General features: G+C 56.2%; 2 protein-coding genes and 1 non-coding gene across 10 annotated transcripts in view; 1 reads left to right on the top strand and 2 right to left on the bottom strand.

Moving 5' to 3' along the window:
* Nucleotides 1-28,591: 28,591 nt before the first annotated feature.
* TRNAT-CGU (transfer RNA threonine (anticodon CGU)) lies at nucleotides 28,592-28,664 on the bottom strand. The gene has a single exon. It is a non-coding gene; the product is annotated as a tRNA-Thr (tRNA).
* Nucleotides 28,665-30,558: 1,894 nt separating this feature from the next.
* On the top strand, nucleotides 30,559-58,766 carry TNFRSF13B (TNF receptor superfamily member 13B). Of its 8 annotated transcripts, XM_074341931.1 has the most exons (8): nucleotides 31,336-31,378; nucleotides 45,633-45,859; nucleotides 47,369-47,506; nucleotides 48,320-48,424; nucleotides 49,902-50,147; nucleotides 57,747-57,932; nucleotides 58,306-58,570; nucleotides 58,664-58,766. In XM_074341931.1, exons 3-7 carry the CDS (start codon nucleotides 47,398-47,400, stop codon nucleotides 58,554-58,556), a joined length of 897 nt encoding a protein of 298 aa, XP_074198032.1. In that variant the 5' UTR covers nucleotides 31,336-31,378; nucleotides 45,633-45,859; nucleotides 47,369-47,397; the 3' UTR covers nucleotides 58,557-58,570; nucleotides 58,664-58,766. The 8 variants fall into 8 exon arrangements, with proteins under 8 accessions (XP_074198030.1, XP_074198028.1, XP_074198031.1 ...); XM_074341929.1 differs by lacking the exon at nucleotides 45,633-45,859 and having other exon boundaries at nucleotides 30,559-31,378; nucleotides 58,651-58,766; XM_074341927.1 differs by lacking the exon at nucleotides 45,633-45,859 and having other exon boundaries at nucleotides 30,560-31,378.
* A 5,308-nt stretch (nucleotides 58,767-64,074) lies between these two features.
* USP22 (ubiquitin specific peptidase 22) overlaps nucleotides 64,075-69,276 on the bottom strand; it is a 19,854-nt gene continuing 14,652 nt past the window's right edge. Inside the window, exons 9-13 of the mRNA XM_074341925.1 lie at nucleotides 68,865-68,991; nucleotides 68,080-68,171; nucleotides 67,303-67,365; nucleotides 66,936-67,085; nucleotides 64,075-66,558 (exon numbers count right to left, since the gene is read on the bottom strand). Coding sequence (XP_074198026.1) covers nucleotides 66,516-66,558; nucleotides 66,936-67,085; nucleotides 67,303-67,365; nucleotides 68,080-68,171; nucleotides 68,865-68,991 — 475 coding nt within the window. The 3' untranslated portion in view covers nucleotides 64,075-66,515. The remainder of the gene's footprint in view (nucleotides 66,559-66,935; nucleotides 67,086-67,302; nucleotides 67,366-68,079; nucleotides 68,172-68,864; nucleotides 68,992-69,276) is intronic.

The following is a 69,276-nucleotide window of genomic DNA, read 5'->3' as shown; positions in this document are numbered from 1 at the left end:
GGGACTGTACTGGAAGCGGTGCGGTTGGTACGTGGTCTGTCCCCTGCCTCCCCCAGTGGGATGTCAGCGGCACCCCATCTTGCTGTGGCAGCTGTGGGGGTGCACTGCTCAATGGCCCTTCCAGAGAGAAGCTGTCACAGGAGGTGCAGTCAGCCGCCGGCCTCCAGCTGCAGCCCTGGCCTGGTCGGGGCCCGGCGGCCTCATGGATCCTCTGTGGGCCGGAGCCTCCCGCTGCTGGCCACGCACCCCCCACCACAGGACGACTGGTGGTCCTCCGACATTTCTTGCATTTCTAGCTTGTCTTCCCTGAGGCCTTGAAGTGACACCTTTGCTCCAGACTGCATCCCCAGGACACAGAAGAGCCAAGCGCACAGCAGGCACTCAGCAAAGTCTCCCAAGTGAAGCAAGAAAATACAGCAGGTGCTCTATGAATGTGTGTTGACCTGAGCAGACGGCAGGGAAGCTGGGAACCAGCCATCCGCCAGTGCCCCTGGGAGCAGACCCTCTGACCCCTGTCACGTTAGTCGGGGGCCCTTTGCCAAAGAAAATAGGAGTGGAAAGTTAGGGCCAGACTGGCTGCAGCCGCAGGGGACCCCTTCCTGCCACCTGCGGGGCGGGGTCCCTCAAGCCCACAGATGGCACAGAGGGAAACATCTGCTCCCGGCCACGCAGGCCACCCTGGCGTGGGCACCGGAAAGCCCCGGTCCCGGGAGCCAGGAATAACACGGAGGCTGAGGCTGCCAGGCCAGGTGCCCAGGGACTGGGCCCAGGCAGAGCTTGTCCCCTGCTTCCTGGCCTGGAAGCCAACCCGGCGGGATGGGGTTTTGACCGTGACCTTTTTCCTACAGCTGCTCCGTCTGGGGAGATGTTTTCAAGGCTGTTCATGCCCTGACGCCCCCTGCCGCCGGCCAGCATGCAAGGAGAGCAGCCTCCCAACAGCCTGTTTGCAAGAGGACCGCGCAGCCTGCTGCAGAAGCGCACGTGGAGGCTTCTCCAGACTCCTGTCCATGAGGCCACGGGGCCGGTGGCAAGCCGGGTCTGCGGTGAGGTGCTGCCCCGGCCGTGGACGGGCCATTGGAGATGCTGCACGTGGACCGGTGTGGGGGAGACTGGCCTGAGAAGGCAGGAAGGAGGCACCAGCAGGAGCAGGCGTGGGGCAAAGCCACAGATGTTTCTAGACGGTTCCAGTATCATGTGGACCGGCTGGGTGACTCCATCCTGGAGAAATAACGACCTTGCATGCTGACCCCGGTCTGGGCTGGGAGGCGTGGGGACGAGCAGGTGTGTTGACTGCACTTAACAGGATTGCTCCCGTGCACCCAGCATTCACAGTGGCACTGTTCCCAACAGCCAAGGCACGGAAGCCAACCTGGAATCTGTCAGCGGATGACTGGACGAAGACACTGCGGTGTCGCGGGGGCCAGGGGGAGCATGCTCAGGGGTAGAACACACGCTCAGCGTGCACAAGGTCCTGCTACCAAAAAAAGAAAGGAATATGCTAAAAGGTTTAATTAAAGACAGTAGGAAAAATAGGAAAAAAAGAAAAAAGTGGAATACTACTCAGCCACAGAAAAGAATAAAACAATGCCATTTGCGGCACCATGGGTGGAATTGGAGACTGTCACACTATGAAACACAAGTACCATATGATGTCACTTATTGTGGAACCTAAAATAAGACACAAATGGACTTACTCACAAAACAGAAACAGACTCACAGACGTGGAAAACAAACTTACGGTTACCGCGGGGAAAGGAGGAGGGGAGGGATATATTAGGAGTTTGGGACGTGCAGGTACACACTACTATGCATAAAACAGATAAACAACAAGGACCTACTGTGCAGCACAGGGAACTATGTTCAATAGCTTGTAACAGCCGATAATGGAAAAGGATCTGAAGCTGTCAGGTCAGGGAAGTGGAAGGGAGGGTGGGGGTCCTGGTGGGGTGCTCGGAGCTTGCTCTGGTGGGGCGGGGGCGGAGGAGGGCCCCTGGCTTTCCGTGAAGGGGACAGAGGGGAGTCAACCCAGAGGGAACCGCAGGCGGGTCTGAACAGCAGGGAATTCCTCACACGGCAACCAGACACGGCAGTGGGAAGGAATGACAAGTCTGCTTCCGTGAGCACGAAAAACCCCCGAACGCCAAGCATGAGACAAAACAAATGCACAAACCCCTGTCAGTGGGGCTGAAAGTGAGATGATCAGCTGAGACAGCGCTTGTGACCTGTCACCCAGGACGGGTGGACGGTCAAACCTACTGTGCAGAAGGACAGCGCAAATCAGCAAGGAAAGGCAAACGAGCAGCAGCTTGGAAGCAGACCTCGAGACGGGGTGTGCAGAGGCGCCACAGCCGTCCGGCCGTCCAGACCGACATCTGCCCATCCGTGCTGCGTCCTGCACGTCAGGTGCCTTTGGGGCTGAGCCCACGCAGAGGGGGGCTCCCAGAGGTGCCACACGGGCAGCTCTCTGTCCTGGGGAGAGGACCAGGACTTGGGGGTCAGAGATGCCAGAAGGATGTTCCACAATGTTTGAATTTTTGTACAAGGAAAATATTTATGAAACCCTTCTATAATCTCTCTCTCTCACACACACACACACACACACACACACACACACACACACACACACACACCACTTTTCAAGTGGGGGCTTTGGAATCGATAGACCTGAGTTTGAACCCGGCTCCATCACTGACCAGCTTGTGCACGCCCTGTACAAGCCTCAGTCTTCTCACCTGGTAAATAGGTAGAGTCACACCTGCACTTGTGCCCACCTGGCTTACACAGCACCTGAGTTTTCCCTGGGAAGCCACCGCACCTGTGCCATTGACCCGTTCTGTCTGGGGGGCCAGGCCTGCCTCCCTTCAGGTCTGAGCACATGACTGGGGGTCTAGCTGAGCAGGTAACACCCCCAGTTACTGCAGTCATTGGTTCAAGAAAGGACATGTGGCCAGTCTGGGCCCAGAAGTCCCACGTGTGTGACTTTTGCTGGAACAGCAGGGGCAGCCCCCTTTCCAAGGGACGGAGGGGAGCTGGGAGGGCGGAGGGGGCACCCCCCGGAAAGGCTGAGCACGTGGGAAGCTGAGCCAAGGCATGGGGAGGGGGGACAGCCAGTGACACCCCCAGGGCCCTAGGCCAGCCGCCTGCCTTCCCGTGACCTGGTCCCTGCCGGTGTCTCCTTGGCCCTCTCGGACAGATGTCCCCGCAGAACTTGCTGGGGGGAACTGCACGTGTGTGTGGCAGGCTGGATGGCCAGAGTCAGTGCCCCAGAGTGACTCTCAGCCAGTGAGGGCAGGGGAGCTTGCTGCCCGGCTCCCCAGGAGTCAGGGTTCGCCCGAGATGGAGCGCCCCCAGTGGCACCTGCTCATTAAAGCACCTGCATCCGTGTTCCCTGCCAAACCACACAGTGCTCTCTGGGGCCACCCCCAAATATGCGACTTTGCGAGGAGCTCAGACTGAGACACTGAAGCAACAAGCCCCTCCCCTTCTCCCTCCCCTTCCCCTCCTCCCATCAATCTCTCATTAAGACTGTTTGAGTTGATTTTCATTTGCAACCAAAAGAACCCCATCAACGCTCTGACTGCAGTGGTGACAACCAGCTTATGGAACTAGGGTAGAGAGGCCTCACGTGTGTGAACTGTGACCTCGCCCTGGGAACTAGCATGTGGGCCTCCCTGCTGCTGCCCTGGCCCTGTGACACAGAGACCTGCTGCCTCCCGGGTGGGGGCTGGGGGTGGGTTTGCGCTGCCTGGCTTGACCTGTGTGTCCACCCGCCACCCTGCTCCAGCCACGGCACCACAAGTACCACGGCGACGTTCACTCTCACCTTTCGCCCTTTGCAAAGCTGGCCCAGACGCTGGGGAGCAGCCAGCCCTTCCCATCCAAAGTTCCACACGGATCGTCGTAGCACGGCTTATCGAGCCCCGCCGTGTGCCGAGCCCGCCGGTACTTCCTTCTACGTCTGCCCCACGAGGCTACTTCCTCCGCTGTCGCCATCACCACTGACGCTCCACAAGTGCAAACGTGCACGAACCCTTGTTACACAGGAAAAGTGAGCCCACTGTGCGACTGCAGCCCAGATAAGAAACGGAACGTCACTGGCTGCCTTTCCCACGGGGGACAGCTGTCCGGACCTCCCACCCCCAGATCAGTTTTGCCTGGTTTTGAACTTTACGTTCAGAATGAAGTCATACAGGCGATAATCTCCCATGTCTGCCTTCTTCGCTCGGGCATGATTCCTACAAGAGGCAGCTGCTTCCATGAGCACCGCGGAGGTTCGGCTGCCTCGCTGTGTCGCACCCACTGGCTGGACACACACGTGTATCCACTTCACCTCGCACGGACCTTCGGCGTTTCCACCGTTTTCCCGGCTGCTATGAACAGTGCTGTCGGGGCACTTTGATTCTTTGTTACTGTAATTAGGTGGAGGCTGCAGGGCCCACAGAGGGAGAGACGGGACTAAGTGTTCACTTTCTCCCTTTTCTGTGCAGAACCAGGAGCTCCACAGGTGCTGCTTGTCCCCCCTCTGGCCCTACCCCAGAAGGTGCAATTCTCCAATTGTCTTAAGCAGGCCTCGGCCCCAAAGCTGGTGTAGTTTTCCCAGTGATGTAAAGGGTCACCTGCTCCTTGTAGTCAATTCTCTGTGAGCAGGACCCGGTGGCCCTGCTGAAGGAGGGGCTGGGAAGAGAGAATCCTGTTGTTTGACTTCAGACCAAAACTGTAGACCTGTAGTGACATCTATGTTAGTTAGGAGTTGAACCTAGGTACAGGTAGCAGAGACCTGGAAAATAGTGGCTTAGACGAAATAGAGGTTTTCTCCTGCCACAAGTCAAAGAAGTCCGGGACTCCCAGGGCAGGTACCGTAGTTCTAGAGTGCCATCAGGAACCCACAATCTGCTCTCTCTCTGCCATATGTAGAGTTTTGATCCATCCTCAAGGTCACAAAATGGCCACTGGAGTGCCAGCCATCATGCATGTGTTCCAGGCAAGAAGGAAAAAGACGAGGATAAAAGGGGCTTTTGGAGCGTTACTGGAAGGCCTGCCCGACAACTTCTGCCTGTATCTCATTAGCCGTCCTATCTGCTGGAGGAGCAGGAAACGTAGTCTTTCACATGCTCACCTGGTCACGGTGAGACAAGAGGAGGCCAGATATTGACAGGCCATGAGCAGGCTCTTGCTCAACATCCAGGCCCAGTTTTCTTCTGCCTTATTTGGGATTCTGAAAGACAAGGAACTCTCCAACACTAGCAACTCCCAGAAGCAAGCGAGTTTGATTTCTGAAACAAAATGCTTTAAACAGGCTTCACTGATGTTACTGGTTCTCCACCGTCATTAGCACCAAGCAGCACACACTCGGGGAGGGCACGGGCCTCTCCCCCCAAACCACAGGTAAACACCACCGTCTGTTAACTGCAGGTGCTTTTTCTGAGATGAGATAGGAAAGGTTCTGTTACGCAGTAGTGTCAGGTGGGCTCAGGTTCTGTGGGCAGATTCATGCCTGCGTCTCAGGTGATTCTGGAAGCCACCGCCCAGACAAATACTTGAGTGTGAGTGGTTTACTCAGGAGAATAAAATCAGAAACTGCAGGAGGCTTGGGGCAGAAATTCCATCTCAGGAGGTGCTGAGGAGGGCCTGGGCGTCCAGACCCTGCCCTGGCGGTCATCAGCTGAGGCCCCATGGCTCTGCCCCGGGTGCCCAGCGAGGGTGCGGAGTGAGCCCTGCAGGGAAGCACACGCGGAGGCCATGGGGCGGGGTGCACAGGCCTGATGGCAGGGCCCCCGTGGGCCGGGCGAGCATTGCAGCGTCCACTGCACACCTGCCTCGCTGTGCCCTCCGCACCCGGGAGGCCCGGTGGGGAGACTGAGGCCCGAGGAAGGAACGGGAGCTGTTCAAGTGTTCCTGACCCAGACGAATTCTGAAGCGTGTGTTCCTCCCTTGCTCAGTCAACAACCCCACAGGCACCTGCTGGATACCTACTGTACACGCAGCCCGAGTCCCGCCCTGTGGGGGTGCCTGCCCCAGTGCCCCTCCCAGGATGAGCCTCAGACCCTTCTGGCCCTTGTCCTGGTGACGTCGCCAGGAAGCAGACACGCAGCTGTGATCATCCTGTCTGGGTGTGTGAACCCCAGCCCCCTGGAGAGCCAGCCCACCGAGGGGCCCGGGAGAGGCTGGGCCGGAGGGGTCTGCGGGCTGACCCCACACTAACCAGGCGGGACCAGCTTCTCCCTAGAGTGAAGGGGCCGACATCACGGACGCGCCTGCTGTTCCAGAAGGCACCACTGGGAGGGCCTGGGGTCTCGTGGGCCCCGTTGCAGCAGAGGTGGAGGCTGAAGGCCGCCGGCTCACCCACAGGCACGCAGAGCTGGAGCCCCCACAAATCCCAGCTTTCCTGGATTCTACCACTTACTGGCTGTGTGACCTCGAGCAAGTTAATGAACCACTCTTGGCCTCCATTTCCTTACCTGTAAAATGAGAGGAGGCATCAATGAGAAGGGCCGGGAGGATTCAGTGAGCTACTGAAATGGTACTGGCACACAGCAGACCCCCCACAGGGAGGGTGCTGGTTCAAGTTAGGACGGGGTGTCGGGACGGGAGGCCCCTCCTTCCTGCCCCTGGGAAAGGCCCATCGAAACTTCCTCAATCTGGGTCCCGTCCCGCCTCCCACACGAGCTGGAGCCAGACAGTTGGGCTCCAGAGCCCACGTTAACATAGCTCTCCTGCTGAAGGGCTGTGCCGTGGACCGCCCTCCCGTGGAGCCTGCGCCCAGGAGCTCCGGCAGCCACTGTCTGGGCGGGAACAGCACTTTGAAGGCCCCTCCCGGACCCTGCCTCCCAAGACTCTGTAGTCGCAGGCAGCCTGGCGAGCATGACTCCTTCAGGAAGGGCGAAGGGTTTCAAAAAATGTGGACACAACACTTCCGGGCCCCTGAGATCCTCCAAGAGCCCCCATCCTCTTCCCATCATGGTATCCCTCACCAAGGGTCTTTTAGTCCCTACTTGCATACATCTGGGGGCAGGGGGCTCACCACCTCTCAAGGTCACTCCTCTAATCATTTGAAAGCTGGTCTCTATCAGCCATCTGCCTCTCCACGGGCCTGGCTTTGCCTCTAGGAGGCAGTGAATACCCCACTGGCAGGAGAGCAGAGTCCCAGGCCAGGTGAGCCCTGAGCGGTCACTGCCCGTCCTCAGCAGTTCCTGGACTGCGGGGCTGCAGGCAGACCAGGCCCAGCAGCCCCCCACCTCTCCCTCCTCCTCCGCCCCCGACACACATGTCCTCTGCCCCTGGACGCACTGGCAGCCTCCAAGCCTTATGTGTCACATGAACACAGTTACATAAATGTTACGTGCACATGATTTTAAGGATCATAAGTGGTGAGACTTCAAGGTGAAAAGATTCTTTGTCTTTTTTTTGGAGAAGCTAGTGGAGCGTGGCGCAGTTTTGGAAGAAGAGTGGCAGGCGGGGGCGGTTCTGTTTCACAAAGCTGCCTTCCCTGGCCTCTCGGCTCAGCTGGGCTGCCGGGAGATTAATCAGCTGCAAGTCTGTGAGCTCCCTCTCGGCTCTGGGTTTGGGGCTCACGTTGCAAGCACGAGCCACACTGCTGGTGCCAGAGAGCATGCTCGTTGCAGGACCGGGTGCACCCCCCTCGCGGGGGTCCTTCAGAAACAGGTACTGGGGGGACAGAGACGCCTGCGGCGAGGGGGAGCAGACCACAGGCACCATCACAGAGCCCTGGAGGAGGCTGGCCCCTCACGGTGGGGCGTTTGTTCTAGTTTTGGGAAAAGGCTTCCCAGAGAAGAGAACCTGCTTTGCTTTCACTTTGTACTGTGCAAAGGACACACATTTCAGGCACACAGCTTGTGAGCCTGTACCCACGTGCACAGCACGCAACCACGCCCTGACCGTGATGCAGACTGCTTCCAACCCCAGAGGCGCCCTGTGCCCCTCCCCCACAGGACCACTCCTCTCTGGCCCCCCCCCCCCCCCAGGGACTGACTGCTTCTTTCTGAGCCTCACAAAGACCAAGCCCGGGCCTGGCTTCTCCGCCCGCAGCTCTGTGTGTGAGGCCTGCGGCCGCCGCACACGGTGCTGAGAGGGGCTTTCTCGCTGCGTGTAACGTCCGCACAGCGCTGGCTACCCTCTCCTGCTGGCGGGTATTTGGGCTGTTCTAATTTTCACCTCCTATGAATAAAGCTGCTATGAGAAAGTGACGTGTTTCAGCTGAGTAGACGCTCCCATGCTACGTGGAGGCCGAGGATGTTCCAGGAGGGACTGACACGTGTGGGGGCCTCTGGCAGGAGGGAGCCGCCGGGCAGGTCTGAGGCTAGCGTGGAGGGAGCGGGTTCCTAGGGGACGTTAACAGTAGCCCTGCTGCACCAGCACGGTGCTGCCCTCCCCGCCCGTTCCACCTCCTGGCGGTGCCCCCGGGCCTAGAGGGCGTGTGGCAGGCGCCCCGGGCGCGCGCGCGTTCGGGTCCATGGGATAAACATGCTACGTGAGACGACGGAGGCGGAGGGCGGGGGGCATCGCCTTGCTGTTCTGGGCTGTGTTCTGCCATCGGACAGGACCACAGGCACGCAGGGCTTTCTGCACCGGTGCCCCAGTGTCTGATCTCGGGCTGCTGAGCTGCAGGGGAGAGCCCTGATCCCAGTGACCTGAGCCCTGGGAGGTGCGTGTCACTGGTACTGCCCGCCGGGGGCCTATCCAGCCTCCCAGTGATCTTCTGAGTACTCACTGCTGCACCAGACCCCGCGTGCTTCAGACGCCTGGAGGTACCACCTCCCACCCACAAGGATGGCCATGATGGAAAAAAACCAAAAATAACAAGTGTTGGTGAGGACGTGGGGAAACCGAAACCCTTGGGCACCGTTGGTGGGAATGTAAATAGAGCTGCCTCTGTGGAAGCAATGTGGTGGTTCCTCAAAATTAAGCACAATTACCACATCATCTAGCGATCCCGCTTCTGGGTATTTACCCCAAAGAACTGAAATCAGGGTCTCAGGCAGATTTGCACACCCACGTTCACAGCAGCGTTCATCACAACAGCCAAAGGCGGAAGCGACCCACGTGTCCATCCACAGGTGAACAAAACATGGTCTGTACATGCACTGCAGGATTACTCAGCCTAGGAAAGAGGAGATTCTGACACGGGCTACAATGTGCACGAACCTTAAAGGCATTATGCTAAGTGAGACAAGCCAGTCACAAAAGACAGATTCTGCGTCATGCCACTTGCGGAAGACGCCTCGTCCTGAGAGCCAGACAGACGGGAGTCAGAGCGTGGCTCCCCCGGGCGGCGGGAGGGGCTGGGGGTCAGGGTTCCACGGGGACAGGGACTCAGTTCTGGAGATGACGGGGGGGGGGGGCACAGCAGTGTGAATGTGCTTAATGCCTCTGCACTGCACACTTAAAAATGGTTAATACGGGAAATTTTATGTTCTGTGTATTTTCACAATAAAACAACTAAAACAAGCCAGAAACAGAAACAGGAGCAGGTCTCTGTGCTGCAAGCCTGGCCCGGGGCAGGGCCTCGCGCCCGTCCCGCGGTTTGTGGCCGGTGGAGCGCAGGCGCACCCGCTAGGCCCGGCTTTACCCCGGGAAACCCAGGCGCGGGGGGCGGGGGACGGTCACCACACGGGCGGGGGTGGGGGCGGTGTCCGGTGACTCCAGACCCCGCTCTCTACACGACAGATCACGCACCTTTCCCGGAGCCCAGGTGTCCTTCCGGAGCCACGGCGCCGGGAGCCCCCTCGCCGCCCGGCCACGGGAAGGGGCCCGGAGCGGGCCGCGGGCGCCACCTGCTGGCGGAGGCGGGAGGGGCCGCGCGGTGCCAGCGCCCGGCGCCTTTGGGCGGGTTCCCTCCAGCCGAGGGTCTGTGCGCCCGCCGCCAAGCACGGCACCCCGGGGGCGGGGAGCGGAACTCCATCCCCTCCGTGCAGAGGCCAGAGCCCAGGGTGGAGGTGCCGGCCCGCCCCGCCCCTCCGGAAGCTGGCGGGGAGCGGGGTGTGGTTGCTTGCCCCCCAGCTCCCGGGGGCGGTGGCCGGCCCTCCGGGGCCCAGTCTCAGCCCCTCTTCACAGGGCGCCTGCCCGTGTGCCTGCGTCCACACTTCCCGCCCCCGGTGAGGGCACTAGCCACTGGATCCAGTGTGGCCTCAACTTGACCGTGTCTACAAAGGCCCCATCTCCAGTGGACAGGGGAGAGGAAACTGGGTGCACACTGTTGAACTCTGCTCGAGGCCTCCTCTGATGCTGCCTCCTCCGGGCGGGCTCCCGAGTCCACCCAGATCAGCGCCTGCCCTCTGCCGGCAGGGCATGGGGCGCGGTAGCGCCACGCTGAATCAGAGCCCCAGAACCACAACCTGTTCCACCCTACGCAGCACCGTGGGATGGTCCCCCCGGCCGTGTTCAAACTGCAACAGGACTTTTTTTTCTCTCAAGGCACCTTCATGGAGGTCTAGACCTGGAATACCCACAATGGAATTCAGGTTTTACAGGGTGAACCCACGGGAGAACCATCAGATCCCTGTAGCACGGACGGAAATTTCAAGAAGGTCCGCTTGGACCCAAGCTGCGTAGTGAAAGGCTACAGCTTCAATGGTTAAAGCAGCACACGGTGAACGCTGTTGTCCGTGGCGGTTAATCCTGCCAGCCAGCGATGCCAAACACCATGTTCAAGACTGTTTTGCTTCCAGTGCATGCAAAGGATGGGGATGCTTTGGGCAGGGGCAGGGATTTCGGCCCAAAGCACATCCTCTGTAAGACCAATGGGCAGACGGGTGTGGATCAGCCAAAGGGAAACTGGTATATGCAAACGTGCTTCTGAGATTAAAATGTTTTCAAATGAAAATCAAATGTGGAAAGTGCCAAAAAGGAAAACGAAAAGTTACATCAGCACATTGTGCTGCATCTGGAAATGGGGGTGGGGGTGACCTACTGTTGAACAACCTAACCCAGACAGCAGGGAGGCTCTGGGCAGCCCCTCTGCCTCCTGGCATAAGAAAAAAAAAAAAACACTCGCTCAAAGCAGACAACAATTATGGTTATACTGAGCTGTGTCTGTTGATGGCGCCCTAGTCTTCTTTAAAACCACCCAAAGTGCCTGCAAAACCCTGGTTCCCTGGCGAACATGGCACTCTCGGGCGACCTCCAACTTGGGCTTTAAAAATGACACTCAAGGGTAGGTTTAAAACTTTGCCCACACTGTAGATTACTTCTTCTGGATAGATCCCTGGAAGTGGAATTCCTAAGTCAAAGGAATGACTTTTTAAGTTCCTTGATCAGGGATTTCAAACTCGTGGCCCCAGAGCCAATTTGGCTCTCTGATTTGGCCCGTGCAAGGTTTTAAATGCATGTCAACATTTGAAAGTAAGATTTCCCATCGGAATTCAGATTTCCAGCTTCTCTTGGAAAAATCAGAGCTGTCTCATCAATCAGTGTAATACACCACAGTACTGGAATGAAGGGAAAAAGTCACAAGATCTTCTCAAGTGACAAGAGCCAACACCCCTTGTGGTAAAAAACGCACCAAACTGGCAATAGAGGAAACTCCTCAGTGTGAGGAAGGATGTTTACGAAAAGCCCACAGCCGACATCTGCTCGGTGGGGAAAGACGGAGAGCTTCTCCCAGGACAGGAACAAGGCAGGGGTGCCTGCTTTCAGCACTGCTCTTCAACATGGCGCTGGAATTCTTGCCAGAGCGATCAAGCAGAAATACCCAGAAAACAAAACAAAGCAAAACAATCTAAACTGGAAAGGAAGAAGCAGAACTATCTCTGTTCACAGACGACATGATCTTACACATGGAGAATTCAAAGAAGCCGCTGAATAACTACTAGTGCTAATAAACAATTTGAGCAAAGTTGCCAGGTGCAGAATCAGCATGCAAAAATGAGCTTATACACCAGCAATGAACAGTCAGAAAGGAAATTAACAGAATAATTTCACTTACAGTGGCATGCAAAGAAGAGTACAGCTCGGGATAAAATCAACCAAGGAGGTGAAGGACTTGTACGCTGAAAACTACAAAACATCACTGAAAGAAATTGAAGAAGACGTAGATACATGGAAAGGCATCTTGTTTATAAACTGAAAGTCTTAATATTGTTAACGTGCCCCGAACAATAAACAGAGTCAGTGAAATCCTCACCCAAGTCCCCATGGCCTTTTTCTTAGAAAAGGAAAAGCTGATCCTAAAATTTGTATGGGCTTACAAGGGACCCTGAACAGCCAAAACAATCTTGAGAAAGAACAGAATTGGAGGTCTCACTCACACTTCCTGGTTTCAAAACTTACTACAAAGCTACAGTCACCCAAACAGTGTGGTCCTGGCGCGTGGAAACACACAGAGACCGATGGAAGAGATTCAGAGGCCGCAAGCAAACCCAAACAGGTCTGGACAATAGGATATCCATACAAAATAATTAGATTGGCCCCTTACCTCACACTGTAATAAATACCACCTCAACATGGACACAAGACCTAAATGTGAAAGTAAAGCCTACAAAACTCCTGGAACACCAAACATCTTCATGGAATTAGATTTGGTAAAGATTTCTTGGAAATGACACCAAAAGCACAGGAAACAAAAGGAAAAATAGAGAAATTGGACTTCATTGAAACTAAACATGTTTGTGCCCCAAAGAACACTCATGGCAACCCAGGGAGGGGCCAGCTCGGTGGCAGAGCGCGTGCTCAGCAGGGACGAGGCCCTGGTTCAATCCCCAGTGCCTCTGCTAGAAAAAAAAATTTGAAAAAGACATAGGCAACCCTGAGTAAGAAAAAAGATTTGCAAAGTATGTGGTCAGTAAAGGCCTAACGTTCAGAGTTCAGAAAGAACGCCTAGAACTCAGCAACAAAGAGGCAGACAACTAACCCTCAAAACGGGCAAAGGACCTGAAGGGACATTTCTCCAAAGACATAAAAACAGCCAACAGGCACATGAAAGTACGCGCAATGCCATCAAGGAAACGCAGATCAAACCCACAGTGAGACCCGCCTCACCACACCCACTAGGGTGGCTGTAGCTTGCTTGTTTGTTTGTTTAAGGAAAGTAATAAATGTTGGCAGGAATGTGGAGAAACTAGAACTCTTCTGCAGCTCTGGTGGGAATGCAGGATGGTGCAGCCGCTGTGGGGAACAGTTAGACGGGTCTCCCAAAAGTTAAACGCAGGGCTACCGTATGTCCCCGCTTTTGCCCTCCTGGGACTGAAAACAAACACCTGGACACAAATGTTCAGAGCAGCGTCATTCACAGCGGCCAAAAGGTGGGAATACCCTCCGGGCAGCCGCCTGGTGAACAGAAACCGAGACGCGGCCCATCCACGCCTGGAGCGTGGCTCAGCCGCGGAAGGGACACGGTGGGGCTCCCGCCACAGCACCAGCAAACCGTAAGACCCTGATGCTGAGGAAAGAGGCCTGACCCGGAGGCTCACCTGCGGCTCCACTTACAGGGAACACCCGGAGGGCAGCAGAGACAGGAAGCAGGTCAGCGCTTGCGGGGCTGAGGGCAGGACAGAACCGCGGCACTGCCAGCGGGTGCAGGGTCCCCTCTGAGGTGCTGGGAACGTTCTAGAACGGGGGGGGGGGCGGCGGCGGCAGCACAGTGCCCTAAGACCCTTGAACTGCACACTTGAAAATGGTTAAAATGGCAAATTTCACCTCAGTTAAAAATTGTACAAGTGAGAGAGGACCTGCCGTACAGTCTGCTAGCGCTGCTCCTGGCCTTTAGCTGGGTGACTGCGTGCGTCCACACAAGGGACCCGTGTGAGAGGCGGGCGGCCGGATCCAGGTGGTGTGGGGTGGGGCTGTCTGCAAGAAGACACAACTTTTTTGGGTGAGAGAAATGTCTGTGTCTTTTTTTTTTTTTTTTTCTAAGAGGAGGTACCGGGGACTGAACCCAGGACCTCGCGCATGCTAAGCACGTGCCCCACCCCTGAGCTGCCCCCTCCCCGTAAATGCCTGTGTCCTGACAGGAGTGATGGCTTCACAGGTGTACATGTCACTGTGCATTTTAAATACCTCCCCCAAAGGTGGTTTCAGTGAAATAAATGTTTAAACGATCGGAGCCGCCCTTCTATTAAAGGGGCTCACTCTGTGACGTCATCGACCTGGCCGCTGGGTGCTCTGCAGCTTGAGACCCTGGTCGTCCTTCCTGTCACCAAACCGCTTTCCACCCCCACTGAGATGGAGGAGAGCGACGTGTTCCCCAACGTCAGCACACTCTCGTGTCAGTGGGGAGGAAACGGAGGTTCAGAGATGTTAAGTGACTTGCTCAAGGACACACAGCCAGTCAGGACAGAGTCTGGACTAGAGCCCAGTCCTTCTAGTCCCGAGCCCAGTGACCTCTCCCTCCCACCACACCGCTCTCCCACAGCCTGGGGAGCCAAAGCCGAGGGCTGCAGAGCCATCCGAGGGCTCATCAACTCTCAGAACTCGCCACAGCCCTCTGAGGCCCTCGGCGGACCTGTTCCCCAGCCAGGCGAGGACAAGGCCTGCTCAGGCCTCCGAGACTGTGAGCTGGCGTCTGCCACCTGGGCATGGGGCCCTCTTCCTCCAACACCCTTTGGGGTAGGACCTCCCTGGGGCTCTTGCTTGGAAAAACCACAGCAGTAGGGGAGGGTAGAGCTCAGGGGTAGAGCACGTGCTTAGCATGCACAGGGTCCTGGGTTCAATCCCCAGCACCTCCATTAAAAAAAAAAAAGTAATTATCTCCCACCAACAACAACAAAAACACTCACAGCGGGTTTTGCCACAAACACACCCAAGGGCAGGCAGCCTATTTATTCTCTTTCAAATAAACCTCTGTCCTCTGAACACCTAGAAAATGCCTCACACCACGGGTGCCTAATGTAGGTTTGCATAAACTTAGATATTTGAAGTATTTGCCCAGTATTTAGATCTCGTTGCTCTGTCCCCGCATGGGTGGAATCCTGTACCCAGTACCGGAGGTGAGCAGAGAGACCTGCCTTCACTAACTCCCTCACCCAGCCTTCCCAAACACGCAGGACCCACAGGGCTCCGCGGGCGGGCGCGGGGTGGAACAGCGTCCCTCTGCCGTCCATCTGCCATCCATCAGGGCCAAGAGGAGACAGAAACCACAGCACCGCGTTCCCGGAAAAGAGGGTGTTTGATACAGAGAACTGTCAAAGAAGGGTTAGTGTGACAAAGCTTCACCGAAGAAAAGGGAAGATGATTCTCAAGGAACCGCAGATCCAGGGGCAGCCCTCCACCTGGGGCTGGGGAGGAGCTGCCAGGGGAGAGCCCCCCACCCGTCTGGAGCCAAGGCTGCGACCGGACCCCAAGGGGGGGCAGACAGTGGGCAGCAGGGAGTCACTGATGCAGGATGCCCGCGGCGCTCCCTGGAAATCCACGCTCTGGCGTGTGTGTGCAGTGTGCACATGTGTGAGGGTGCACGTATGTGCATGTGTGCGTGTGTACATGAGCTACACTGAGAGGGTGGTCAGGCAGGACCTTCCTGACATGGTGACGTCTGAGCAGAGACCTGGAAGTGACCATGGAGGTCTTGGCATGAAGGGCCTTCTGGCAAAGGCCCCGCGGCCGGACTGCCCAGTGCTGATGCCAGGATGAACGGCCAGCTGGGGGGGTGTGCTCGGAGAGGCTGTGGGGCACAGGAAGCACCTCGAGGTCGGTATACAGCCTCAGCTTGCATTCTGAGTGACACACACACATTTCAGATGAACAAAGTCAAGGTCTGTGTGAGAGATCCTGGGAGTTCGGGGGGAGTGGAGGCAGCCTCCGGACGGTGGGGTGTGGAGCAAGGAGCAGCTGGAGCTCAGGCCTCGGGCTCTGAGGGTGCCTGGAGACCGGCATCCGTGCGGACCAGAGCCGCGGACGAGCGTGTGATGACTGGAGGTGGTCTGTGTCCATGCGGGCCCGTTGCAGCCACAGCCACGTGGTGTCAGGCACCTCTCGGGACTGAGAAACCGGACGTTTAACTGTACTTAATTTGAATTTGAATTTAAATCGCCACAAGCCGCGTGTTGCAGAGGGCCAGTCTGGACGCCACTTGCTTCCATGCTGCTCTGCCCAGTGGGTCCCCTTCCACAGCCTCACCAAGTGGAAATGGACGGGCTGCCCAGCCGGGAGGTCTGAGACCCTGGAGGTCGGCCCCTCACCGCAGGTCAGCAGTCACTGGATGTTTTTGTTCCACTAGGATTATCATTTCTATTTGCACCAGGTCCTGTTCTTGGCCAGCCCAGTTAGCCATCTGGTCCCCCAGACACCTGCTCCTCCTGGGACAGGACCGTGGCGGGGGTGGGGAGCTGCCAGGACGAAACCCGCAGCCACAGCATACGTGCTCATTCCTATTGGGAGCCAAGAATACTCAAATTGCTAATTAGAACCCTAACAGTGAAGTTCTCTCTCTCTCTCTCCTCTTTGGTTCGTATTCTGTAATTTCAGTTTTCAAAAACAAAACCCTTTGGTACGCAAAGTTCTGAGAACGGCTGTGGTCTCCAGGACACTCCTTGTAAAACAAATGCACCTTGCTTCTGGTTTTACACGGGTTCTTACCATCCCACGTGGGAGCCGTGCCATTTGGAAGGAAGCTGGCAGGAAGCCGCCGGCGAAGGACACAAATGTGGGGCGTTTAGACCAGCGGCCGGTGTGGACCAGGGCTGCTCAGCGTGCGCACCGCTCACATCGGTGCCGGGTCGCTCTTTGCTGTGGGGCCGGCCTGTGGTTGTCGGGTGTTTGGCAGCGTCCCTGGCTCCACCCACGAGATGCCAGTAAGCCTCCACAACCCCCCCGTCACTGAGACAAGCGAAAGTGTCTCCAGACGTCGCCACAAGGTCCCCAGGGGACAGCACTGCCTGGGTGGGGAACTGCCAGTGTGGACAAAGCCTGGGGAAGAGCAGGGGGCGGGCACGACTCTGGATGCAGGGAGCAGCACTTCACCACACAGCGCTGCCCCTGAGTTTCTAGGCCTGAGACAGGACGCGTCTGTCCGGGAGGGACGCGCATCATCGCTCTTCACTGGCTCTTGCCCATCTGCTGCCCTGTGAGTCGGGTCCTGGGGCGTGGGGGCGAGTCAGCAGACACGCTCCTTCATTCACTCAACAAACATCTGTCGTCTGCTGTGCAGCTGGCACTGGACGTATCAGTCAAAGCTCTCCAGAGAAAGAGAACTGAGAGAATTTGTCTGTCTGTCTATCTATCTGTCTGTCTATCCTGTTCATGGGAAAATACAAAGAACCTGGAATATGAAAACAACTTCGGGGGGAAAAAAAAAGTAGGGAAACTAACACTAGCTGGTTTAAGGCCACACCAATCACAGAGCGCCGACTCGGGTCGTCAGGCGGGGGCGGTGAACTGGGAGCTCGAGGTCTGCAGACGCTGACTGCTGTGCATAAAAGAGATACACAGCCAAGGTCCTGCTGTACTCAATATCCTGTAATGAGCCGTAATGAAAAAGAATCTGAAAACGAATACATGCATGTATATGCATGACTGAAACGTGATGCTGTGCACCAGAAATGGACACACTGGGAACTGACTACACTCCAATAAAAAAGAATGCAAGTAAAATCAAATAGATGAGCAGCAAGGTCCTGCTGTACAGCACAGGGAACTACATTCCATGCCTTGTCACAGCTGATAATGAAAACAATGTGAAAAGGATTATGTGTATGCCTGTGTACCTGAGTCACCATGCTGCGCACCGGAAACTAACACGACACTGTAAATCAACTAGACTTCAACTAAAACAGAAAGCTACAGTAATCCGGTGTGTAGAACAGACCAATAGGCCGATGGAGCAGAAGAGAGACTCTAGAAAGAGACCCTCCTATCTGGACAAGTGAATTTCAACGAAGGCGCAAAGGAGATTCAGTGAAGAAAGGCCAGCCTTTCAACAAATGATACTGGGACATTTTGAAGTCCATATGCAAAAAAAATGAGCTTGGATCCATACATAAAAATTAATACAAAATATGGTTAATACACCCTACACAAAAATCAACACAACAGGCATCACGGACATCAATGCAAAACCTAAAAGAACAGGGCAGGCAGAGGGCAGAGCTCAGGGGTAGAACGCATGCTTAGCACGCACAAGGTCTGGGGTTCAATCCCCAGCACCGCCATCAAAATAAATGAACAAAAACCTAATTACCTCCTCCACCCCCAAAAAAGACTGACTAACAAGTAAATAAGTACAATTAAAATTTTTTAAATTAAAAATAAATTTAAAAAATAAATAAAACCTAGAAGAATAAAACATATAGAAAAAAATAGATGGGAAACCCTTGGTTAGGCAAAGATTTCTTAGCTATGACACCAAAAGCACAAACCGTAAAAAAAAAAAAAAAAAAATGATACATTGACTTCATTCAAATTAAACACTTGTGCTCTTCAACAGATGCTGTTAGCGGAATGAAAAGACAAGCCGCAGACTGGGAGAGAATCCTGCAGATCAGACATCCGACAAAGGACTTGTATTCAAAACACGAGAAGAACTCTCAGCTCCAGCAATAAGGAAACAAACAACCCAATTTTTTTAAACCGGAAAAAGATTAGAACACACACTTCATCAAAGAAGAGATTTGATGGCCAATAAGCAGAAGAGAAGTGATTAACACTTAGTCGTTAGGGAAACGCGAACTAGGACCACCCGGAGCCCCGCCGCACACCCACCAGGAGGGCCAGCGCACCAAGTGCCAGCGAGGGCGTGGGGCAGCCGGAGCCGTCACCGCCTCCTGCTCAGAGCGCAGACTGTGACCATTCTGGAAAACAATGCGGTAGATTCTTGAAATTTTAAACATACACCTTTTGGTTTTTCTTCTTTTAAGTTTTTTTTTGTTTGTTTTGGGGTGCAGGTAATTAGATTTATGTATTTTATTTATTTTAATGGAGGTACTGGGATTTGAACCCAGGACCTCCTGCATGCCAAGCACATGCTCTACCCCTGAGCTACGCCCTCCCCTGCAACACACACCTTTTGTGATCCAGTAATTCCACGCCTACACGTTTACCCTGCGGAAATGACAGAATAAGGCTGTGCAAACACGTCCACCAACGTTTTCAGCAGCCGTACTGGTGACCTCCCCAAACTGGAGATAACTGGAATGGCTCAGACGAGCCAGGCCCCTTCCCTCCTCCACAGAGAGTCCCGGGCCCCCTTCCTGCCCCTTCAGGCCTTCACTCAGACGTCACGTCACGAGTCTCCTGCACTAAACGCTGACGCCAGAGACACCGGGTCCTGACCCCTGGACCTGTGAGCCTTACGTAGGTGATGAAGGGGCTTGGCAGACATGATTATGTGGAGGCTCCTGAGACGGGAAGATGGTCCTGGGTTATCCAGGTGGCCCTCGATGTGTCCTGTGAGGGAGGCAGACGGAGACGTGACTCAGAAGCAGCAGGTGACGTCAGGCTGTCGGCTCGGATGGGGAGGAAGGGCCGGGAGCCCAGGGCTGGAGGGAACGCAGCTCTGGAGGCTGACAAGGCTGAAGGGGTGCTCCCGGTGCCCCAGGAGGAGACAGCCCTGCCCGGGGATGCAGGCCTGGGGACTCTGTGCTGTGTGCTGTGTTAAGTCACCAGGCTAGTGGACTTCAGCCAGCAGCCACTGGAGAAGATGCCCCCCGATTCACGCCGTGGACCCCACACCCCGATCCCTGCCCGGCCTGTCTCCTCACGGCCCTTATCAGCATTCAGCATGCCGCATGGTTCCTCGTGTATCTTGATTATCGCTCATCTCTCCAGGGGAACGTAGCTCCGAGAGGGCAGGGTACTCGGTCTGTTTCATCCACACCAAGTGCCCCGCACCTGCAGACTCTGAGCTGGAATCCAACAGTTGAAAAATGCACAGAAGATGAATGATCACAATAGTGCAAGAAATAGTTCACCAAACCCCCAAATGGGCCTCGTTTGCAACTGGCCGGCTCTGCTCCGTGTTTTTCTTTAAGACACAAAGCCCAGCACATAGAGCCGAGGCGCCTCTGCCTGAGTGCCCTCCCTGGCGGTGACCGCTCTTGCTTTGTGAGTTTCCAGTCTGCGCCTCACACGTGACATCCGTACGTGAGTGTGTGTCGGTTACACGTGGAGCTCTTTGGGGTCCACGTTTAAAATTCACATGAGGGTGGAGGGTAGAGCTCAGGGTGGACTGCATGCTTAGCTTGTACGAGGTCCTGGGTTCAATCCTCGGTACCGCCATTAAAGCAAGTAAGTAAATACATGCACCTGATTATCTCGCCCACAAAGCAAAACAAACAAACAAACAAAAATAAAACCCACACAAACGGAGCCCTTTTCTTCAACGTGCTGTGTCTTGGGGAGGCCCGTGGCGGAACACGCGTGTGAGTCTGCCTGCTGGGCAGCATTCTGTCAGAACGCATCGCGGTCTGCTTCCCCGCCTCCCCGCAGATGCTCCAGGCAGGGTCTGGGCAGGAAACAGACCAGCCCCCCGAGCAGCACGGAGCTGAGCAAAGGGCCCTCAGGCAGGGCCGGGCAAGCCGCACCTGCCACCTCTGCTGTCCAGGCTTCAGTGCCCCGCAGGGCTGGCCCTGTCCTCACAGAAGCTCCTCCAAGGCCCCCTGCGGGGTCCAGCTGGGCCGGGTGACTCTTCCTCCTACCGAGGAAGGCAGGGTGGCTATTCTGATCCGTGAGTAAGGCAGCTCACCGAGGTACTTGCCCGCAGTCACCTCCTCCTGGAGGGTCAATGGGAGGCCCCCGACGTGCAGCCTTGTCAGCACAACCCCACTGAGCCACTGCAGTTCAGGAACAACAGAGCAGAGTCCCGGGCCCAGCCTCGGCCCGGCCCTCGTGAGGGGTGACTTTGTCCTCTGTCCTCCCCTGTCCGCGGGGAGAACCTGGGGTGGGGGCAGGTCTGCGCCGGGCCCTGGGGAGCACCCGGCACTTCTCTGTTTCTGCAGAAAGAACAAAAGTGCCCGCCTTTCTCTCACTTCCTTTCTGGGGCCGGGGAGGGTGGGCCTGTGAGTGGCCAGCTGCTATTTCTGGGCCACGTATGCTCTGTGTGAAACCCCAGTCCCTCCAGAGAGGAAGAGGGGAGCCAGATGACCCTGCCCTGGGTCAGGGGTGCAGCCAGCCCAGGTGCAGTGGTTACGGCCGCAGAGTGAAACCTGCGCTGACGGTCGGGCTGTGCTGGCTGGCAGGTCTCCCGGCAGGTGGGCCGGGGGCTGCCTGTGGGAGGGCGTGTCCACAGGGGAAACCGAGGCCCAGGTCACTGCTGGTCTGAGGTCACCACTGGGCTGGGGACATCTGTGGGGCTGGAGCCCCGGGTCCGGACCCTCTCCGGGGGATGGCAGGGGGCGTGTTCGGAGCAGGAACGGGATGATTTCTGAGGACCCAGATCGTCTCCCCTGGCCCCGTTCCCAGGGCCCTGGGGCTCCGGGTGGAGGGTGAGGCTGAGGGGTGGGGGAAGGCAGGTGCGGTTGGGAGGGGCAGAGACAGGAGACAAGCTGGGGTCTGAAAGTCTGCGTGTGGACAGTGAGGGGAGCTGCCCTCCTGCCCCTCTCCCCTGCGTCCACGGCACCGTCTGTCATCTTTCAGTCCATCTGGGTTGCTCTTTGGTGTTCACTGTAACCTCATTTCACTGGAATGAGAGTGGCTGAGCGGTGTCCCCCCGCCCTCCCCACCCTCCCCACGCGTGCTGAGCGGGTGCCACCAGCCAGACATGCCAGGGCTGCCCTCACTGCTGAGGTGAGAGTGAACAAAGATTAGCAGAGCTGAGCGGTCACCCAAGCAGGCATCTGGCCTAAGAGCATTTCAGGCCAAGGGGACCAGCATGTGCCAAGACCCGGAGACGGGGGTGACCGACGTGCTAGACTGAGGCCCAGAGGGGAGCCCCGTGTCTAGGAGGTGTGGCTGGGGGAGCGCAGCAGATGGCTCAGGCACAGACGGCCCAGGTGCAGGGCCCTGGCCTCAGGCTGCCCCTCAGAGAAAGCTGGGAGCTGGGAGAGGGCTCTGGGAAGACGGCGAAGCTGAGACTCGGGCCAAGGGGCCACACTGGCCCTGGGTGGGGCTGCACGGAGGAGGCGCACAGGCAGGAGAGAGCTCAGAGTCGGGGCAGGGCTCAGGGCGCAGGGCGCAGGGTAGGGACACTGCAGAACTGCTGGTGGGCAGCTGGGGGGGGGAGGCGGAGGGAAGAGGGAGTCTGCGCCCATGGCCCCTGCACAGTGCGGGCTCCAGTGTGGGGTCTGCTGGCCACTGGCTGGGCCACCCTGCCCGGGCCGGCCTCCCAGGCTCCCGCCCCACCTGCGAGTGGATGAGGGCAGCACAGGTCCCGCCGAGCGGGCACCCTGTGCCCAGCCCTGCCCTGCAAGTTCTCGGGCAGCGCCAGATCCTGGGTGACCACACCAGCAGGCGCCACCCACCGGGACCTGGGACACGTGTCTCCACCTCCACATCAGTCTTCCTCGTGAGTCGCACGCAGTTGGGCCGAGCGGTTATGCACACTCCCCTTCCTCCCCCAGGGTACGTCCGAGGACTAGACCAGGTCCCCACCATCGGGCTGCATCAGGGACACAGGGGGCGACCGGTCAGAGGCTGAAACCTGCGGCTCAGACCAGCGGTGCTGGGGGCGGGGTGGCTGAGCGGGGTGCACAGAGTGATGGTGGCCGGGAGCGGCTGGTGCACTGAGCGGGACCCCAGGCGTACAGGAAGAGGAAGCACCCGGCAGTGGAGGACAGGAGGGAAGAGTGTCTCCAGTGGAAGGAACAGCATGTGTGAGGGCTCTGAGCCGGCACAGGGCGTGTCCTGTGAGGAACTGAGAGATGGGCAGGTGAGTGTTGGGTGCAGGCACTGCAAAGGGTTTGCAGGTAGAGGAGTGCTCACTGGTGACAGATGTGGTGGTGGCTGTGACACAGGTGTGGGTGGCGGCTGTGACACAGGGGTGGGTGGCGGCTGTGACACAGATGTGGGTGGCGGCTGTGACAGCTGTGGTGGCGGCTGTGACACAGGTGTGGCGGCTGTGACACAGGTGTGGGTGGTGGCTGTGACACAGGGGTGGGTGGCGGCTGTGACACAGGGGTGGGTGGCGGCTGTGACACAGCTGTGGGTGGCGGCTGTGACAGCTGTGGTGGCGGCTGTGACACAGGTGTGGTGGCTGTGACACAGGTGTGGGTGGTGGCTGTGACACAGGGGTGGTGGCTGTGACACAGGTGTGGGTGGCGGCTGTGACACAGCTGTGGTGGCGGCTGTGACACAGGTGTGGTGGCTGTGACACAGGTGTGGCAGCGGCTGTGACACAGGTGTGGCAGCAGCTATGACACAGGGGTGGCGGTGGCTGTGACACAGAGATGGTTCACATCAGGGTGTCCCCTGCTCTGACTAACAAGGCTGATGTTGGGGCCGAGGACTGGCTGTAGGCCCTGCCTGCACGTGGGCGTCGGCCCCCAGAGCCAGGAAGGTGCCCTGGTGGGGGCGGTGGGGGCGGTGGGGCCTGGGGTCAGGGCCTGTGCTCAGACAGAACTCTTTTCTTTCACAGAGAGAAAGAGGCAGAACAGGGACTATCACCTGTCCTGCAGGAGGTCTGCCGCGACCTGACCTGACCCGCACGGACAGCCGCAAGAACCAAGGATTCCGGCACCAGGATGCTGGCACAACCACCTTCCCCACCCGCTCCTTAGCAGAAAAGGAGCCTGGACTCTGACTCGGGGGAGATGGCTCCCCAGGACATCGGTCCCCCATCGTCCCCGTCGGCTGGTTTTCCGAATCAAGTCGCTACTCCTTCCCCAACACCTCGGCTCCCGATTCGTTGGCCTGTCGTCCAAGGAGCAGGACAGAGCTTGTTCTGGGAAACACCACGAGCTCACAGTTCACTCCCGGGAAAACGCCCCACACAGACCCCACCGGCAGGTAAAGGGACTTCAGGCGCCCACTCAGCAGCGCAGTGGGTGACACAGAGCGACACAGGGTCCAGTGAGAGCGGCCAGAGGCACAGACATGGTGATGACACCCGCGCCAAGTTCAAGGTCAGGCAAGGCGCAGTGGGGCAGGGAGGGAAGCGCGGTAACCTGGGTGCTGGTGCGACACGGGCAGAAGCTGGCAGAGCTGGACTGTGAGGACCTGCGCCCCGTGCGTCACCCTCCAAGGAGGAGAGCTCGCCCCTCCACACCTCAATGTCCTGCCCTCTGACGGCTCCCAGTGCCTCCTGGCGCCTCCAGTGCAGGGGCCGGGGGGACTTGGGGGCTGGCACGCAGCTGCAGGAGAGGAGGGGCGCTCAGGCAAGGGGTGCGAACTGACGACGGTGTCCTAAGTTTCTGGAAAACCCGACACAACTTCATCCTCCCCACCCCCATCCCGCCCCGGAGGAAGACTTGGGCTGCCTTTGGCTTTTCGGGTCACTTTCTGGCCATGAAAAGTCCTCTGGATACTTTAGCCAAGAACAAACCTCAACTGGGCAATCGACCAACTGGGGGTCTCAGCTCAGGGCTCCAGGCTCCCTTCTCCCATCTCAGCCTCTTTCTGCAGGAAAACCCCCAGCCCCTGGGGAGAAGCCAGGGTCCCCATCCCTCTGCCCCTCCCAGCCCTCCCCCGCACTGTGCCGGGGTGCAGGGAGGGGCGAACGCTGGGGCTGCAACAGGGTGGGGGCTGTGCCGGGAAGCAGGTGCCTTCCGTGGTTCCACTTTACGGAGTAGAAAACCGAGGCTCCGAAACGGGGAGTCCCTGAGTGGTGGGGGCAGAGGTGGAGGGAGGACCCGCGCCCCCAGGCTCTCTGCCAAGGGTCCCGCGTTCCACTTGGGCCGCCCGCCCTCGAGCATGCTCACCCAGCTCTTGGGACCCCGGCGGGACCGAGGCCTCTCCAGGGGACCTGCCGTCCAGCCTGGCCGACCGCAGGTCCGTGTGAGGCCGTTTCTTCAACACTGGCGAGAACAGCCCGTCGCCACCCACTGGCTGCAGGCAGGGTGAGGGGCTGGCTGACCTGACCTGAGCCAGGCAGGAAGGAGGCCTCCCCAACTTTCCAACGTTCCGTACAGAGTGAACTTCTCTTAAGTCCCAAGGTCAAGATGAAGCCCGGCCTGCGGGAGCACCTTCTGTGGGGAAGCACGTGCACTGATTCGCTCACTCAGAGCAGAGCACGTGCTCCGGGGGACGCAAACCAGAGCAAAGTGACAGTGGGGGCCAGGGCGGGGAGTGGGTGCGGGAAGGCCTCTGGGAGGGGCTGCTGGAGCAGGGCTGAGTGTCCCCAGCAGGGACCGTCCCCGGCGAGGACAGCGGGGCCCAGGGCAAGGCCCCAGTCAGGAGTCGGCAGGGGAGGGGTGGGAGGGAGAGCAGGGAGGCGGGGGGGGGGGGGGCCGGCTGGGTGGGGGGTGGGGCGGGGCGCGGCTGGTCCAGACTCTGTTCCCAGCTTCGAGCTCCGCCAACACAGGAGTCCGCGAGTCGGTGGAGGGTGGGCGGGTGTCCTCGCTGAGTCACCGAGCGCTGCCTGGGGCCCGGCCCTGTCTTCTCACAAAGGACCCGCTTCGTTGATTCTCCCTCCTCCACGGGGCTCCTCCACCAGCAGAACCCAGAGGAAGCCACAGCTCGAGGGTTTTGTTTTTAATTTCCAGCCTTCTCGCACATTCATTCATTCACTCAGCAGGTATCCGTCGACTGTTTCCTGAGTGCTGACTTCTCTGCTGGGCTCCAAGGACGAGCCGAAGGCTCCGATGCCCAGGGCCTCGACTCCCCACCTGTAACCGGGCTGGACCTGGAGCCAGAGGGGCGCTTCTCTCCCAGGTCCTGCCGCAAATGTCTCTGCGCGGCATCACGTGCAGGACAGAGGGCTTGGCTGGGGGAAGTCACTGGGGGTGAGGGGGTTCCTCCTGCTCCCAGACTGAAGATACAACCAGTGGCCCCATCTCCGTGGCTCCAGGCCCCACCACCCTGGGTGCAACCAATCCCCAAACTAAATGAATTAAAAGCTCACGGACCCACCCCTCCCTCCTGAGCTGCACCGAGACGGGAGCTCTTCAGAGGCCTCCTCTGTCTTCTGATCCAGAAATCCAGGCCAGAGGCCTGGGAACTATTTGCAAGACTGCACTTTTTGGTTAACAATTTCTCTGCTTGTAGCCGGGGGGGGGGGGCAGCAAAACCAGAACCGACTTCTTCTTTCAGTGAGAAGCTGTCTTTTATCCCTTCGGGGAGCTGGGGGGCGAGTGGGCGGGGCCTAGAGTGCGCTGACCAGCTCTGCAACCTCAAGCAAGTCAGAGCAGCTCCCTGACCCTCCGTGCCACCTTCGGCAAGACAGGAATAACAACAGACGAAGTCTCGAGAGGGTTGAATACAGGGCCTGGCACATGGCGAGCCAGCAGCAGGTGCCAAGTGTAATAAACAGGAACGTGGGACGTTTTGAATTGACAGCAAGCATACTTCCTGCATGTCACCCTCCTGGCTGCTGCTCAGGCCTGCCGGCCGCAGGGGCACCAGTGCCCTCTCCAGGCCTCCACCTTCCCGGGGAGGGGCTGCCAGTCTTCTCCCAAAAGCACGTGCGCACAGCCTCCCCAGGGGTCGAGGCTCCACTTCCCACCTGTCAGATGGCCAAAACCTCGGGTGCCCAGCGCAACAGGCACTGACGCCGTCCTGCACAGATAAAGATGAGGACAGCTCCCCGTGCTGGGGGAGTGAATAGTTCAGCCACAGTCCCTGAAATCAGGGGGAGGGGACCCCGAGTTCAGAGATGCTGCTTGACAAGTTTCACCTGAGAGACTCCCAGACGTTTGCACAAAGGGCTGCACAGGAAAGCCTGGGGCCGCGTTGCTCAAAACGCCAGGGGGTCAGACGCAGGTGCTGCTGGTTACCGGACGGGAGGGTGTGGGGACCCCGGACCGCGCCAGCGGGCTGACCGCGACAGCACTGGGTGGAAACAGGAAGACGACGGTGATACACACAGAACACGGTTTACACCAAAAATGTAAAAATAACATGCAAAATAGTGCTATTTACTGTATTTCCTAGAGAAGCACGTTCTTTCAAAGGTATAAACAAGACCCTGTAAGACGGAGCCGCGTCTCCAGCGTGGTTCCCTCTGGGGAGGGAAGATTTCACCGTAGTGCTTTCTTTTTTAAAAGAAAAACTTGAAAGTGAATATGCCAGCCTCTTAAAACATGATTCTGGGTGGTGAAAATACAGGTTTTGTCATATTATTCATGGCTATTTTCTGGTTATTTTTTCGAAAAGGGAAATAAAAAGAAAGCTCTTCTGCACAGAAGCACCGGCCAGGAATGGGGGAGGCGAGGCAGGTTTGGGAGCCACGCAGGTCACAAGCCCCGAGCTCAGCCGAGAACCGCCGGGGAGAGCTGGGCCACTGGCCAAGCTGGTTGGGGACCAGGACCCACAAGGTGCAGAGCGTCAACTGCAGGTGACTAGCTGGGGGCACCTGGTGTCACCCCCTGGACAGGTGGCCCGCCAGCATCTCTGCAGGCGGGAGACAGGCTGACACCCGGCCACCACTTGGCAAGATGCAATGGACACCCCGTCACCTGGGGTTCTGCTCCCCGAAATGTGTGCCCGAACCAGGTCAGCCAACGCTCAGCTTCCTGGAGCTCACAGAGCACGGAGCAATGTGTTACACCACACGGGGAGGAGGCATCAGAGAAGCCATGGACGCCGTACAAGACAGGCTGGGTCCACACCAAACAGATGATGGAAAAGAAGAGGAAATGGAGGAAAAGGGAGGGGGCGGCTCTGGAAGAAAAATGACTGAGGAGACAAAGCAGCGCCGTGTGGCCCTTGCTGGATTCCGATCAGGGGAGGCAGCTGTGAAAACCTCTCAGGACAAAGGGAAACCCGACCACGGACGAGATGGTAGACGATGCCGCGGGATTACCACTGGGTCTCCGAGGAATGAAGGACAGTCTGTGAGAGGAGGCCCATCTTCTCTGCCGGCGTCTCGAAGGGGGCCTGTCGCCCGCAGGAGGTTCGGGGAGAGAGGGTGCAGGAAGCAGGCAGCAGTGTGAATGGGCTGCCTCGCTGGATGTCCCAGGGGTCCCCACTTCACTCTACTTTTAACCTTTCTCTGAGTTTTGAATTTTTCACAATAAAAAGTTTTGAGGAGGAAAATTTTTTCATGGAAAACAGGTCTCCCCACAAAGGGTTGGGGACTCTTACTGTGAAAAAACCACTGTTCTCTTCTACAAAACGGGTTTCGTTGAAGCCCTGGGTATCGAGCATTTCTGAGAAATCAGCACAAACCGGAGCCACGCAGGAAATTCAGCACCTCTGAGGCGTGTGCGTAAACCGCACTCATGAGAAGCGAGGCCTTCGCCGCATTGCTACGAAGTGTCCTTCCTTGGAGACTCTTGCTTTCGTCTTGCCTCTGGGACTCTCCCAGAGAAGGCTCAGCTGCTTGGCCTGGGGGGCGGTGCGGGGAGACACACAAGGGCCCGGCGAGGAGGGCGCAGGGTCCTCAGCGCCGGAACCTCGGAACAGAGTGGTTGGAACGTTCCGTCTGGCTGAGGAATTCCGCTTGAGGAACTCAAGCCATTCCACGGGATGTGGAAAAGGTGAAACATGTGCTAAATGAACACAGGTAGTGTGTTCCGAAGAGTGCCCAGAACGCGGTGAGGGCCGTGCGAAGCGATTTTTTTAAAATAATTTTTTTGGGAGAAGGTAATTTGTTTTTTATTCATGTATTTATTTTTAACGGAGGTGCTGGGGGTTGAACCCAGGACCTCGTGTACACGAAGCACGTGCTCTGCCCCTGAGCTACACCCTCCCCCCGAGCTGGTTTTTTTTTTTTTCCTGTTGAACATTTGAAAAAGACAAGAACTCGACTGACAGGATGTATCGAGTGAAAAAAGGAGCACGTAACCAGGGTGTTTAATCTGCATAAGACGTAATTTTGAAAGAAAAAATACGGGGGTGGGGCGAGGGCAAGTCTGCCACCTGGTGTCAGCGGGCCTTGCGGCTGGCTCCTGCCTCCGAGGGGAGAGACGTCCTTCATGCCGGGTTTCCTTCCACCCCTCGTAATTCCTCCATTTAAACTGTTCAAGTGCACATATAACTGACCCAGCTCCCAAACCTGGAGGTAACACGGTGTCTTCACGCCAGTTGAAACCTCCTCAGTCACCTTGACCGTGGAGCTTAAAATTAGAAGCCCCCTCCGCCCCCGCGGGACACGGCTCAGAAAGGGCTGGTTTCAGAATGAGGTTCAGAAACCTCGACACCTGCTCGGAGGGGGCCCCGCTCACAGGGGAGCCGTTTTCAGGGCCCCGTCACACGAGGGTGACAATTCTTGCTTGTTGGGGGCACACAGGGTGGGAGGGGTCCCAATGCTGCCGTCCTGTTTGAGCTTCAAGTCCATCCGGTGTTCAGGGGAAAGTGAGACCCACAGAGATTGAACTTCACTCCAGAGACCCCTGGCTTGCTCTGTCTCAGGTAACAACCTAACGTCCAGCAGAAGAGGCGGAAGAGAAGCGTGCAGGTCCCACCTGCGCGGCCCTTTTGTACGGAGCTCAGGAACAGGCCAAATGAATCCGTGGTGACAGAAGTCACAACGGGGGCTACTCTGGGCGGGGTGGTCGGGCGTGCTGCCCCGGAGGGGGCCTGCGGGGCCTCCCAGGGCCACAAGTGTCCTAGGTCTCGGCCTAGGGAGTCCTGCCTGGGCGTGCACGCGGTAAACAGCCTGCCCACCGAGCACGCGTGCCTTTCACAGCACGTCAGTTCACCTCTAATCAAAGAAAACAGAAAGCAAATAAACCCGTCGTTCGTAAGCAGCGCTTGAACAACAGCACGACCAAGCCGTGATCAGCACGGCGACGCCGGGAACCCGACCCCTCAAGTCTTGGTGGCCCAGAAGTCAGGTTGGGTTTGCTCTCATTTCGTGCCTAGCCTCTGCTGGCATTAAAACTTCAAAGTGTTGCCTCCTTGAGTGGGACCGTGCGTGTGGCTTCGCAGACAGCAGTCAGTCCAGTGGGTCTGTTTCTGGAAGGCACCATCTGCTTGACAGAGACAGGCTTTCGGTCGGAGCGCACCCCTGGGAGCCCGCTGCTTTGCGAGGTGGGGAGCCCCCCGGGCCTGGGGGTGTGCAAACACAGGCAAGGAGGGCGCAGAGAGGGTGGCCAACAGTGACGCGGGGTGGCCCCCTTTCAACAGGCAGAAGGCTGCTGGCACCAGCACCTGTGACAGCCCGGCTCACACATCCCCCAGCAGCCCAGCTGTGGGCTGGTTCCTCTTCACTGACACAAGTGACATGCGTCTCCTCCATGTAAGAATTCAAACGTCACAATAGGGCTGGGGCCCCCTGACTTGACATTCCCCCGGCTTTGGGGGACCCTCGTGCGCCTGTGCTCCCGGTGACGTTTCCAGCCGAGGGTCGGGGTGGGATCTGCGTGTGACCTGACCCTGGCAGGCTGCCCTCCAAACAGTGGTACCGACACGCTCCCTCCCGCAGGACCAGTTCACGTCTCCCTCAATGTTACCAAACGTTGAGACTTGCCAACCTGGTGGACAAAAGTCAGTTTTTCATTTTGCTAAAGTTGCGTTTCTCTGGTTATTGATGCAATTGGGCGTTTTGGTATCTCCTCTCCTGTGGTGCTCCCCCCAACCCCGCTCCCGCCCTCACTCGGCCCCAGCTCTCCCCGGAAGGCCTTCTTCTTTCCCTCCACCCACCAGATTCCTCCCCATCTCTCAGAGCTTCCTTCCCAAACACCTCGGACTTCCTGTGACTTCTGACCCTGGCTCACTCCAGCCCCATCCCCGCAGAGGCTGGAAAGACATCAGTGAAGTTTCGATGTATCACAAGGTGACCATCTACTGAGACTATGTGCCCAGAACCTGCTCTAAGGCTTTCACTGTGCACCCCTTCCATTCTCATAACAACCCTGGGAGACTTTACAAAAGAGAAAACAGAGGCACAAAGAAGTTAAGTAAATCTCCACCAAGGCTTCAGCTTCAAACCCAGTCGGCCTGGCTCTGGGGTCAGCCTCTCAAGGGCTTTGATAGGGCTCAGGGAGCACAGAGAACAGCTAACCTGGCCTGGGGCAGTCACGGACGGCTCCCTGGAGGAGGTGACACCTGAGCTGAGCCTGGAGAAGGAGCAAGAGGAGATGACGGGGCAATTAAAGGGGAAATGTTTAGGGAGAGGGAACGGCCCTGAGCAATGCTTGGAGCCTGGAGAGCTGGTCCACCCTGGCTGCGGCCTGGGGGTGTGCGCCCGTGGGCAGCGTGCCCTGGGGGCTCCGCAGACAGTGCCCGGCGGGACTCCTGGAGCACTGGGCCAGGTCCACCACCTCGGCTCCCGAGTCGAGCAAAGCACGCAGGCGCGGGGTGGGAGGGGGCCCTGATTTACATCCTGCAGGTGGGGGGAAACCCAGGAAGTGCAGCCCAGGCACGACTAAGATCTCAGGCTAATAATAAACGTCTTGAGTGATGAGCGGCCTGGGCCGGAGCAGGCGCAGCGGCCGGAGCCAGGCGGGCCAGGAGGAGTGGGGTGAGTGGGCGCACGGAGGGCCGGGCCTGGGGCCGCGCGAGGGTCTGGGGGGGCAGTGGGCGCAGCGGCCACCGCAGATGGGCAGGCTCGGCGGTCCCGGGGCCTCCCCGCGCCCTGCACGTGGAGAGCTCTGAGTCTAGGGGCCTCGGGGGTCTGGCCTTGCTTTCCCGGGGGGCAGCGCGAGGCCGGAGGGTGAGCCACACGGGCAGGGGATCCCCTGACCTCCCGCCCCAAGCTGGCCCTGGGCCCACGGCCAAAGCAGCCAGGGCTTTTAGAAACATTTACTTTGAAGTTGACACTGATGCAAACGTAGAGAGTTTAAGGAGCCCCCTGCCACCTTCGACACTCCCCGAGCCCCGCTGGAGCGATCGCTTTAGACACGGTTCCGAACGTCGCACTTCGGACTTGTGGATAGCTCAGTATTTCTCTCCTCAAAACAAAGACTCTTAAAAAACAAAACTGCAGAAAGCCATCGCGCCGTGACGACTTCTGGGAACAACCCCTTGGGCTCACCGAGCCGCCCGCGTTCGGACACCCCCGACGCCTCGTCAGCGTCCTTCCCAGCCGGTTTGTCCAAGTCCCTCCCGGGTACGTCTTCACGTTCCTGCCCCATCTTATTTTTCCCCTTGCTGTTTATTTGTTGAAGAAATTGGATCATTTATTCTGTAGAATTTTTATCAGGGCAGTTTTGAAGCTTTGTTCCAAGGCCCAAACCTGGAGGAGTAGCTTACAGCAGACGAGAGGGTCCAGGCCCCTCGCTGCGCAGGTGGGACCCGCGGCCAGGCCCCCACGGCACTCCTGCTGCTCCGCCCCAACGTGGGGGGGGGCACGTCTCTCCTGTGACTCCCTTCGTGCGGAACAGTCACGTCCCCAGACGTGTCCCCAGCTAAGGGCTCAAACGCACAAGACTTCTGAGAGGGCTGGACCTGGCAGGGACCGGGAGTCGGGAACCTGTCGGAATGGTGACCTGGCGTGACCGAGGCTGCCTGGGGCAGCGGTCAGGCCTGGCCGACTCCCCTTGCCCACCGACTCGCTGTGTGACCTTGGATGAGCCCCTTCATCTCTCTGAGCTCCATTTCTTTGGTCATAAAGTGAAGGAGAGCCTCTGTCCCTGGAAAAACACAGACGGGCTTTGGAGCCGCCTGAGCCCTTTCTGAGAGCCACAGCAAAGGCTCTGACAAGGGCTGCAGTTACAGCAACTTTGCTTTTCTCTAACCCAGCGATTTTCAAACTGCTTCGACCACAAAGGTCTCCCTCGGTACAGCACCCACAGAAGCAGGCACGCGAGGGGGCGCAGGCAAAGGAGAGCTGGGGGCGAGCCCCGTCCGCAAACCCAGGCCGGGAGAGCCCCCTCGCCCCTGCGGTCAACAGACCTGTTCTGAGCTCTTCCTCCAGCCTGGCCACTGTCCCTCTTGGTGTCTTCCTGCCCCTCCCTGGGGCTGGTGACGGTTCGGGATTTTACGTAGGTCCAGGTGGCGGTGGAGAAGGGCTGGGCAGGGAGAGGCACACTTGGGTCAGCTGGGCGTCTGCCATGAGTCCCCGCCAGGCCCAGGTCCTGGTGGCTTCCTGACCGCGACGGGTCTCGGAGGCTCCCGAGGCTGCCCGTGTCCGCCTGGCCGTCGCTTCACAGGGTCTCTCCCTCCCATCTCCCCAGAAAGGAAGGAAAAGGAGGAAGGGGTCAGGGCTCTCTTTTCAGTTTTGCTGGGTCCTCTTCTTTTTAAATTTGCTTTTTGAAAAGATAGTAGCCACATGTTGGAAGCCCAGAAAGTACAGAAAGGTGTATAGTACAGTCCCCCTTTCCTCCTGGGCCTCCAGCTGCCCCGGCGCAGCCATCTCCTTTAAATGCTGAAGAAGAGTTGACGTACAGTAACCCTATATATGTTACAGGTGCACAAAATAGCGAGCCACAATTTTTAAAGGTTAAACCCCACTTGTAGTTTTTAGAAAGCACCCGCTGCATTCCCAGGCAGTGCAGCGTCTCCCTGCCACTCATGTTCCACCTAACAGTGGGCGCCCCTTAGTCCCCGCCCCCTGCCGCTCCCCTCCCTCTCCCCGCTGGAAACACTGCTCTGTCTGCGTCTGCTTCTGTTTGTTATGCTCACTCGTTTGCTGCATTCTTAGATTCCACCTAGAAGTGCTATCATACAGTGCTTGTCTCTCCCTGACTTACTCCACTGAGCATACCGCCCTCCAAGTCCATCCATGTTGCTGCAACTGGCAGAATTTCCTTCTTTGTCGTGGCTGAGTAGTGAGAACAGACAGCTTTGTTAAGGTCGTTCACATTCCATAGGGTTCACCCATTTCAAGTGTGCAATTCGGTATTTTTAGTGTATTTACAGAGTTGTGCAACCATCACTACAATCTAATTTTAGAGTGTTTGCATCACCCCACAAAGAACCCTTGTCCCCCCTGCCCCAGCCCTAGGCCACCACTAATCTGCTGTCTGTCTCTGTAGATCCGTCCATCTTGGACACGTTATAAAAATGGAGTGTGCTGTTTGATGACAGGCCTCTTCCACTCAGCACAAGGCTTCTGGGGCCCACCCACGTTGCAACGTGCGTCAGCCCCGCAGGCCGTCCTGGGGCCCAGCAATACCCCACTTGATGGAGAGGTCGCATTTTGTTTGTCTGCTCATCGGTTGGTGGACTTCGGGTTGTTTCGAAGGTGAAGTGCTGCTGTGAATGTTCGTGTACAAGTATTTAGACGGACATGTTTGCATTTCTCTTGGGGGTGGAGTTGCCGGGTCAACAGTCATTCTGTGCTTAATGTTTTGAGGAACTGCCACGCTGTTTTCCAAAGTGGCTGTGCCGCTTTCAGAACCCCACTTAGTACGCGAGGGTCCCCTCTCTCCACCTGCTTGTCGTTGCCCATTTTTCCGTCACAGCCACCCCAGCAGGTGTCTCGGTGTGGCCTGCTTGCGTCTCTCATGCGTGACTAGGCCTCTTCCCGTGTGCTCGTTAGCCATTCAGGTAACCCTTCTGGAAGCACGTCTCTTTACTCCCTAACCCATTTGTAAATTGGGCTGTTTATCTTTTCATGGTTCAGTTGGGAGAGTTCTTTATCTACTCCGGACAGAAATCCCTCATCAGACACGTGACTTGCAAGTACTTCCTCCAAGTCTGTTTTTATCTTTTTATTTTCTTGATGGTGTTTCGTGAAACACAAAAGGTCTTGATTTGGATGAAGTGCAACCTCTCAATCTCTCCAACCCCTTGTGCACTTGGTATCATTGCCTAGCCCCAAATCAGGACGATAAATCCTATTTTCCTCTAAAAGTTGTCAGGCACCCGTCGGCCCGCGATCCAGCCTGAGTTAATCCCCGCGTGTGGTGTGAGGTCGGGCTCCACACGCGTACTCGCGCACCTGGCTACCCAGCTGTCTCAGCACCACCCGCTGGCGGCTTTCTCCGCTGAGTTTTCTTGGTGCTCTTGTTGGAAATCAGTTGGCTGTAAATGTTAGATTCCAAATTCCACTGTGTCCTTCGCCAGCACCACACTGTCCTCTTTGCTGTTGGTTTGCAGTAAGTTTTGAAACTGGGAAGTGTGAGTCCTCCAACTTTGTTCTCGTCCAAGGGTTCAGCTCTTCTGGGTGTTTGCCCTTCCCTGTGATTTTAGGATCAGCTCGTCAAACTTTGCGGAAACGTCAGCTGGCATTTTGGGGCTGCGCTGGATCACTGCTGGCTTAGCAATGTTAAGTCTTTCAGTCCGTGAATAGAGGATGTCCTGTCTGTTTGGGTTTTCCTTCATTCCTTTCAGGAGTGTTGGTGGTTTTCAGCGTACAGGCTTTGTACTTCTTCTGCCACACTTATTTCTAAATCCTCTGTTTAGGCCCCGTTTCTGGTTTCTTATGTCTCCTCACAGAGTCCTTTCACCGTAAGTGTAGATTAGGGCTTCCCTCCCTTTTGCAAAAAGGAAGGAAGGAGGGGAGCCTTTGAGTCATGCTTCTATGGACCTTGTTTTGTTTTTATTTCTATTTTCCCACTCAGTACATCCTGGAGTTTTTTCCAAAGCAATACGTGAAGAGCATCTTCATTCCTTTTTGTAGCTGCATAATAACCCTGTGTATGTGTATACAATCCACTCCGCCAGCCCCGTCGATGGACGTCGGGGTTATTCACAGTCTTCTGCTATTACAGACGTTGCTGAGTGAATGCATCACTTTGCACCCTGAGATGAAGCACCGAGCTGAGTCACTGAATCAGCACGGAACCCATCGGCCGCCTTGACAGATGTCACCGAAACGCCCACCCTCCGAGGGGAGGCGGTGGTCCTCTCCTTCTGACCTTGCCGTCAGGAGGTGGGGTTAAACTTCCGGGTTTTAACACGCTGCTGGGGGCGGACGCTGTGCGCGGGGTCTGCCTTTGCCCGCCTCTGGGGAACGAGGCCAGGTCCCCTCGTGCTGCTCCCGCCCGTGACGCTGGCCCAGTTTTCTGTTGGGAGCTGTCTTCTCCTTTCTGTTCACTCTTCAGGGATGAGTTGTGAAGGCTTTGCTCTCACTTTTCATTTACCTCTGGACTTTCCCGAAGGTGCCCTTGGCCACGCAGAAGCTGTCTGATTGTTCTGTGCGGGGCGCTTTATGCCCTCTCATCTTGCAGACTCTGGATTTGGGGTCACAGCCAGAAAGGCCTTTCACACTCCAACATTACAAAGAAGTTCGGGACGGTTTCTTGTTTAGAAGTTTTTATAATTTTATTCTTTTCCACATTGAACTCTTTTTTGGTTTTTAAATTATTATTTTCTTAAGTTCTTTTTGGGGGGATTAGGGTTTAATTAATTGATTAGCTTACAGAGGTGGTGCTGGGGACCGAACCCAGGATCTCGTGCTGCTAGGCTTGCGCTCTGCCACCGGAGCTCTTGGGTTGGGCAGTTTTTTGTTTTGTTTTTAATTTAGGGGAAATCATTTTCCAGCCCAGTCACTTTGTGCCAAGAATCCTTTCCTCTAAGTTTTGAAAGCAAAAACCCGGATCTCTGCTCCCCGGCCCTGCCGCAGGACACCTCTGCCCCGAGTCCTCTGGGGAGGGAGGGGATGCTGAGGGCGGGCAGAACAACTCAGACAGCGTCCCAGCCAGCTGTCCAACGCCGTGCAGAACGGGGATCGGGTCCCGCCCCGCAGGCCGCTACTGAGGACAGCTCTGTGTAAGGTGCTCAGCCATCTGCGAGCATCTGTCGAGGACATACTGAGCGCCTGCGGTTACGGAAGGAGGCACTGGGCTCAGATGGATGAGACACTGCAGAGGGGCAGGCTCCCCCAAGTGTCAAGTCACGAGACCAGAAACATCTCCAGGCAGAGGCTCAGGCCACAGAACCGCCGGGAAGGCACACCTGAGACAGCTCAGGGCAGGCAGGTGACATGGAGGCTGTGGGGACAAGCGTCTCTGGGCGGCTGTGGTGTCAGAGCTCCAGGTGGGGGCCTGGGGGCAGTTCCCAGGCCTGGAGTGCGAGTTTGGTGATACCACTACCATTACTACTAATACAACTGGGGAATGATTTAATTAATCCACTGTATTTTAAACTTCTTGTATCGGGGGTGGGGACGGTACAGCTCAGCAGCAGAGCGTGTGCTTGACACGCATGAGGCCTGGGGTTCAGTCCCCAGTGCCTCCTCTAAAATAAATAAATAAACCCAATTACCACCCTCCTCCGAAGAAAAACACCTAAAAAAAATTAAACCAGTTATATCTGAACAACTACCATTTGGCAACCGCATCCTGTGCACGTCCTCGAGGAAAGCCCCTCTGAGAACGAGGGAAGTCGAGGCTGTGCTGCCCGGCTCCCAAGGCGGCCGGGCGGTGACTCAGAGCCGCGCCGTGCCCACCGCCACGGCTGCTCTCACGCACTCTGTCACTGAACCGTGGCAAATCGGTTTTCAGAATGAGCCAACGGGAGGCAGAAATTACGGCAGGGAGAAACGGTCCCCCTACCTCTCCGCTCCTCCTCCCTGATCGCAGTGACCGTGAACCAGCCCAGTGACTCTCCCACGTGCTGCCCAAGAGCTGAGGCGGCCAAAGCCCCCTCGGACGCCCCCACCCCCAGGGCTCAAGGACAGACCATCCTCTCTGTTGCCAGTCTGCCCCCAAATGCAGCTCTGTTCTGCCCCCTCCTCTGCCAGCTCTGTCCTGTCACCGCGTGTTCACTGACCATTGTCTAACGCTGCATCCCGCTCGTGGGGGAGTAACTACAGGTCAGGAGGCATAACTCGAGTCTGAGTGCCGCACAGACAGCTGTTCACGTGGTTAGGACGACGCGTTTGTTCACAGCCGATCGCGCGATTCCCTGGATGTCTCCCTGACTCCCGCCCAGGTCCGGGCAGGTCCAGCCCATCACTGGTCAAACCTACTCGCTTACCCACGGTCCCCTGTTTTCACCAGGGCGGTTCCTCCCTCTCTTCCCTGATTCAGCTGGGGCAGGGCTCCCCTCGGCCGCCAGGCCACGTCCTGGGACTCCCTTCACCATCATTCTGAGAATTCTACCTTCATCTCTTGGCTGAGACGGACCCTGCTTTCCCTCTCCTCCCACTGCTGAAAACCCGCCGACCATCTGCGGAGAGCTCATTTCCCCGCTCTGCCCCACCCCTCTGGCCTTCCTTTCTGTCTTGATTCCAGGATCACACTGTTTACTTCAGCTCTGCAGTAAGTTTTGAAACCAGAAGCATGAGTCCTCCGACTCTGTTCTTCCTCGGGGTGGTCTTGACTAGTCAGGATCAGAAGAACTGCGGGGATGGGTTTTCTACTTGTACAAAAATGTCCTGGGATTTTGTTGCTTTGGGTTGTGCTGACAGCTTAACGATATTAAGTCTTCCGATCCGTGAACCTGGGATGTCTTTTATTTAGGTCTTCTTTAATCTCAGCAACGTTTCCTACTTTCAGGGTTTACTTCTTTTACCCCCTTGGTTAAATTCATTCCTAAGCATTTTATTAATTTTTATGCCTTTGTCAATGAATCTGTTTCCTTAATTTCCTTTTAGGATTGGTCATTTAAGTATATGTAAATGCAGCTGATTCTTGTGTGTTAATTTTGTATCTGCAACTCTGCTGCTTTTTTTTGTTATCTTTCACAGTTTCTTGGGTGTGAAGTTTTTAGAGATCTTACATATAAGATCATGTCGTCTGTGACCAGAGATAATTTTACTTTCTCCTCTCCAGTTTGGATACCTGTATTTCTTTTTCTTGCCTAATTGCTGTGGCTAGAACTTCCAATGCTAGTTGCATTGAAGTAGTAAAGTGGGGATTCTTGTCTTGTTACTGATCTTGGGGGAGAGCCTTTCCATCTTTCCCCTCTGAGTACAGTGTTAACTGTGGGATTTTCATGTGTGTCTTTTACCATGTCGAGAAAGTTCTATTCTATTCTGACGTTCCTAGGTCATGAAAAGTTGCTGAATTTTGTTAAATGCTTTTTCTACATCAAGATGATCATGCAGTTTTCCCCTTAATTCTTCTAATGTGGGCAATACTGCATCAATTGGTTTTCATACGTTGAACCATCATTACATCCTGGGAATGAATCCCACTTGATTGTAGTGTATGATCCTTTCGATATAGTGTTGGATTTGACTGCCTAATATTTTGTTGGGACTTTTTAAATCTGTATCATAAGGAATATTGGTCTGCATGTTTCTTTTCTTTATGTCTTTACTTGGCTTTGAGATCAGTGTGAATCTGACCTCGTGGAATGAGTTAGGAAGTGCTCCCTCTTCAATTTTTTTTTTTGAGAGTCTGAGAAGGATCAGTGTTAATTCTTAAGTGTCTGGCAGACTTCACCAGTGACGACATCTGGCCATATGAGTTTCTTCTTCTTGGTCAGTCTAGCTAAGGGTTTGTCAATTTTGTGAATCTATTCAAAAACTTTCGGCTTTGTTGATTTTCTCTATGACAGCTTTTCTGTTCTCTACTTCATTTATCTCTGCTCTAACCTTTATTATTTCTTTCCTTATTCCAGCTTTGGGTTTAGTTTGCTTTCCCTTTTCTATTTCCTCATGGTACACAGGTATCATAGGTTATGATCTGAGAAATTCTTCTGTTTTGGTGTTTGCATTTATAGCTGTAAACTTCCCTCTTAGCATTACTTCCACTGTAGCCCATAACTTTTTTTTTTTTTAATTTGGGCAGGGGAGGAAATTAGGGTCCATAACTTTTGGCACGTCTTGTTTTCATTTTCATTTATCTCAAGATATTTTCTAATTTCGCTCGTGAATTCTTCTTTGACCCACTGGTTGTTTAAGAGTGTGTTGTTTAATTTCCACATATTTGTGAACTTTCCAGTTTTCCTTCTGTTATTTTCAGTTTCATTCCATTTTGATCAGAAAAGATACTTTGAATTATTTTAATCTTTTAAAACCAGTTAAGACTTATTTTGTGACCTAACATGTGGTCTGTCCTGGAGACTGCCCTCTGGACACCTAAGAAGAATGAGCAATCCGCTGTTGTTGGGCACAGTGTTCTGTATGTGTCTGTAATACGTTTGGCTTATAGTGCTGTTCAAGTCCTCTTTTCCTTATTGGTCTTTTGTCTGGTTCTTCCACCCAGGACTGAAAGTGGGGTATTGAAATATCCAAATATTATTACAGAACTATCTATTTCTTCCTTCAGTTACATCAGTCTTTGTTTCATGTGTTTGGGCTCTATTGTTATGTGTATATATGTTTATAATTGTTATATCTTCTTGTTGTATCAAACTTTTAATCGGTGTATCTCATCTTTCTTTGTCTCTTGTCATCTCTTTTGATTTAAAGTACTTTGCTGGACAATAATACAGCCACCTCAGCTCTCTCTTGGTTATTATTTGTGTGAGCGATATTTGTCCACTGTTTGACTTTTAGGCTCTTCGTGTCCTTTTATCTAAAGTAAGTCCCCTGTAGACAGCATATAGATGAATACTGTTTTTTTTTAAATCCAATCCGCCAGTTTTTGCTTTTTACAATGGCAGAGTTTAGTTCATTTATATTAATGTGATTACTGATAAAGAAGGGTTTACTTCTGTCACTTACCTGTTTTCTGTATGTCTTACATGTTTTTTGTTCCTCAATTCCTCCACTACTGTCCTTTTTAAAATTTAGTTGATTACTTGTAGTATGCCATTTTGAGTCCCTTTTTCTTTCAGTTTCTGTATTTTTGAAGTAATTTTCTTAGTGGTTACCCTGGGTATTACAATTAATATCTTAAATCTGTAACAACTTAGTTTCAATAATACTAACTTAGTTTCACTTAGAAACACTCTGTTCCTGCACCTCCGTCCCTTCCTGTTTGTATTGATGTTGTCTTGGATTACCTCTTTATACACTGCATGCCCGTTAACAAAGGTTTATAACCATTGTTCGTGCACTGGCCCATTAAACCATACAGGAAGAAAGAGGAGTTACAAACCTCACAAACAGCGCGACACAGGTGTTTCTATTTGCCTGTGTCGTTACCTTTACCAGTGCTCCTTATTTTTTCTCATGACTTCAAGTTACAGTCTATTGTACTTTCATTTCTGCATGAAAGGCTCCCTTTAGCGTTTCTTGTAGGACAAGTCTGCTCATAATGAACTCCCCCAGCTCTTGCTTATCTGGAAATATCTTAATTTCTCCCTCATTCTTATAAGACAGTTTTGCTGTGTATGCAATTATTGGTTAATAGGTTTTTTTTTTTTAACATTTTCTATTGATTTATAATCATTTTACAATGTTGTGTCAAATTCCAGTGTTCAGCACAATTTTTCAGTCATACATGGACATATACACACTCCTTGTCACATTTTTTTCTCTGTGAGCTACCATAACGTTTTGTGTATATTTCCCTGTGCTATACAGTATAATCTTGTTTATCTATTCTACAATTTTGAAATCCCAGTCTTTCCTTCCCCACCTTCCGCCCCCCTGGCAACCACAAGTCTGTATTCTCTGTCTATGAGTCTATTTCTGTCCTGTATTTACGCTTTGTTTTTGTTTGTTTGTTTTTTAGATTCCACATATGAGCGATCTCATATGGTGTTTTTCTTTCTCTTTCTGGCTTACTTCGCTTTAATAGGGTTTTTTTTTTTTTTTTTTTTTTTTTTACACTTTGGGGATTTTAAACACATCAGCCCACTTCTGGCCTCCATGGTTTTGGAGGAGAAATCAGCTGACACTTGTACTGAGGACCCCCTGTTGATGACGACTGTTCCTTTGTTGCTACCGTCACAGTTCTTTGTCTTTGGGTTTCCGCAGTTTTATTACAATGTGTCTCAACGTGGGTCTTTTTGAGTTTATTCTGCTTGCAGTTCATGGAGAATCTTGAACACGTATATTCATGTCTTTCCTAAGATTTGGGAAGTCTTCAGCCATTATTTCTTCAAATATATATATTCTGCCCTTTCTCTCTTCTCTTTGGAATTTCTATACGCATGTGGTGGCATATTTGATGGGCTCCCACAAGTTCCCTCAGGTTCTGTTCATTTTTCCTCATTCTTTTTTATGTCTGCTTCTCATACTAAATAATTCTAATAGTCTTGTCTCCAGGTTCACTGCTCTTTCTTCCCTCCTGCCGTTGAACCCCTCTACAGAGTTTATTCATTTCAGTTATTGGGCTTCTCAGTTCCAGACTTTATGTTTTTTTCCATTTTTAATAGACTATTTCTAGAGTTGTTTTGGGTTCACAGAAAAATTGAGTGGAATTTACAGAGAGTCCCCACATACCCACCCCTACACACACATGCACAGCCTCCCTCACTGTCAACATCCTGCACTAAAGTGGCAATCCGTGACAACTGAGTAACATACATCATTGTCAGTACATCGTTATCTGGCCATTCTGCCCAAGGAAATCTACAGACTTAATGCCATCCCTATCAAACTACCCAGGACATTATCCCCAGAACTAGAACAAACAATCCTAAAATTTCTATGGAATCAAAAAAGACCCAGACATGCCAAAGCAATACTGGAAAAAAAAAAGAACGAAGCTGGAGGAATAACCTTCCCAGATGTCAGACAACACTACAGAGCTACAGTAATCAAAACAGCACGGTATTGGCATAAAAACAGACATATGGATCAATGGAACAGAACAGAGAGCCCAGAAATAAACCCACAGACAAAGGAGGCAAGTATATACAATGGAGAAAAGACAGTCTCTTTAGCAAGCAGTGCTGGGGAAAAACTGGACAGCTACATGTAATCCAATGAAGTTAGAACACTCCCTCACACCATAGACAAAAATAAACGCAGAATGACTTAAAGACTTAAATATAAGACAAGACACAAGAAATCTGGAAGAAACCACAGGCAAACATTCTCTGACATAAATTTTAGCGATGTTCTCCTAGAGCAGTCTACCCAGGCAATAGAAATAAGAGCAAAAATAAACAAATGGACCTAATTAAACTTATAATCTTTTCCACAGCAAAGGAAACCATAAGCAAAACAAAATGAAAACCCATGGAATGGGAGAAGATATTTGCAAATGATGTGACTGACAAAGGTTTAATTTACAGAATATATAAACAGCTCATACAACTTAATAACAAAAAAACCAAACAACCCAATCCAAAAATGGGCAGAAGATCTAAACAAGCAAGTCTCCAAAGAAGACATACAAATGGTCAGTAGGCACATGAAAAAATGCTCAATACCACTAATTATCAGAGAAACGCAAATCAAAACTACAGTGAGGTGTCACCTCACACCAGCCAGAATGGCCATCATTCAAAAGTCCACAAACGATAAGTGCTGGAGAGGCTGTGGAGAAAAGGGAACCCTCCTTCACTGCTGGTGGGAATGCAGTTTGGTGCAGCCGTTATGGAAAACACTATGGAGATTCCTCAAAAAACTAATAATAGGCTTACCATGTGATCCAGCAATCCCACCCCTGAGTATATACTAGAAAAGTTGAAAACCCAAATTGGAAAAGACACCTGCACCCCAGTGTTCACAGCAGCACTATTTACAACAGCCAAGACATGGAAGCGACCTAAATGTCCGTTGACAGATGACTGGATAAAGAAGTTGTGGTATAATTTATACAGTGGAATACTACTCAGCCATAAAAAAGAATAAAATAATGTCATTTGCAGCAACTTGGATGGACCTGGAGATTGTCATTCTAAGTGAAGTAAGCCAGAAAGAGAAAGAGTGATACCACTCGTACGTGGAATCCAAAAAAAAAAAAAGAAAGAAAGAAAGAAAAAAGAGAACACTAATGAACTCATCTGCAAAACAGAGACTCACAGACTTAGTAAACAATCTTACGGTTATCAAGGGAAAGAGGGTGGGAAGAGACAAATTTGGGAGTTTGAGATTTGCAAAGGTCAACTGCTACATATAAAAATAGATTAAAAAAAAACAAATTTCTCCTGTACAGCACAGGGAACTGTATTTAATACCTTATAGTAACCTTTAATGAGAAAGAATATGAAAACAAATATACGTATATATGTGCATGACTGGGACATTGTGCTGTGCAGCAGAAATTGACACACTGTAACTGACTGTACTTCAATTAAAAAAAACACTATTATCACCCAAAGTCCATAGTTTACATTAGGGTTCACTCTTCGGTGCTTTACTTTCTGTGGGATTTGACAAACCGACAATGACGTTCATTTATCCACCAAGACGGTATCACACAGGAGTTTTGCTGCTCTGCACGACCCCCTATGCTCCACCTTTAGCTCTTCCTCCCACAAACCCCTGACAACCACCAGTCTTCCCACTGTCTCCAGAGTTGTGTTTCCCAGAAGGTCATACAGCTGGAATCACACAGTGTTTAGCATTTTTAGCTTGGCTTCTTTCAGTCAGCAATACACATTTAAGGGTCCTCCATGTCCCCCGGTGGCCCGGCCACTCACTTCTTTTTAGTGCTGAATGAACTCCTCGTTTGGATGCGTCACTGTTCACTTACCCATTCACCTACGGAAGGGCATCTTGGTTGCTGCCAAGTTCTTGGTTCCTGTTTACGACCTCTGTCTCTTTATTTATACTCTCGTCTTTCCAGAAATCATTTTTCTGATTTCCTTTACTTCTTCCTCTTGGTTTCCTTGAGCGCTGTGAGCGTATTTCAGACGGACGGCTTAAAGCCTTTGACTGGCATTTGCAATGTCCAGGCTTCCTCAGGGACAGTCTCTGTCAAACTCTTTTTCTGTGAAGGTGCCACGCTCTCCTGTCCCTTGGAGTTTTGTGGATGTTTTGCCAACTGGCCCTTTAGAGCCCTGGGGACCCGGCCTCTCCCTCCTCGGGCCCTTCAGAGCGTGGTGCTAGGGTCACTGGGGACCCAGGCCTCCCTCCTCGGGCCCTTCAGAGCGTGGTGCTGGGGTCACTGGGGACCCAGGCCTCCCTCCTCGGGACCTTCAGAGCGTGGTGCCGGGGCCACTGGGGACCCAGGCCTCCCTCCTCGGGCTTCTTGTTGTTGAGAGTCTGCTTGTGGCTCTTCCAAACTGTTTTGCGAAGCCTGTCTTCCGCGTGTGTGGCACTGAAGTTTCTGTTCCTTTCCCTCTGCAGTCAACCAGACCTGACAGAGACTTCCTGACAGATTCCCCAAACGGGGGACAGCACGTTTCCTTAAATCCCCTGGAAGCCCCCTCAGCCCAGGGCACCAACCTCTACGCGGGCCCCTCGGGGCTGAGCACCACCCTCCCCATACTCGGAGCACAAGGCCCTTACTGCCCACCCGGTTCCCGCAAGTCACCCCGGGGACACGGGCACTGCCACCGCCGCCCTCCTGGGTGGGGCTGGGAGGGGCAGCCAGCACCGCACAACAGGCTGAAATGCACCCAAACCCCCAAGTCTACCGGCCTCTTTGCCCGACTGTCCCATGGACAACCCGAGTCCCCCAGCCGCCGCTCCGGACGGTGCTGCCAGCTCGGGTGCTGGCGGCGAGGCAGGTCGCCGAGCTCCCTGTCTTGCATCCTCCCCGACGCCGTCCCCCCATGGCCCTGCTTTGACCTGCGACGTCCCCCGACTTCCTGACTGACAGAGCTCCCTGCTGACCCGCTGGTTCTCAAGGAGGCTCCTTCAGAATGTGCTCTAGGTCTCAGGTGCTCCCGAACTTCCTGGTGGTGGGTCTCGGCTGGAGAGAATTTCTTGAGCAGGACGCTGACCGGCTCTCAGAATCTGGAGGCTGACGCCCTTCCAGTCTGTCCTCTGGGACGCCCAGCGGCCAGCTCAGGACCTCCGGAAACAGCCCCGTGGTTGTCCTCTTCTCCCTCCCCTTTGCTGGGGTGTTTCTTCGGTTACACTTACAGCCCTCCTACTTTCTGTCCTGGCTACTACATTTTTAATTCCAGCAATTCTCATTTGTTCCAAGCATACTGCTCCTTAAAAGAAGCACACCTCTCCTGAGCGTGTGAAGGCCCTCTCCTCTGAGGACACCTGCTGCTGTCCTGTATTTATTCTGTGCCTGCACCATCTCCGTCGGCCCCGGCGCGCTTCTTCTGCTTCGCTTTGGCCGAGGTCTCGGCTCCGGAACCAGGCGAACTTGGTGGCTGGTTCACAACTTGGACTGAGGCACCAACAGCTGACTGGAGGTTCGGGGTAAGCAGACAGGGCTGCCGACGGGGTAGCTTTGTCCTGGGGGGTCAGGCAGTGTTTTACTTTCTAGAGAGATCCTCCCAGTCAGTGCTCTGGTCAGTTTCCCCAGCTGCAGGACAGGGAGGGAGAGGTGTCTTGAAACCTGGCTGCAGCATCCTTAGGTATGGCCAGAGGGGCCGGGAACGGAGACTCCCAACCTCCTGCTTGGCAGGCGAAGCTCCAGCCACCCACGCAAACTTCCAGCCAGTCCTTGTCCTGCTGTGCCCTCCCGTCCCCGCGGTCAGACGTGCCTGGTTCCAGGAGCTCCCCCGGGTTTGTGGCTCCATGTGCTTCGTTCCCCAAAGGCATCAGCGTAAAGAGATCCTGAACTGAGGTCCCCCCACCTTCCCTTTCACAGTGTCACTGACACCTGTCCTCTGCGGTGCTAAGTGCTTCATCCTCTTTGCCTCTGAGGACAAGCATCTCTTCCTGTCCTTTTAGCAGGGATTCAGGAGGGGAGGAGGAGGAACCGTGTGAAACCGGAGCTGCACTTTGGTTGAAGAAAACACATGCCTCCCCAATGTTTAAGGGAGAAGGGGAAGCAAATGGCAGGAAACGAGACAGAAAAGCCCAGTGAGGCGCCGCGCCCGAGCAGTGAGGGGCTCATCACACGGCTGACCGGGGCGCACCTCAGACGCCCTGTGGCGCCAACACCACCAGACACAAAGTCCGCGACCGGGCAGCAGGGACAGCCGTGGGGATCAGCCCAGGACAGACCGTGTCCCTGGACCGGATGTTGGACAGGAGGGGCCCAGGGTGGGCTTCAAGGTGTGGGACACGGTCTGCGCCTTGACATGGGTGGTTGTGACTCAAGAAAAATTCGTCAAGCTGCACTCTTAAGGCTGGTGCCCTTCACACACGTCACTGTGCGTGCCCCATACCTCAGCAGAAAAGGAAAAGGGAAGGAAACTGACACTTACTGAGTACTTGCTGTATGCTGGGCACTGGCTAGATCTGCTTGTCCTTCGAATTCATTTAATGAGCACCTACCACGTCCGAGGCACTGTCTAGGTTCTACAGACCCAGCAGCAGACGAAACAGCTGGAGTCTCTGCCCACGTGATGCTCTCGGCTAGTGAGGAGACAGTATCAAACAACCACGTTAAGAAAGGGAGGTGACCACAGTGACAAGAGCATATTGGTGTGCAGAGGAAGGGGTGTGTCCCCCGGGGTGGGGGTCAGAAAGGCCTCCCTGAAGAAACGATGTGAGGGGTCAGGAGGAAGTGACCCGCCGAGGGGCGGGAAGAGCATCTCATGCAAAGGAAACAGCACGTGCAAAGATCCTGTGGTGGGAGGTGCATGCAAGTTCGTGAGGGCAAAAAGCAGGGCTGAGCAGGGCTCCCAGAAGGGAAACCGAGGCTCAGGGAGGCGGCCCCCAGCTTTGTCCGCTTCCCTCTGCTCGCCAGACAGGGTGGGGATGAGAGTAGGAAAGGCCTCCAGGTGCTCCAGCTGCCCTCATGTCCCTGCCTCTCAGCTCCACAGGGCCTGCAGCCGGGTGTGGCCATGGCGCCCTGCCCTGAAGAGCAGTACTGGGACCCCCTCCTGAACGTCTGCCTCTCCTGCAAACCCACCTGCAGCCATCAGGCTTCCCGCACCTGTGCAGCCTTCTGCAGTGAGTTCTGGGGCCTGAGCCAGGGCTGGACACCCCCTCACCCCCCGAGACCCCTAGCCACTGTACATGGGGCCTGAGGAGGGGCGGAGGGAGACGGACAGTGGCACCTTCCACCCTCCACCTTCCTGCCTCCTTGCTGTTTGCGACCCTGCTGTGTTCCTGCCTGCCTCAGGGCCTTTGCACAGGAATGCAGTTCCCTGTCCTTCCTCCCTCCTCCCTCCTGCCCAGCCTCAGGTCTCAGCCCAGGAGAAAGTGGGCCTCCTTTGCATTCCCTGTTTACACTTTCTTCTGCAACTTTTTATCACAGAAATCATCAAATGCAGAGAGGATAACAAAATAAACCCATCTACTTTAGAAATTCTGCCTTTTTAGGCCCCAACCAATTTTTTCCCTTGTGTATTTTAAAGCAAATCCAAAAATGCATATTGGTTTACCCGTAAATATTAGATCATGAATCCCTAACACAGAAGGGCCTGTAAAATATAACTTCAGTTATTTATCACCTCCAGCAATAATTCCTTAATTCCATTTCTACCCGGGCCACACCCAGTTTTCTCTAATTGTCCTGAAAAGTGTTTTTCACTTGCTGTTTTTGTCTTAACTTGTTCTTTTCTTTGATGGAACTTAAACCGTGAGCTCCTTTCCTTTCTTAAGCCCAGCCCAGTGCCCAACACATAGTAAGTGCTTCATAAATACTGGCTGAGTGGGGCTCAGAGAGGCTGAGTGACTCGCCCAAGATCACACAGCACGACAGTGGAAGTTAGGTTTTGAACAACAACCATGGCTCTGAGCCACTCTCCGTTAGTGAAGTAGATGCTCACTGTGTGGCCCCACAGACCCCTGCAGAGAGGAATCTGACAGACCCTTCAGGGACACTATCATCCAATGGGAGAAATGACTACATTTCAAGGCTGAAAGGTGAGGTGCCACAAGACAACGCTGGTGGGAGAGGCCAGCTCTGTGACAGGCTGGAGAGCAGGCAGCTGTTCTGGGAGGAAGTGCCACCTGAGACGGACTGTTAGGAGGTGCAGACATGGGGGCAGCCCAGGAGGAGGAAGTGTGGACAAAGGCATGGCAGTGGAGAAACACAACAGTGCCCAGCGGGGGTCTGAGAGGTCAGGCAGTGGGGGCAGGTGGTCTCGGGAGTTCAGGTGCCACCTGCAACAGCCACGCTGGGGTCCCTGAGGTGGGGGGAGGTCGTGGCAAACCCAGGGGCACCCCTGCCATCAAGCTAGCTCCATCTCACGCACAGCGGTGTCAGTGGGACCCCAGGGCCGGATGAGGGAGGTTGCTGGTCCCATCAGGGCCACTGAGTCTCCCTCGAGGGCCCAATTCCACGCCTTCCTGGTCTTGTCCTTTACTCTGGGAAGGACATAAGGGTTAGTGAGTCTGCAAAGAGGTGCAAATCAATATTCTACTTAAACATTCCATTAACGGAGCATTACTTATTATGGGCCGGGCGCTGTCCTGGGGACTTCAAACACTCATACAACCTTAAGACGTCAGCATGGTTATGTTATCATTACCCAACTCTTGGGAAAGAGGAGACTGAGGCACGGAGAGGCTGAACCCACAAGGTGGAGCGGACCCAGGGCTTCCCTGAAACTGTACGGCTTTGAGGTCTGGGTTCTCAGCCTCTGGCCTTGCGCTGCCTCCAGAGTGCGCCCTTAAAACCTGCCTACGAGTCACACTTTCACATGAGCAGACTTTTATTCAGAGGCAAGGGACCTGGCCCAGTGAACGTGTGGACTTCTGCTACACACTCAGAGCTGCTCTCTCCGGCAGGTGTGAGTGGGCTTCAGTTTGCTTAGCTTCTGCTGCTCGGCTCTGATCCCTGTTTAAGCGCCTGTAATTCTCATTTATTATTAAGACAGAAACACCATTAACTTGACCTTTCCCACCTTCCTTCCAGTCCCCTCCCCAACTTACCAAGGAGAATTCTGGCTTCCCTCTCCACTCCTTATGTTTACACAAAATATGTTTCTCCTTTATGAGGTTTGAAAAATCCAAGTAAAGAACTTAAGTGACAACACAATAACCTAGCTATCAATTTAAAAAAATAACCAAAAAATCCTTATATCATTCGAAAGTAAGAAGTGCACTTTTAAATGATATATAGCTTGAAGAATAAATAACAATGAAAAACAAAAACATTTTAAACTAGACACAGAAAAAATACAACATCAAAATGTGTGTGATGCAGCTAAAACGGCATATAGAGGACAATGTATAGCCTTGACTCTGCGTATTGGAAAGGGACTCGGATAACCCTGGAATTACTTTTGGGGAACTGGACTAGGATTTTTTTTTTCTTTACCTTTGATGCCCTGAGGCCAGACGCACAGTTCCTGCCTATGTCTGTCACCCAGTAGCAGCACTCATCTCTGTCTCCCAGAGTCACTCAGTTGCCGCAAGGAACAAGGCAGATACTACGACCAGCTCCTGAAGGACTGTATCAGCTGCGCCTCCATCTGCGGACGTCACCCCAAGCAGTGCACACACTTCTGTGAGAACAAGTTCAGGAGCCAAGTGAACCCCCCTCTAGAGCTCAGGAGACAGCGGATCGGGGCGGCCTCGACCGGGGCGGATAACCTGGGGAGGTACCAGGGATCAGAGCACAGAGGCTCAGATGCGGGTCCAGGTAAGCCACCTGAGGTTGGCCTGCGTGGTGTCCCTGGGTCGGAGTGGGTGGAAGGCCAGGCACCAGGCCTCAGTAAGGAGGAGCTGCAAAGTGGGAAGTCCAGGGGAGGCAAATGACCAGAAGCCAGGGGTCATCACAGGACAGAAAAACAACTAGAAGTCTGTGCACAAGAAGGAAGCAGGAAAATCAAAAGCCCTGACGGCTGGGAGCCTGATGACAGACCCGGGGGCAGGTGGCCAGCACAGCTGAGCTGTGAGCAAGTACCCAATTCCACTTAGAGGCTGCAGAGGTTTCCGAAGAATGAGAAGGAAGTGTTAACCAAAATAGCTCATGGTGGGGGTGGCCACCTTGGGCATGTGAGAAGGAGCCCTGAACTGGGCATCTACTAAGCATTGAAAATGGTCTAATTAATCCTTCTGGCAAACACCTCCTGGCTTGGGTCCCTGGCTCTGTGATATCAGGAAGGTTGGGAGGGGGTGGGATGGTGTGTGGACCTGCAAACACTTGGTATTCACCCTGCTCTTGGACAGTCAGGTGCTGGCTGGTTCCCTTCCTCTGCTATGACTTTCCTCACAAAAATGTCATTCCCACCAGGCCAGGCCTGGTGTGTGCTGGTGACGGAGGTGCCCAGGCCAGGTTCTGCTCCATTAGACTGTGGGCTCTTACTCCAGTGAGCTGCTGCCGTGTAACGAGCAGCCCCAGGTTCAGTGTGTCCTCCTCCTCTCGAGTGTGGGATTTGGCTGGAGGGTGCTCTTCTCCACGTATCTCTTGTCCTCCTCCAGGGCCAGTGGGCTGGAAGGGCATGTCCTCCTCATGGGGCTGGCAGGAGTGTCAGAGGTGGGACACACGGGCCTCTGGACACCCCACCCAGGGGCCTGCCTGTGTCACCCTGCAACCTAGTCCTCCAGGTGCACAGCCAGGCAGATTCAAGACTTCCTCCCTCTGGGTAGGAGGAAAGGCAAAGGACTAGCAGCCACGGAGAATCTGCAGTCTTCACGCAGCATGGTGCCTCTGGTGAGAGGAACTGCAGACTCACACGTGGCAGGCACAGAGCGGGTGACGAGCGAAGCCACTGGGGGTGCGCTCCCCCCACGTCTGGTGACCCACAAGCCTGCCCGGCGGTCAGGGAAACCCAGACCCCACCCACTGCCAATGCAGCAGGTCCCCTCCCCTTCAGATCACTCCTGGCACTTTATAGACACAGAGCCTGAGCCTTACCACATGTGAGTCACATACCAAGTGCATGGCTGAGTCTCTGGGGCCAAAGCCTGTCTACTCTGTAAGAGCAAAGCCCAATGCTGAGTCCATGGGTCTGTCACACTCCCAGGGGGCCTGCTGCCGGTGGGACACGGTTACCCTTCCTGTCTGTGGCCACAGCCAGCCCCTCCCCAGAAGGCCCAGGGTGAGCCTCTAGTTTCACATCCCCCAGGAGGTGTGGGCAGGGTCAGGGTGGACATGCGGGGAGCCTCGGCTGTCCCACTCAAACCAGGGCCTGGCCAGGGGATGCTGCGGCCTCCCAGGGCCTGTGTCTCTGCGTCCAGAGGTCTGTTCTGTCTGACACCAGGCTGTGCTGCCGGGGTAGGCGGGGCTGGTGTGGACTGTAAACAGGAAGTGCAGGGCTGCACACCCGGGGATGGCCAGGCAGGGCCGTGTGACAGGAGGGAGTGGAGGACGCGGAGTGGGTAGCCGCTGCACACAGTGGGGGAGCTCAGCTGTCCCCACCCTGTCTCAGCCCTCGACGCAGTTCTTTCCTTTGACCCTTAACCATGGAGGCTTAGCCGGACCTGGGGAGGCAGCGAGAGCACGGCTGACCCCTGTCCCTGACCCCTGGAAGTCACAGTCTGATGGGAGACAGACAGTGGACCAGATTCGTGCAAATGACAACGCAGTCTCAGGGTACAGCAGCAACCTGGCCGGCGGGGGTGCGATGGGGCGGGGAAGGGGTCCCCAGGAGAGGCCTCTAAGGCAGACGGGGCTGGTGGAGGCTGTGGAGCCAGGTCCCTGGTTCCATCTCCCACCAACCGTGTGACCTTCAGCAAGCGACTTAACCCCTGAGCCCTGGCTCTGTAAGACTGAAGTCACCTGCCTTCGTGTAGTTGCTGTGCAGGTTGTAAAAGAGGGCACGTGAGGAGCAGGGATCCCCTGCAGCACACATTACTGCTGCCACAGAGGAGACGCGTGCCTAGGAGACGAGGCGGAGGAAGGGCGCTCCAGGTAGAAGGAAATGCAGGTGCAGGTGCTGGGAGGGGCTCGGGGCTGGAGGCTGCGGACCTGAGGATGTAGGGGGCTCCAGCCTGGGGGTGTGGTGGCCACTCTGCAGAAGCAGGAAGGACCCCCACCCGGAATTTGTGCTGGGTGTCAGCAAGACCAGTGCTGCCAGTCTCGCCTGGTGGACCTGAGGCCCTGGGGCTCACGAGAGGTGCTGCAGGGCAGGCTCCCAAGAGCAGGCTGGAGAGGGAGGGGAAGGAGCCGGCCTGGGGGCTCACTCTCATGGTTGACTCTCCCAGGGGCTCCCTGGCTCTCCTGTCACGTGGGCACCAGAACATGGGGACAGTGAAGCTTCCAGGCCCTGGAGGAGCCCCTGGCTAGGGGCGGGACACAGAGGAGGGAGCTACTGCCTCCCTGCTCCCCACCACAGGCTCACCCAGGGCAGGAGGGTGTCTGGGCAGGAAGGGGAGGCTGGCACCCTGTGGGCAGGAGCAGAGAATGGGCTGGAAGGGCCCGAGAGGGGTCAGACGCCAGAGGTCAAAGGCCCCATCTACCTGGTGCTCCTCGGGAGACCCCCACTGCCCCGGGGGAAGTGTGTGTGGGGGGTCCTGCAAGAGGCTGTTTCTGGAGCAATGGGTGATGGGAGTAGGACGGGGACCAGGTGGCTGCGAGAGGCCCTCAGCTCCGCGGACCCCTGGGCGCCAGGGGAGCCCAGGCCCCTGCTGGGAACATGCTCTAGAAGCACAGGGAGGGCCAGTGATGTGAAGATCCTATCAAATTACACCTCAAAGTATCTAACCAAATACTAAATCTAAATATTACCAAAACTGCGCAAACTGCGCGCTCCAGGTGCTCTGACACACCTCTGCCGACGCATTAGACAGCATGGTGGTCCGGAGGCCTGCCGGCAGGCTGACCTCAGTGAGCAGCGGGAGCACCCAGCCTCAGCCCCACCCCCAGGGTGACCCGGGGAGTCCAGGGTCTGCGAGCTTCGCCGTCCCCACCAGTTACAGTCACCCCAGCACCTACCTCACAGGCCCCCCGGGGCCTAAACAACTCTGGGCTTTGACTGCAGGACCCCACCTGGCACTTACGGGCCCTCGCTGGGTGGTAAGGGCACACGTGGGTCCCTCTAGGGCTGGGCTGTCAGTTTCCCGTGGCTGCTGTGACCACGGCCACAAACTGGGGGCCAACAGAGCACAGACGTTCTCAGTCTGGAGGCCAGAAGCCGGAGGTCAAGGTGTCCCAGGGCCGCAGCCCCTCCGGAGGCTCTCAGGGAGGGTCCTTCCCGCCTCTTCCAGTTCCCGGGGGCTCCAGGCGTCTGTGGCTGTGGCCACGTCCCTCCAGTCTCTGCCTCTGGCCCCACCTCCCTGTGTGTCTGTCTTCCTCCTCTTCTAAGGACATTTATTGAATTTAGAGCCACCCTCGTGCAGGACGGTCATCTCGAGGCCCTTACTTGATCACAGCCGCAAAGGCTTCCTATTCCCAAATGAAGTCACAAGGTCACATGTGCAGGTTATGAAAGGGCACTTCTTTGGTGGGGGGCCACTGCTTGACCAGCTATGCAGGGCCGGGGCGGGGGTGCCCAGAGCTCTGAGTCCCCTCTGGAGGCTGGTGCGCACCTCTGGAGATGGGAAATAGAGGTGTTCTCACGTCCGTGAAGGCTGGCCGCCGGGGCAACGCCGTTCTGTCCCAGGGTAGGGTGGCCTGGCGGTTGGCCTTGTCACTGGCTTTTTCTCTGTTTTCCTCAAGGCTTGGAGCGTTTTTTCTCTTCTCCCCTGATGTCACAGTGAAGGCTGGCCGCCGCCCCCTCTGGCTCCCCAGGGCTGGAGTTGAGGTCCCTGGACTGACACCCCCAGTGACACCTCTCGATAAGACAGACGGGAGAGGGTGGAGAGCGACCCAGAGGGGCTAGAAGGAGGCAGCTCTTTCAGAAAATTGGGCAGCGAAGGGAAGAGAGGACGGAGCGGTCCTGGAGCAGGTCTGGGGGTGAGGGCGGCTCCCTTTGTTACGTGGAGAGGCTCGCGCAAGCGCAGAGGCCCGTGGGCAGGTCCAAGTCGGGGAGAGGCTGGAACAGGAGCCGTGTGCCCCTCCCCTCCCCACTCTCCCCTCAGCGGAAAGAATGGCTGCTCGGCGCCCAGGCCCTGGTGGGTGGCGGGTGCAGTGGGGCAGGTGGTATCCTGGAAACAGCCCCCGACCCGTCCTTTCCCAAACTTGTCTCCCAGAATGATGACAGTCGGGGGTCACACACATGTGGGAAACTGGGTCCTCTGCGGGAAAGGCCCATGTACTGGACATCTGGAGGCCCCCCCAGTGACCTACAGGCTCCCACTCCCCACAGGAACGCGCTCCCGGGGGTGAGCGATCACCCAAGCGTCATCAGCGTGTGCAGAACTTGAGGGAAGGAGGGTCCAGGATGCTGGGTGGGGGTCCTCAGGGCCTTGGGGGGGGAGGGGGAGGGGCAGAAAGCCTCGTGCCTGGAGGTATGGGGAGGCTGGCGGCCTGCGGGACGGTCCTCAAAGGCCTGGCTGCTGTCGAGACGGTGCGGAGGCCGGAGTGGCCTGCCCCATTTCACAAGGAGGCAGGCCTGACACTGAGTAAAGCACCCAAAGCAGGACCAGCTGAGCCCTGGCAGCTGCAGGGCCCTGGCTGGAATCCCGTCCTGCCCGGGCCACACCCAGCTGGGCCCAGGGCCCAGGGCCACAGAGGCCCCTAAGGACGAGTCACAGCGCTGCCCTTCCGGCCAGCCCCAGCCCGGGCAGCAGCAGTCTGGGAAACCCTGTGTCTAGGGGAGAGTTGGCTCTGAAAACAGTGAAAGAACCAACCAACCAAACGGAAAGCCGATTTGGAAATAAACCATCCACGCTGCCCCCTGGTGGCGGCGCCCGGAACTGCACCCACAGGCCTGGTTTTCAGCCAAGGACGGAGGTGCATCCTCTCTGGACAAAAGCCCGACTGCGCCCTGGGCCCCTGGGGTCAGCAGACCGGGAGGCAATGCGCGAGACCTCTCCATCCCGGGGCCAGGTCACTGAAGGCCGACAGAAGGCAGCGTCCGTGGCTGCAGACCTGAGTGACTTGAACAAGGAAAGCAGAGACGTGGCTGGGGCCGCCCCAACGTCCACGGCTGCTGGAACTCCAGGACTCCCCGTCCTCTGGCCACTTGGCCCCTAACTCAGCTTTAAGTGAGACTGCCAGCAGGCTCCCGCCCTCTCCTGCTTGGACGGGGTGATACACACCGATGGTGAAAAGGGGAAGGTATTACAAGAGGTCTGGGGAGAAATCTCTCCACACCCTGGTCCTCAGGGTCTCCTCGGAGGTGCCGCCTGCCAGCAGTTCCAGGCGTCAGTTCCCAGGTGTTCTGAGCGAGCACATGTCCACGTCCTCCATATCCCACACCAGCCTGCGTCCCAAGTGCCTGCCTTTCCCTTAGCTCCCACCTCCTACCTCCTGGGACTGGACATGCTGCAGAGTGTTCCCTGCTGTGGACCAGCAGCCGCCTTGTAGCTGGTCCCTGCTTTTGTTTGTTACAAACAAAGCTGCTGCAGTCTCAGAGTTGTCCTGGGAATTAGAATTCACGCTGAAAACGTCTGAAACGTGGAGATATTCCGTCTTCCTTCTTGAATCAACACCACAGTTCACTTTGTCCCTGGCAGCAAGCGGGGGGCCGGCCCTTCTGTCTCCGATGTGGATCCAGCCAGAACCATGTTTTCACCCTACTCCAGAGGCCAGTGGGAGCAGGTTAGCAGACGAGAGGCCTGGGAGCTGGGAAATACGGGGGCTCTGTGAGCCCTGAGACCTTTCCCTGGATCCTCCCACCTCTGAGGGCCTCAGACTCCCGATGCCAGCACCAGCGCTGGGTGTGCCCCACTAGGGGTCCTGCTCCCCTCCTCCCATGGCCTCTCTGAGCTCTGGGTAGGGACTCCGAGGCCAGCACTGCCCACCCAGAGTTCCGTAAACGTCAGGGTGGCACCTGCCAGCCCCGTCACCTCATAACACTCGACTCTAAGGAGGTGCGCTGGAAGAGGAGCAGGTCACCCTCGTTGCGTCTGTGCGGCCTGCCCAGAGCCCCGGCCTGGAGCCATCAGACATGCCCCAATGCAGTCTGCCACTGGGACCAGGGTGACTCTGAGGCTCAGTCCTGTCATCCGCGAAATGAACTGTGAGATGGTGATTGCCGTGGAAAACCTTCTGCAGCTTCCTCGAACCGCCTGATCCAGCAATCCCACTCCTGGGAATGCACCCGAGAAGTGAACACACACATCCGCCCAGAAGCTTGTACACAGACGTTCACTGCAGCACCACTCAGCGGCCAAAGGGTGGAACGACCCAAACGTCCCTCCTGGATGAACAGATGCACACGTGGCATGTGCACACAGCGGACTGTGATTCGGCCACAGGAAGGACTGCAGCGCTGACACGGGCGACCACACGGATGCTAAGTGAAAACACGCCGCGTGGAAGAAGTCAGGCGCTAAGGCCACGTGCCACATGACTCCGTTCTCGTGAAACGTCCAGAACAGGCCACCCAGAGACAGAGCAGGGTAGTGGTGCCTGGGCTGGGGGAGGATGGGGGTGGGCAGAAGGGTGCCGGAAACACCGCCCATTAGACGGAGGTAGAACCGGGTGAATACCCTGACCCCCCCGAGTGCCCACTTCGACATGGTGAATGTGGTGGCAGGCGAACCACATCTCGATTTCTACAGGGGGCAGTCACCCCTCTTTCACAGAAGTGGCAGGATTCAGGGTCCGCGGGCGCTGAGGGTGCCTAGGTGGCTACAGGTACATCACACGTGCGGGGTGCCAACTCCGCCCGTGGCACCCAAGCCCAGGGGCCAGGGGGATTTCGAGGGGAGGGCTTGGTTCAGGGCAGAGTCTCCCCGTGGCATCCAGACCAGGCTCAAGGCCCTGAGACGCAGGATGACTGGCTCTCCGTTTCCTACCTGCTACCCAGAATCACTAACAACAGCACAACCGTCTCCAAGCCCTTGCCCCCAGGTCAGGACAGAGCTGTCCTCCCTGGACAGTCATCCATTTGTCCATCCTTCCACCTCTGTCCCATCCCAGTCTGCATCCCATGGTTAGAAGAGACACAAAAAGGGCCAGCGCCAGAGACGTCCAGCTCTGAGGTCTTAGAACATGTCGCCACCAGGCTGGGATTGAGGGGGCTCCCTTCCTCCAGGGTCCGCAAAGCAGCCCAGCCTCACGGTGAGGCGGCTGGGGCTCGACCTGGCCCTCCAGGGGGAAGGGGACCTTGGCCATGTGGCTTGCTTGGCCTAATGAGGGGAAAAACAGACCTAGGACCCAGGGCTACTAGCCTGCGGAGGGAATGCTTCAGAGAAGGGCCTTGGGCACGACGGGCCTCTCCTGAACGCAGGCCCCCCTGTCTTGCAGCGCCCGCGGGGCTGAAGCTGAGTGCGGACCAGCTGGCCCTGGTCTATAGCACGCTTGGGCTCTGCCTCTGTGCCATCCTGTGCTGCTTCCTCCTGGCCGTGGCCTGCTTCCTCAAGAGGAGGGGGGACCAGTTCTCCTGCCAGCCACCCCCAGCACCCTGTGGGACCCAGGCCAAGTCCGCCAAGGGTGAGCATGCGGTGGGGTCCCGGGCATCCCTCCGTCCCTGCTCCCCCCCCACGTCTAAGTGGGGAGGTCTGGGCAAGTCCCACAGGACGCTTTCCCTCTTGGTGGCATCAGGTCAAATGTCAAGACCAGAAGAGAGGGGCAGCTGAGAAAGCGTGGTGTAGGGTGTGGCCCCGAGGGAGGGGGTGCAGGGTCGGCAGGGCTCGCCAGAATACGGCTAAAAGCGCAGGTAGCGGTCCCCGGGGGGTTTGGGTGCGGGCAGAGTGAAGGCCAGCCCCTGCACAGGCTCCCCAACCCGGAGCAGGGTTTCCTGCAATGCGGGCAGAGGGAGGGGTCGGGCCAGGGTCGAGGCCAACACCCTCTCCCTCGTGCACAGATCACTGGATGGAAGCTGGAAGCCCCACGGGAGCGCCGCCTGAGCCGGTGGAGACCTGCAGCTTCTGCTTCCCCGAGCGCAGGGCGCCCACCCAGGAGAGCGCGGGCGCACCTGGGACGCCCGGCCCCGAGTGCGTGGGGAGTTGGGCGCGCTGCAGCCGGAGCGCAGCCGGACAGCCCTGTGTGCACACCGCCGATGGTGGCCTCGGGGTCGTGTGCGCGCCTGCGCAGGAAGGAGGCCTGGCCACGTGAACATGGGGGCAATGGTGAGGGGGGAGACAGAGGGGAAGGATGGGGGAGCCCTGAGGGAGAGGAGTGCAAGGCGCTGGCCACGTCTTCACCTCAGGTCTCCACTGCAGGTCACCGTCACGACGCACCTGCAAGGAAGGTGCCCACGCATGCCGGACTCAGCCCCCAGGACTCTCTCGTAGAAATAAAACCTCCCACGCTGCCTCCCCCACACTGTCGCTGTCCAGGTCACGTCTCCTGTGATGACCACACGGTCCCACCTCCCCCGCTTCCCCTGGGCTCAACGCCTGGTTTCCCGGGACCTGCCGTCTCTCCAGTGCTTGTTGGCTGCAGGGGGTGCACGCTGGGCCCTCCACCACTTTCACTGAAGAAAGGTGGTCAAGAGAAGAGACAGCTAACGGCCACTAGGGTCAGCGTGCAGCTGACAGCAGAACCAGGGCTGGGCCTCCCTGTGTTCAGTTCACAGGACAGGTTCCCTTCTGGGCCTCCTTGGGGAGGGCAGGCAGCAGTGCGTGTGTGCGTGTCTCTCTCCCGCGCACGTGCGTGTGTCTTGCGGGCCACCGGGTGGGCGGGCGGGCGGGCGAGCAGGCTGAGCTGCAATGACAGCGTAGGGCCACCATGTCCGGGGACCACAGCAGAAGTGCTTTCGTGTGGCCACTAAACTGCACTACTGTTCACTATTTTTCTTCACATTAACTCACCTTTTCTTCCAGGCCCCCTTCAGCCTCATGTCAAGTTCCGTGGGTTCTGACTGACACTAATCACGTCTTGGCGCTCACACATTTCTGATGCTACGTATCTCTTCATGTCTCTATTAGCACTGAAACCTACAGATTTAGTAGCATTTGAACCTGAAAATGCACAACCGAGAAGCATTGACACAGAAAGATAAATACATGATCATGTAAGTTTTCATCCTGTACCACCCGGAAGCGCCTGGTACACCTACGGCTCTGGGAGGTGCAGACAGAAGCCTGACGCTCCAACAGGCCATGTGGGCTTCCCTGGGCTGCGGGCAAAGCACCGCACGCGGGTGTCCTCACGACAGAGACCTTCTGTCTCAGGAATGGAGCCCAGCAAGGTGTCGGCACGTCAGGTCCTGTTAAGGCCATGGGGAAGGGCGTCCCCGTCTTGCCCCCCGGCACCACCTTGCCCCTTGGCTGGCAGACGGCCTCTTCTCCCAGTGTCTCCTCACATCAGCTTCCCTCGGAGCATGTCTGTCCCTGTGTCCAAATTCCCCTTTTCTGTAAGGACACCAGTCACCCTAATGCCCTCATTTTAACTTGACCATCTCTGTAAATCTCCAAATAGCTCGGGGCTAGTGGAGTCAGGATTTCAACACGTGGGTTTGGGGGTATGGTCAGCTCAGCACACGGGGGCCTCCCCGCGTGCTCTTCTGCTCCATCTGTCTGCAGCCAAGTTGGTTTCTGACAAGTGTCTGACCAGCTGTTCAGTCAGCCCGACGGGGCTGAGGCCCCCGTCTGCATCTGGTCACCCTCCAACAGGGCGGTCCCTGCTAGACATCTGCAAACCAGGAGCACATCTCCGAGCCGCTCGGGATGTCTCGGCTTGTCTGAAAGGCGAGCAGAGTCTGTTCCTCTGCAGCTCTGAACTTCTGCTCACCTGAGCCCCAGGACTCCGGGGCTGCAGGGGAGTTAGCGCTGCAGAGAACACAGGGAGCTAGGTGCCTGACCACAGCTTTCTCAGACAAAAACAATCGTTTTTTGGTCAGTTTTCCAACTGGTCTTTTGTATGAGCTTTTGTTTTATAACACACGGGTGCCTTGCTGGAAAGAAAATCTGAACCTCTAAACAGCATCGATTTCCCATCATGTGCTGTAGTCGCAGGCCGAGCTCCGCCACACACCAGCCCCCACAGGCCTCCCCGGTGCCACCACGTCCCCCAGCCCAGCAGCTCTTCTGAAAAGGCCCCTGAGGCAGACGCTGCTGTGACCACACAACTACCCGGCTCTGCCGTGGCTGTGCCCGCACAGCCAGAGCCAAGGAGAAACACGGGGGAAGGGCCGGAGGGGGAGCCCGGTGCTGCAATAGCACACAGCCGCCGGGTTAGGACCGTGCGCCGCCACGCCCGCCCACCTGGGCCTGCTGCTCAGCAACAAAGATCTTTCCTGGCTTGACTGCGATGAGAGGTGTACGTGTCGACGTGGTACTCTACATACAGACGAAATTACCTGTCTGTGGTGAGAACTATTACCACTGGCCTCCCTGGCACCTGTGCCCTTTGAACTACACCTCCCAGCCCCAGCCCCTCAGCCCCTGGCAACCACCACTCTGTCTCTAAACTCTGATCTTTCATACCTCCAAGTCTTTTCCAACGGTTGTTGACAACACACACCTGATGTAGCCGCAGCCCTCAAAGAGCGTCACCTCCCACCCCCTTCTGCCCTGCGGTCACCGTCCATCCCGCTGTCAGTCTGCACACCCACGGTCGGTGCTGCCACTGGCCTTAGGAAGTCAGTCTGAGAGGGACTGCAAACAGGAACAACGATGCCTTTCCCATCCACCTTCGCTCGTAGGTCTTCACTCCGTGCGCAGACCAGGCCTGCCTGCTGTCTCACCTCTTCTGAGGAGCTTCCCTTAGCTTTTCTCACAGCCCATCTGCAGGGATGAACTGTTTGGTTTGAGTCTATTTCTCTCACGTTCCTGAGATTTTTTTCCGGGTACAGACTCAGCTGCCAGTTTCCCGTCCAGCCTTCAGAGATGTGGCCCTGCTCCCTCCGCTTGCAGCTTCTCACAGGCAGCTGTTCCAATCCTGTCTTTGATTCCTTTATGTGTGCCTTCAGTTTCCTGTGTGGTTTTCCAGCGGTTTAAACGTGATGTTCGTGGTATTCTGTCGTGAGTGGTTTTGTTCTGCTGTGCATCCTGCTTGGGGCTCTGAGACGCTTGGACATGTTTGTGATTAAAAAAAAAAAAAAATTCTTGCCCATGATTTCTTCAAACAGCTCTTCCATCCCATTGCTCCAATTTGGGTAATTTCCAGGGACCCCACCGCCTGCTTCCTCCGCTGGGGTCCCTCACAGGCCTCCCCTGCCCCATCACCGTGCTCTCGTCCCTGAGAATCTCCCATGTGACCCCCCCCCCGGCTCTGCTGAAGCCCCCCTGCTCTCCACGTTCACCGTGACAACCTTCAACATATTAATCCTCACTGTTTAAACTCTCCTGCCTGCATCTCAACGCCCAGGTCACCGCAGTCTGGCTCTGCTGACTGCTCTGTCTCTTGGCGGTTTTACCTACTCTTTTGTGTCTCGTGATTTTTACCAAGTGCCAGACCTGAGTGGAACCTGTGTGGGACGGCAGTGCCTGAAACGGCGGCCTTTCTCCCGCCAGGCCGACGATGGGCAGGGCCCGTGGGCTCACACCCCTGTGGTGCCACATCCCGGGTGGGGGCTGCTCCCTCAGCTGTGCGTCTTCGTGCCCGGTTCAGCCAGGCCTTTCTCCGGTGGGAACTCCTGCCCTCCCTTGGCAGTGGACGCTGTGTTAGCCACTGCTTCCTCCCTGGGGTCCTGGAGGAGGGGCTGAGGCTCCTTGTGGCCCTCCCTTCCGGAGCAGGAGCGGACTCCTCCATGGGGACGTCTCGGGGCGGGACAACCGTGGCCTCTACTGTCGGAGTCCGGGACACACCCGCCACTTTCAGTGTCCAGAACACCACCTGGTCCACTACCTGGCGCTGTGCTGACTGGAGCCGGTGAGCAGGAAGCAGCAATTCAGATGCTTTAGTAACAGTGAACTAAATGAAGCACGAAAAATGAACTCCCCCAAGCTCAGCTGAAGTTTCTGGGGATTCAATGGTCTGCAGCCCAGCTGCCGTCCCCCTCGGAAAACATGCAGGTAAGGGACGCACTCGCAGCCTTGCTGGGTTCCGGGGCAGCATGTGCGACATCTGGGTGTGTCACTTCACCCTTCCACACAGCACCACGTGGCTCCCGGTTCCAAGTGGGATGGGATGAGGTCAGGCTGTCAAATGTGCTGCTTGACCACCGAACCTCATGACCAAGGAGCCCCAGCGACGTTCACAGCGACGGAAAGCACGGACGTGCCCCGGAGACGCCAGCAGGGATGGCAGGGACAGCAGCACAGACCTCCAGGCTTCTGAGCACATCAGACCCCGTCCTCTGGAGACACTCGGCCTCCTCTCCTGAGCACAGATCACAGACATCAGTGACCAAGTGACCCCCGAACATGAGTGCACTGACCCGCTGGGCCAGAGCGGGGTGTGGGCAGTGGGGACACGGCCCGTCCCAAGCTGCAGCAGGAGCCTCCAACTCTCAGACGCCTGCTGCCGGCCTCCTCCAGTGTCCCTGTGCCCACGTGCCAGGATCCCTGAGGGGCAGTGACCAGGGAAGCCCTCCCTCCGAGCTGTGCGTCCGGTAACCTACCTCGTCTGGAATGCGACTGGGCCCAAGGACTGACCCACATCAACTCATGGGGTGATGCCAACGGCTCAGCCAAAGGTGCAGAAGGACCAGGACTGAAATCAGTGACATAAGATCTGGGTGGGGACAGACATCTGAAAACGTGAAGGGACCAGGCTCACCAAACGATCTCTGCAGAGAACACTCACCACTGGGTGGACAAACGGCCTCTTGTGGAATAGACAGCTCGCGGCCCAGCCCCCACGCCCACTCTGTGGGCCCAGGAGCTCTGGGGACACCGAGATGGGGCAAAGGCCAGAAAAGGAACCCCCGTGGGGCACCCAGTGGCCATCAGACCAGCACTGAACCCCTGGCGCAATGCCACCTCACTTCCTGGGACCAGCTGGCCACCTGCTGGCAGGTCAACCACACAGAGGGAAACGTGGAGCCTCCTGCCCTGCCCATCAGCGCCGCCCAGGACACCTCCCAGGCATTGCCTGACTGGGGGCTGAGTACAGCCCGGGCCACACAGCCAACAGGCTGGCATCCATGCAACTGATCGCTTGTGAACGGCCCGCGCCTGTCTTCCAGGATGACTCGCTTCTAATCAGAGACACTGTGGGGTGCTGACCCCTGTGGCTGAGTGTGCAGGGCCCAGGATCACGGAGCGGGTGACACCAACAACCTAAATGTTCATTCCCGGCCTGGAAAACTCTGGTTTGAAGGTCTCAGACCCCAAGAGGGCGCTTCCTGCAGTGGACACGTGGTGGTCCCAGAGAACCTGGGGAGATCACTACACACCAGGACTGGACGGCTACTTGGAGCCCTGGGCACTCGCAGGTGCTGCCCGGTGTCCCATGTAAGGGAAGTGAAGACCAGCCGAGGGCGGGGGAGTGTGTGGGGGAGGGCGGGGACCATCAAGCACAGCGTCAGACGGCACCACCCGGGCTGCAATTCCCTCTCTGCACCCTTCTCTGCACCTGTTTTCTCATCATGTGGGGACCCTGTACACACACATTCTACACGTCCCGGGACCTGTCAACGAACTCAGATGAGGATTCCTGTGCTTAGAGGTCCTTGGTACTCCCCGGCCTCCTGTCCCCGACCCCTCTCCTTGGCCGCAGGCGCTAGTAAGGGAGAACCGGCCAATTTTCAGAATAAAACGCAGTTTTATTATGACAAGGAAAGACTACAAGCCGTTAAGGGGGGAGAAAAGTCAACAGGTAAACAGAGAAGTGAACATCTCGGCAAGAAAACCCACAGCACAGTCACTGGAACCTTGTTCTTACGATCATTGTTTTCAAAGTCATAGTAAATCAAACAGTCACGTGAGTTATCAAAGGAACGGCAACTTCGAACAAGGGAAGCACACGGACCCAGCGCAACCACCGCTCCATGACACACACGGCGGGAACCCCGGCGGCCCTGGCCCCGCATCCCCGTCCCAGCTTTTTACTGGTCACACCCCCACTCACGACACCTGAATTGCGCCTACATGGTGGTAGTCAGGGAACATTCCCTGCGTTGAGTAGCCAGATGTGAGCTGAAAGGAAATAAATTCCTAAACCCGTCACACGATCTGTTCCTAACGAGGTGAAACCACAGCAGGATGTCAGCACGGGGGGGGCCACTGGCTGCGGGAGCCCCCAGGAGTTCTCCATCACAGGGGGCGGGGCGCTCAGCAGAGGTAAGTGCTTAGAACATCAACGCCGGAGGGAAGAAGGGGATTAATCTGGATACAAAAGGTGAAAATAGCGTCTAGTAAGATGAACAGCCTGTCCACCCCATCCTCACGCTCTTGGAGCAGCTGAGCCCCGAACACAAGCGAGGAAGGGGTGCAGGGCTGACCAGACCACAGGGACCTGCCAGAACCCCTGGGACCTACGTGTCTGCCCCCTCCCGACCTGCAAGGAGGGCACCCGGGAAGCAAGGAGCCCATGGGCTGCAGCAGAAACCTCACGGCTCAGAGCTTCGCGGTAACCTCGGCCGAGGCCCCGTGGGACGCGCTGTCATCAGAGGCCCGACGGCTCAGCCACGCGCCAGTGGGCCACGCAGGCCCGAGAACACACATCCACCCGCGGGTGCTTCCTGCTGTTCCACAACATGCCTGAGACTTGTGTGCCTCAAACACAGAAACACAACTGGGCCAGAGCCCAGCCGTGTCCTGGGGATCCCCCCAGGCACGACCTCTCTGCGGAGCAGATTCCAGCTCTTCCCACACTGCCCGGAGCGGCTCAGCGCCCTGACCAAACAGCTGATGGGCCAGCTTCTGCACAACCTGTCAGCTGAGGACACTTGACACGTTTTTAGGTAGTGAAAAGAATTAAAATTCTGTGACATGTGAAAAGTGTGTATGAAATTCAAATTTCGCTGTCTGTAGAGGGAGTCTTCCTGGCACCCAGCTATGCTCACTCACATGTCACCCGAGCAAAGGCAGCAGGGCTTGGACCTTCGTGGAAATAGTCTGCCAACACCACTCTTGTCCAGGAAGGGACGTGGGCGGGGCCCCAAACTGCGCCCCCACATCCCGGAGCTGTGACGTCTCAGAAACGGACAAGCTAACTTTGGGTCTAAACAGACAAATGCATGCAAGATACCAGACGAGGAACAGGGACACTGTCCCACCTCCTGCATCAGCCCTTCCCACAGCTCAGCCCCAGTCCTGCGGCCGCGGACACTGAATGCAGGCAGAGGCCCAGCTTGAGGTGGCTGCCCACTTCAGCCCCTCACACCAGCCTCCAAGCCATGGCCAGGAGAGCTCGCGGGACGGGAGGCAGGAGGAAACACAAGGAAGGAAACGCTTCATTTACGCAGGAGGTTAACGTGACAGAGACCATCGGGACGGCAGCCTGCTTCTCCTCCGCTGCGCCCGCCAGCCTGCGCCAGGACTTGGTGCTTCCGGGGATGGGGGGAGGCAACAAAAACAGCACCGATTAGAAAGCAAGATTCACGCCCCAGAATAAAGGGAACCGATCTAAACGTCAGCGTGAGCTTGGTAATTCGTTCACATCACTATCACATTTATGAAAATCACCATTGTGGAAAGAGAGAGCAAGAAGTGTAAGAAAATGCCTATTTCTAGAAAACCGGGGCTGGGGAGAGACGGTGATGCCCGGCATGCAGGGGGGTCTCAGTAATCAGCAGAGCGGACGTGCTTGGAAACCCATGAGTGTCTCCAGCTCCACAGGCCCGGGGGGGGGGGGGGGCGCCTCCCTCTGCCGGCAGGACGGAGGCCGAGTCTGTGCTGCGTGAATGTCACACGAAACTTGGGGAAATGCCCGCCAAGCCCCCCATCCCCTCCACTCCCCGGCTTTCTGACCCACAATGTGAAACAGGCCGGTGCAGTAGAACTGAGCCCCGGCACCCAGGGGGTCCGTGGGGAGCACAGGAGACACCAGTGGCGCATCCCCCCAAACCCCCACCCCCACACGCCGCCACCCAACCGTCTGAACACCTCGACCCTGGGCACCCGCTCCTCGGGGCCCAGGCTGCAGGGGAGCCGGCACTCTCGGGGTGCTCCTGGTGGGTGGCGGTATCCGGAGGCTGGGGAGGTCGGGGTTGTTCTGCGGGCCTTGCCAAAGCGCCGCCCGCTACTCGTACTCCAGGAACTGCTTGTGGTAGAACAGCAAGTATCTGCAGGGGAGACAGCTGCTCGTAACCACCCTGACCGCAGCACCACCCCACGGCCTGAGGACGCAGGGCACCTGCCTGCAGGGCCCCCACTGCCCCTCCCTCATGTGGGGTTACTCTCGGAAGGATGCCTGCAACGGTTCCAACCAAATCCACCTCCGCCCCGGCCTCCTCATGGCCACAAGGTTGTCCCCTCAGACCCGCACTCCACGTGGGGGCCTCCCAGCCGCTCAGGCAGCTATGCTGGAGCCAAGAACCCCACTGACAGTCTCTCCACCAGGGACTCTGTGGAAATGAAGGGGTCTCCCCTCCAGGCCCCCCCAGCATCGAGCCTGGTGGGTTCCGGCCCAGGTAAGCAGCGCCTCCGGCTGCAGACGCACCCCTCGCTGTCCAGCACGTCGGCGATGCCAGCCTTGGTGATGATGGCGTCGTCACACTTGAACCACTGGTCCTTGTGCTGACGGATGAAGCTGGTGTAGTGGCCGCTCTCCAGGGTCCCCTGGTGGTTGACCACCGCAAACAAGGAGTACCTGAGTCGGAGAACGGCTGTCACCACTTTCAGCACCACCGGAGACCACTGTCCCGCAGCCAGAAGCTGCCCCGATGGCAGCCCCCCGCACTCAGACACCAGGACACACCCCTGCGCCCCCCACACTCAGACCCCTGCGGGACACCCCCCACCCCAGCACTCAGACCCCTGCAGGACACCCCCTACCCCAGCACTCAGACCCCTGCAGCCTCACTCACTTGTTGTCGTTACTGAAACCGTCTGTAGGCGGCTGGTGCTGTCCATTCATCCGGCTCTCTTTGCTGTAACAGACACGGCAAACTCTGCACCACCTCAACACTGACACGACCACGCACAGCAGCAAGGGGTCGGGGTGGGGGCGGGGGGCGCCAGGCTCTGTGCCACGTGAGTTTTACAGACGCTTTCTGCTTCTCCCAACAGCTGCCATCTCAGGCAGAGCTCACCCTTGAGTGATGGTTGGGGACCTGGAGCCAGGGTGGCGGCCCGACCCAACAGGACCACACCAGTTTCGAGGCTCGGAGGCAGGGCCAGCCCAGACCCGTGGCCACCCTCCTCGGACCCTGCCAAGGCCCCGTCGACACTTGGACTTCAGGGCTCTGGCCTGAAGGTGGGCAAATAGAATTCTGTGGCTTCAAGCCACCCAGCCTGTGGTATTTGCTACAAATCCCGGGAAAGGACATCTGCTAAGCATGTATCCTGGTGTTTCAGGAGTGTAAACTGTAAGTGGCCTAAGACACAGACTCGAGAACAAGGCAGGTGGAATCCACAACTGCAAAACCACTGTGTCGACCTGCAGTCCAGCCTTGGTGCCAATGGCTACAGCACTGCCCCGCACCCCCGCCCGCAAGTCCAGGCCTGCAAGTCAGCAGAGGAAACCCGGCCCCAGAGCAGCCTGTCTGAGGAACGCCACCCCTCACACGGGGCGACCTGGGCTGAGATCAGGACAGGCAGGTACCCAGTGCCACCCCTGCCCGACCGCGGACACAGGGGCAAACCTGGAGGCCATGAAGGGGGTCATGTCCAGCTCCAGGGGGAACGACACGTAGGTGGTGATCTTCCGCCGGAGTTTGGCCGAGTGCTCGAAGCGCTACAGAAGCCGGGGAGAGGGAGGGAAAGGGCTGCACCCAAACCGGGCCTTCCGTTTCTTCTCCGAGCCTCCTGCGGCCACACCCGGAGCCCGAGCCCCACAGACGGCACGGACCCCCACGTCACCCAGGGGCTGCTCCAAGCACAAACCCAGGTGTAAACCCCACACAGCACACGGGGGAGGGAGACCAGCACACTGTGGTCTGTGGCCTCTCACCAGACAAGACACCTCTGGGTCAGGGCCAGGGCCTGGACCCACCAGGGAGGCAGGGTGGGGCTCTGGATTTTGTTTTACGGTTTTAAAGGGCCATGGAATAAGAGAATAAGCAAAGGAGACTGTATGATTTGTATACAAAATCAGATCAAAAATATCCAAGAACAGCAAACACACGATCTCTGCTGTGCAATCTTCTTTCACAAACACGTGCACTCGACTGACACCCACTCCTGACCCTTTGCGGGAAAGGCCTGCCCACCCCCGACCAGACCTTAATGCTAAAGGCCTTGTGTGCTTGTAAGAAAAGAAAACAGGAAGCTTAGGGAGAGTATGGAAAAATCTGGGGGCTGAGAGGAGTAAAAGGCTAGCCCCCGCTCCCTTGGTAACACACACTATTTCATCCTGAAACAATCACGGACCAGAGCCCCGGCCCCCACCGAGGCAGCACAGCCCTCACCAGGGCCGCCGCAGCCTCACCTTGAGGTGGAAGCAGGCCACGATGGGCAGCTTCTTCATGGTGAGCTGCTTGGTGGACTCCTGGTAACTGTGGCAGCCGCTGCACTTGATCTTGGCGCTGCTTCCTAAGTGCTCCGGCCTGGTAAACCTGCAACGTGTTGAAGAAAAATTTTAGGAAAAAAGAAAGGAGAAATGAGAGGAAAACAGAAAAGAGTTATTTGCGTCACTTTCAATCGGTTCATTTTTCTCCTAAAGACACCCGTACCATTTGGGATGTTTATCATTTTTCAATCAAAAAGAACTGCTACTTTTTTCATCTTCTCTCCTGTCACTTCAAAAAGTGTTTATCTTAAAAAAAACTTAAACGTAAAGTCTGATGAAATTGTAATGACTTTCTACCATGACCCAGCAATCAAGTCTGTCCCTGAGAAGT

Source organism: Camelus bactrianus, chromosome 16 (assembly GCF_048773025.1).
Source record: "Camelus bactrianus isolate YW-2024 breed Bactrian camel chromosome 16, ASM4877302v1, whole genome shotgun sequence".
Lineage (NCBI taxonomy): Eukaryota > Metazoa > Chordata > Mammalia > Artiodactyla > Camelidae > Camelus > Camelus bactrianus.
Note: the sequence above shows the minus strand (reverse complement) of the source record. Positions and strands in the feature narration are given on the sequence as shown.

Coding starts and splice junctions, on each gene's coding strand:
- TNFRSF13B (XM_074341929.1), top strand. CDS start 31,318: ATGAGCGGCCTGGGCCGGAGCAGGCGCAGCGGCCGGAGCCAGGCGGGC. Junction 48,425..49,901: donor CTACATTTCAAGGCTGAAAG/GTGAGGTGCCAC, acceptor TCTGTCTCCCAG/AGTCACTCAGTTGCCGCAAG. Junction 50,148..57,746: donor AGGCTCAGATGCGGGTCCAG/GTAAGCCACCTG, acceptor CCTGTCTTGCAG/CGCCCGCGGGGCTGAAGCTG.